The 69,720-nt window shown below is 38.8% G+C and overlaps 9 protein-coding genes across 15 annotated transcripts in view; 4 read left to right on the forward strand and 5 right to left on the reverse strand.

Annotated features, from left to right (window-relative positions):
* Positions 1–7,685: 7,685 nt before the first annotated feature.
* Positions 7,686–19,242, reverse strand: LOC147861366 (cysteine--tRNA ligase, chloroplastic/mitochondrial-like). 2 transcript variants are annotated; one of them, XM_087323633.1, is made up of 9 exons: positions 18,811–19,242; positions 18,144–18,207; positions 10,638–10,799; positions 10,033–10,218; positions 9,570–9,851; positions 9,084–9,209; positions 8,806–9,003; positions 8,602–8,703; positions 7,686–8,344 (listed from the first exon to the last, which is right to left on the reverse strand). In XM_087323633.1, the coding sequence occupies exons 1-9, from the start codon at positions 19,212–19,214 to the stop codon at positions 8,123–8,125; spliced, it is 1,746 nt and encodes a 581-aa protein (XP_087179759.1). In that variant the 5' UTR covers positions 19,215–19,242; the 3' UTR covers positions 7,686–8,122. The 2 variants fall into 2 exon arrangements, with proteins under 2 accessions (XP_087179759.1, XP_087179760.1); XM_087323634.1 differs by having other exon boundaries at positions 18,144–18,220; positions 18,811–18,972.
* A 1,142-nt stretch (positions 19,243–20,384) lies between these two features.
* LOC147861367 (uncharacterized) lies at positions 20,385–23,596 on the forward strand. The gene is made up of 2 exons (XM_087323692.1): positions 20,385–21,841; positions 22,709–23,596. The coding sequence occupies exons 1-2, from the start codon at positions 20,419–20,421 to the stop codon at positions 23,170–23,172; spliced, it is 1,887 nt and encodes a 628-aa protein (XP_087179818.1). The 5' UTR covers positions 20,385–20,418; the 3' UTR covers positions 23,173–23,596.
* Positions 23,597–25,525: 1,929 nt separating this feature from the next.
* On the forward strand, positions 25,526–30,245 carry LOC147861368 (uncharacterized). Of its 4 annotated transcripts, none has more exons than XR_015530090.1 (17): positions 25,526–25,955; positions 26,035–26,117; positions 26,197–26,281; positions 26,965–27,018; positions 27,182–27,249; positions 27,402–27,468; positions 27,560–27,658; positions 27,745–27,827; positions 27,902–27,982; positions 28,068–28,231; positions 28,508–28,600; positions 28,696–28,730; positions 28,816–28,971; positions 29,045–29,145; positions 29,227–29,336; positions 29,423–29,726; positions 29,790–30,245. XR_015530090.1 is itself a non-coding variant. In XM_087323217.1 (17 exons), exons 2-17 carry the CDS (start codon positions 25,908–25,910, stop codon positions 29,482–29,484), a joined length of 1,389 nt encoding a protein of 462 aa, XP_087179343.1. In that variant the 5' UTR covers positions 25,526–25,623; positions 25,880–25,907; the 3' UTR covers positions 29,485–30,245. The 4 variants fall into 4 exon arrangements, 3 of the variants coding, with proteins under 3 accessions (XP_087179343.1, XP_087179342.1, XP_087179344.1); XM_087323217.1 differs by having other exon boundaries at positions 25,526–25,623; positions 25,880–25,955; positions 29,423–30,245; XM_087323216.1 differs by having other exon boundaries at positions 29,423–30,245.
* On the reverse strand, positions 30,180–33,218 carry LOC147861369 (uncharacterized). The gene has a single exon (XM_087323214.1). It carries the CDS (start codon positions 33,135–33,137, stop codon positions 30,789–30,791), a length of 2,349 nt encoding a protein of 782 aa, XP_087179340.1. The 5' UTR covers positions 33,138–33,218; the 3' UTR covers positions 30,180–30,788.
* A 1,340-nt stretch (positions 33,219–34,558) lies between these two features.
* On the reverse strand, positions 34,559–44,825 carry LOC147861370 (copper-transporting ATPase PAA1, chloroplastic-like). The gene is made up of 17 exons (XM_087323213.1): positions 44,348–44,825; positions 43,297–43,350; positions 41,338–41,494; positions 40,022–40,105; positions 39,638–39,918; positions 39,215–39,448; positions 39,011–39,109; positions 38,770–38,919; positions 38,542–38,688; positions 38,085–38,135; positions 37,786–37,979; positions 37,558–37,690; positions 37,172–37,269; positions 36,765–37,005; positions 36,483–36,686; positions 36,109–36,189; positions 34,559–35,230 (listed from the first exon to the last, which is right to left on the reverse strand). The coding sequence occupies exons 1-17, from the start codon at positions 44,798–44,800 to the stop codon at positions 34,958–34,960; spliced, it is 2,934 nt and encodes a 977-aa protein (XP_087179339.1). The 5' UTR covers positions 44,801–44,825; the 3' UTR covers positions 34,559–34,957.
* A 1,365-nt stretch (positions 44,826–46,190) lies between these two features.
* On the forward strand, positions 46,191–51,184 carry LOC147861371 (mitochondrial outer membrane protein porin of 36 kDa-like). Its single transcript, XM_087323219.1, has 7 exons — positions 46,191–46,215; positions 47,395–47,447; positions 48,141–48,208; positions 48,329–48,439; positions 49,855–49,941; positions 50,023–50,231; positions 50,598–51,184. Exons 2-7 carry the CDS (start codon positions 47,405–47,407, stop codon positions 50,899–50,901), a joined length of 822 nt encoding a protein of 273 aa, XP_087179345.1. The 5' UTR covers positions 46,191–46,215; positions 47,395–47,404; the 3' UTR covers positions 50,902–51,184.
* Positions 51,185–53,118: 1,934 nt separating this feature from the next.
* On the reverse strand, positions 53,119–54,182 carry LOC147861372 (aspartyl protease AED1-like). The gene has a single exon (XM_087323377.1). The coding sequence runs from the start codon at positions 54,109–54,111 to the stop codon at positions 53,119–53,121; it is 993 nt and encodes a 330-aa protein (XP_087179503.1). The 5' UTR covers positions 54,112–54,182.
* A 6,374-nt stretch (positions 54,183–60,556) lies between these two features.
* Positions 60,557–66,386, forward strand: DGD1 (UDP-Glycosyltransferase superfamily protein). Of its 3 annotated transcripts, none has more exons than XM_087323310.1 (8): positions 60,557–60,666; positions 61,540–62,369; positions 62,456–62,488; positions 62,647–62,734; positions 63,909–64,408; positions 64,561–64,827; positions 64,916–65,265; positions 65,370–66,386. In XM_087323310.1, the coding sequence occupies exons 2-8, from the start codon at positions 61,647–61,649 to the stop codon at positions 65,899–65,901; spliced, it is 2,493 nt and encodes an 830-aa protein (XP_087179436.1). In that variant the 5' UTR covers positions 60,557–60,666; positions 61,540–61,646; the 3' UTR covers positions 65,902–66,386. The 3 variants fall into 3 exon arrangements, 2 of the variants coding, with proteins under 2 accessions (XP_087179436.1, XP_087179434.1); XR_015530098.1 differs by lacking the exon at positions 60,557–60,666 and having other exon boundaries at positions 61,503–62,369; positions 65,370–66,019; positions 66,125–66,386; XM_087323308.1 differs by lacking the exon at positions 60,557–60,666 and having other exon boundaries at positions 61,503–62,369.
* A 3,261-nt stretch (positions 66,387–69,647) lies between these two features.
* The window catches only part of LOC147861374 (lumazine-binding family protein), a 2,062-nt gene continuing 1,989 nt past the window's right edge, over positions 69,648–69,720 (reverse strand). The window contains exon 2 of the mRNA XM_087323989.1: positions 69,648–69,720. This exon is cut by the window's right edge and continues 749 nt beyond it. Coding sequence (XP_087180115.1) covers positions 69,671–69,720 — 50 coding nt within the window. The 3' untranslated portion in view covers positions 69,648–69,670.

Below are 69,720 nucleotides of genomic sequence, written 5' to 3' on the forward strand. Positions count from 1 at the left end.
GTTCTTCACGAAGATCGACTTACGAGGAGCCTATAACCTCGTACGGATCCGACCAGGAGATGAATGGAAGACCGCGTTTCGCACCAGATATGGGCACTTCGAGTATACAGTCATGCCGTTCGGACTCACTAATGCGCCGGCAGTCTTCCAGCACATGGCGAATGATATATTTCGAGATCTCTTGGATGATTTTTTGATCATCTATTTGGATGATCTACTGGTTTATTCAAAGACCCAAGAAGAACATGATTCTCATGTACTATTAGTACTAAAACGACTTCGAGAACATGGTCTGTATGCAAAGTTAGAGAAATGTAGTTTCGGGTGCAACCAAGTGGAATTTCTCGGCTATGTCATCTCCTCAGAAGGCATATCTATGGACCCAGCCAAGGTCAAAACGGTGATAGAATGGCACACTCCGCATTCGCTGCGGGATGTGCAATGCTTCCTAGGCTTTGCAAATTTTTACCGGAAGTTCATACAAAATTACTCAAAAATTGTGCTGCCTCTCACACAGCTCACCAGGAAGGGACAATCATTCATTTGGTCTAAAGAGACGGACATGGCTTTCGAGAGTCTTAAGAAGGCGTTTACATCAGCTCCAATTTTAGGTCATGTGGATCCGGAAAAACCATTCATTATCGAAGCTGACGCATCGGATTTCGCATTGGGGAGCATTCTGTCACAACAGGGTAACGACGAGAAGCTACATCCTGTGGCTTTCCACTCCCGTAAGTTTGACGCCGCCGAAATCAACTACGAAATTCATGATAAAGAGCTATTAGCAATAGTTGATTCTTTTATGCAATGGAGGCATTTCCTGGAGGGATCTCCTCATCAGGTCACTGTATTCAGTGACCACAAGAACCTTGCCTACTTTCAAGATGCTCGTGTACTGAATCGACGTCAAGCTCGGTGGGCCCACTTCCTCACACGCTTCGACTTCAAAATTACATATCGTCCGGGGAAGCACCAAGGGAAGGCAGATGCATTATCACGGCGTTCGTATCTAACACCACGTCCCGGTGAGCCAGCTTTCGATAACCAAAAGCAAGTAATCTTGGGTCCAGCACGACTACAAGCAGCACAGGTCTTTGACATACCCGTGGATTCCGACATTACCAATACTATACGTGAGGACTTGAAGACTGACGCTTTCGCCCAAGCTATACTAGCACAAATTGACCCCTCTCGAGCGTCATGTTCACAATCACAATCACCAGGTACGGATTATCGGCAATTCAAATACTGTGATGGATTACTCTTCTTTAAAGAACTTTTTTATGTTCCTAATGGTTCTTGCCGCCTTCGAGTAGTACAAAATTGCCATGACACATATACAACAGGACATTTTGGTAGTACTAAAACATTAGATTTAGTACAACGATCATTCTGGTGGCCCCGTATGCGACAATTTGTCGAAGATTTTGTTCGGACTTGCGATACATGCTGCAGAGCGAAAATGCCAAGACATCATCCATATGGTTTATTAGAACCATTACCAATTCCAAGCAAGCCATGGCAATCCATTGCTCTTGACTTCATTACAGATCTTCCAGTCTCTAAGGGATTCAGTGCGATTCTCACAGTGGTGGATCGATATACGAAGATGGCTCATTTCTTACCATGTACTAAAGAAATATCTAGTGAAGACACCGCCGAAATTGTCATGCGGGAAGTATGTCGGCATCATGGACTCCCTGATAATATCATCAGCGATCGTGGACCCCAGTTTGTGTCAAAATTCTGGAAGCACCTTTTTAAAATGCTGAAGGTCACTTGTAACCTCTCCTCCGGCTACCACCCACAAACCGACGGTCAAGCCGAACGAACAAATCAAACACTGGAGCAGTATCTGCGGTGCTTTCTCAACTATCATCAGAATGACTGGGCAGATATTCTTCAGTTCGCCGAATTTGCCTATAATAACGCTATCCACGCATCGACTAAAGTCACGCCATTCTACGCTTATACGGGATATCATCCCCGGTGGTGTGTCCTTGAAACCCCAGAAGTGTCCACAAATCCTTGCGCAGAGGATCGTTTGGAGCGGTTACGCAAGATACAAGCGGATTTATCTACTCAACTCCAGCAAGCTCAACAATCACACAAGGACTACGCAGATCGTCATCGACTTCCATCCAGTTTTAACATTGGAGATCGGGTGTGGCTGTTACGACGACACATCAAGACTACTCGCCCATGTGAGAAGTTGGATTATCGGCGATTAGGTCCTTTCCGTATTATCGGGAAGATTAATGATGTCGCTTTTCGTCTCGAGCTACCTCCGCAACTTCGGATACATCCGGTGTTTCATAGTTCTCTCCTCGAACCCTATCACGAGAGCACTATCCCAGGACGTACTATACAACCACCACCTCCTATCGAGCTCGAAGATGGACCTGAGTATGAGGTCGCTGCCATCCTCGATTCCAAGATTGTTCGCAACAAGCTCTACTATCTAGTCGATTGGCTAGGATATAGTCCCAGCGAGCGTACTTGGGAACCGATCGAGAATGTGACCAATGCTCGTGCTCTTCTAGAAGACTTCCATCGACGATATCCCGAGAAACCGGGTCCTCAATCCAAAACGACTCGTGGAACTCGTCGTTTTAAAGGGGGGATAGTGTCATAACTAGACTCGAACCCATAACCTTTTGTTACACGGGTCGAGACTTTACCATTAGGTTATGAATTGTAATTTGAAGGATATTATTTTCATTTAGGTTTTATTGGGAAATTGATGTATATTCCAGATTTCTCTGGAACATTCTAGAAACTTCAGGAGTATTCCTGAAGACACTATAAAAGGAGGCGCAAGGCATTAGTTCGAACCAAATCGGTTCAACGCCAGTCTTAAGCCTTCTAACTACTGTTGTATATCTTCCTTCATATAATACATATATCTTTCGCATCATCTCTCTCTCTCTCTCTCTCACTCACTCACTCATTCCTTCTCTCAAAGTTCGACACCTCTCATAGTACTAATCCTTCTCTGTCTTAGTACTATTCCCCAACAATAGTACTAATCCTTCTTTTAGTACTAATTCCTTCTCTGCCTTAATAGAGTTCCTGACACAGGGTAGTTGAGGTCGGGCCGAGTAATGGTGAGGTAGATTAGGCTTCCGACTAGCTGACGATAGAAAGTCGGCTCACACTCTTCATTGCCGGACTCAGCATCTAGCTTTAGATTTCGATCGAGAGGGGTAGTAATGGGCTTACACTCTGTCATCCCAAACTTGAAGAGTAGATTGAGGATATAGTGTCATCGGGATGGTGTCATCGGGAGATCGGGATGTCATCTAGAATCCGTATTACTTCTATACCCAGAAAGAAATGTAGCTCCTTCATGTCTTGCATTTAGAATCGGTCGGATAGTAGTTTTTTTATATGTTCGATGTCTGCTAAGTGCTCTCCTCCAATGACCAAGTCATCCACATACGTTATGATAAATACCTGTCATTTGGAGTCGCTCCGGATGAACAGAGAACTGTCGGACTTGGACATTTTAAAGCCGATTTGATGAAGATATTGCATTATCTTTGAATATCAGGCTATGGGTACCTACTTGAGGCTTTTTGAGTCAGCAGACAACAGTCGGATGCGTACCCAACTTGAATCTGCGTGGTTGTAGCATGTACACCTCCTCATCTAATTCACCTTGGAGAAAATCGTTCTTGACGTCCATCTGATGGAGGTGCCACCCTTTTGCTATTCCAAGCATGATCGCAGTTCAAGTGGTAGTCATCTTTGCCACCGGGGCAAAGGTCTCTTCATGATCGATCCTGTGTGTCTACATATACCCTTTTGCCACAAGTCGGGCCTTATACCAATTGACGGTGCAATCGGCACTATGCTTCACTTTGAATATCCATCAGCATCCTATTGTTTTTTGATGGAGTGCAGAGGGCACGAGATCCCATGTCTCATTTTTCGAGAGTGCTTACATCTCCCCATTCATCGCTTCGACCCATCGTGGGTCCTTCATCGTGAATGCATAAGGATATGCCATGTAGTCGTTGTAGCCGAATTGGCTGACTACATTCTTTTCTCGGGTGAACCGACGTGGTTGTTCACTTGTCTTCGTGTATGCTTTCTCGGCTCTTGGTGTCCTCATGATAGGCACATCGAATCCACCATACTCATTGTCGAGTTGGTGAGCCACTTCATTTCCATCTGAGTCTTCGTACTCAGGCATTTTGGCCTTCCTTTTGTTCGATTTCGGACTTGGCCACGACGTGTTGTGGTCGTTTGGTGGCTCCTATGGACCACTCAATCTAGTTGAGATTGGACTCTCCTCTAGCATAAGCCTTAGTCGATCATCCTCCTCCGAGTCTATATTGAAATTGGTTTCGATTGGATCAGATGGAGCTAGGTCAACTATGTACCAAGATGTCGACTCGTCGAATACAACATCCCTACTCACTCGTACCTTCTTGGTAGAGGGGTTGAAGCACTTATACCCCTTTTGTTCGAGTGAGTACCCCAATACGATACATTCTCTAACTTAGGATCAAGCTTCTGCCGCTTCTCGTCCGGAATATGTACGAATGCAATAGAGTTGAATATCCTAACGTGGGATAAGTTCGACTTCTTTCCATAGAACTTCTCGTGGGGGGTAATATCGTGCAGTGATTCATTAGATAGATGGTCATTCGCTGCTTCAGCCTAGTATGATTTTGGCAGATGTTTCTCATTCATCATTGCCCTTGCCACCTCGAGTATATGTTGATTCTTTCGTTCGACTACTCCGTTTTAGTGACGACTCCTTTTGATTGCATTCCTTTGAGCTTCTAGAAATTAATGTGGCCAATTCTTTTGTGCATAGCTCCTTTTCGATGAAGCACCCTCTGTTGTTGAACCGAACTTGCATGCCTTGTTCCACAATCTGGCCGACCGAGACTAGATTCTTCATTATTGTTGGAACATGCAAGACATTCTTGATGTAGGTTTTGTTGCCCTCTTCATCGAATGGGACATTACCGACATGTTGAATGGGGTGAATCGTGTCATCCCTAGTTTCCACGTAGTCGAGTCGTTCGGGCTTTCGTAGCTCTCGAAACCAATCTACATGAGACGTCATGTGATTGGATGCCCGCGAATCGACAAACCATACACTTTCTAAGTTGGAGGAGCTTGTTGGGCACGATGTCATCACCGAATTCGCTCTATGCCGCATCATGAACATTCTGCCACGGTCATCGTAGTCAGATTTTGAGGCATAGTTGGTGAGTTGTCAACTTGTGAAGGCCGACTCACTCTTCTTCTTCCAATACTCTACCTCATGATGGCCGAATTTGCCACACTATCCGCATTGGAGGGAGTTGTTTTGTCGGCTAGGTCTGGCATGATTGATCCCCCTTCTTCCAGACATTCCACCTCACGTGGTTATAACAACGTCTTGCCGGTAGTAAAGATTTTGTTCGCGGGGTTGTTCCTGGTTGTGTCGACCTTGACCGAATCGGCCTTTTCTTCCACAACTTTGTCCCCTTCCTCCATCCGAATTTGAATAAAGCATGTGTCCTTCTTGTATGTTGCTCCTCGTTCGAACGTGATTTTCTTCGACCAATCGCATAAACTAGAGATCAAAGAAGGAGGGAGGATTCTCCCTCGTGAGGAAGGCCGACCTTATTGTGTCGAACCGGAGTGTTAGGCCACCGAGGCATATCTATACCATTTCATCGCACAGCTCCTTGATCTTCAAGGTGTAGTTGTCGATTGACATATCCCTCTATTGGATATTGTTCAACTCTTGTCAAAGTTGAAGTTTTCATGTGGTTGTGTTCGCCACGAATATCTTTTTGAGGTTCCCCCATGCGTTTTTCCCTCTCAGATGTAGTTGAGTATGTGATCATGAACGCCTGATGTAAGGCAGTACAACACGCGACTCGCCGCTTGTTCCCAAGTTGCGGAGTCAGCATGTGTCGGGTTTGATTGATTTTCTTGTTATCATGATATGGCAAGATTCGAACCCATGACCTCCAAATTGGTTCAACACCAGTCTTAAGCCTCCTAGCTATTATTGTATATTCTCTTAACATAATATATATCTTTTGTTATCATCATTCTCGAGAGAGAGAGAGAGAGAGAGAGAGAGAGAGAGAGAGAGAGAGTTCTACACCTCCCTTAGTATTAATCCTCATCTTTTACTACTAATTCCTTCTCTGTCTTATATTGTTCTTGACAATACTTCTCTATCTTAGTACTGTTCTTGACACTTGTGCTCCCTCGATATAACCCCAATAGCTTTGGCTAACAAGGTATTGGTGCAGCATCTTGTATTCCCAAGATGCGAAATTGTTTATGTCGAGTTTCTTAGTGGGAAGAGCACTTCATATTTGAGTATTCATGTTTATCGATTTGTATAGAGCAATTTTTCTTCTTCTTCTTCTCTTGATACGAGTTGTGCAGGTTGTTGCTACAACGATCAACCGGTTCTTCGTGAATGTGAGCTTAGACACAACACACGTGGATGAAATTGGATCAAGCTATCAAGCGCTCTGGTACCGTTTGTGTGTGTGTGTGTATGTGTGTGTGTGTGTGTGTGTGTGTGTGTGTGTGTGTGTGTGTGTGTAGAGAGAGAGAGATAGAACACAGAGTTATGCAGAAAACCGTATTAACAAGAAAAACAATACAACCAACAATTACAAAGAGGAGGAAAAGGTGCTTATATAGTCACCTTCTCTCTATGTTCTCTCACTACAACCACCACTTGCAAAAGAGGTGGAGTTAAAGTTCTATGACACACAAGTTACTATACTAGGAGCTGGGGTGTTCACACACTTGAGTATACTAAGGTATGTTCCCAAACTAGGGAAGTTGCGTTTGATTCTCAACATCGACTATGCACACTTTCCCCTAAACAAGTTCGAGAATCTAAGTATCACACTCTGATACAATGCTCTGCCTTTGATTATATTCGACCATACTTTCCACACATCTTCGACCAAGCCCAATCCTTGCACAAATTTCTCTCACAACCACAATGTGTACTCGCGATTGCAACATTCATTGGTAAAGTTCTTGAACATCGAGAGTCTCTACTTTTTTTGTCTCATTGGTCATATTTGACCTCCGAAGACGATGTTATAATCTCTCTCTTTATATACTTTTCCCTCATTAATTTTCTTTTCATTGATTTACTTTTATATTTACTGTGTAATATTTATTTTATTTTGATTTGTTCTCAAGACTAGACAACACTTAAGATGTAATCTCTTATTTGGTCTTATAGGCCATTTTGGCCTCTTAAAAGACGTTAATATATCTTTCTTTCTTTCTTTCTATATATATATATATACATACACACATACATATAAATAGATATTATCATGCTTAGCACCTAAAATTGTCAAATGAGAGCTTGCAATGCAACATAAAGTTTGTGGGTTTAGAAAATACTGAAACAATGAATTGAACGGTTCGTTTAAGTAACTATGTTCATCAACCATTGGAAATAGGAATTGGGCATTTTTATGCAAAGTAATTGAGAAGAGTTAATTGCAAGAAAATAACTATTGAAAGGTTGTTTAATTACAGCAATTTCAATAAGTTTTGTATGAGAAAATTTGGCAATGACAAGAAGGAATCACATTAATGCCAAACATAGATTGAAACACAAGAACAACCCATACTGGTTCCTTTTAAGTGATGAGCTTCACATAGAAAACAAGATAAGATATATCTCAACAAAACCTTAAACAAACAATGTTCATTTCTCTGCATTTTTTCTATGGCCAAAGGGCATCATTTGTGTTCATTTATGTCATTTCAGCCACATATCACTCAAATGACAATGATTCACCTAACTCAGGCTTTTCTTGCCATGCACAATTAAATCTAGTTCATAATGAAGTCCAAAACTTTTTGCCTAACTGGCCACACAATGTCACCCAAATGGCTGTGATTCGGACACAACTTGGTAGCCTTTTCTTGCAATGCACGGAAACATACGTTTACCCTCAGACTTTTTGCTGGTTAAAAATTTTAATTACAAAGGAATTGCACTAAGTCATGATCATGATGATCCAAATGTTAGTATTACCATTGCTACAACATAATGTTTTTTCGCCTTTGTATTCACTTTTCAAGACCTGTAACAATTATGATCAAATGAAGGCCGTTACCTCACTACATCCTCCACACGAACACATGGTCGCCATGTTGTGCCTTGAGGATCATCCATGAGAGAAATTCCAAGTGATGCTAACTTTTTCCTGATGTTGTCAGATTTTGTATATTCTCTAGCAGCCCTTGCAGCTGCTCTCTCTTGTATCTGGATATTTACATCTTCTTTGGTCAAATTTGCTCTTTTAAGTGCCTTCCTTTTAAACTCCTCTAGAACCTGAAGGACAAAAACCCGAGGATTCAGATTGCATAGGGCCCCATGATGATTCTAATTCGCTCTTGGTGGTGCAGTCAATATAAGCACTAGGGAGGTTTACCACAACTTTAGGACAGTTGCCAATTTTCACAAAATTCCCAAAATACTAAAATAATCTCATTTTTCTTGATATTTCAAGAGGATATTTGGAGAATATGGTGAAAAACAAACGTTATTTTGGTAAATTTCCCTAAAAAACAGTACATTCCAAGGTGTACCTCTTGAAGGCTTTCTGGGGCAAGACCCAGCACACCCAAAATTACATTAACCTCTTCTTGCAGTGCTTTCAGAGATGCAGCTCGACACTTTTCTTGCCGTCCCTAAAAGGCATTGCTACAGCTTTTAACCCACTTTTAGAAAACTTTCGGCATCATTAATAGATACTTATTGAAAGTCAAATAGTTCTTAGCATTACATTTTACCTTCTTAGTATGTATAAGATCATTCATGACTTTCAAAGGATCTGAGAGGGATGCAAGTACAGCTGGTGTTAACAAATCATCTGCCATTGAACATTGGAAAGAAGCCCTTAACCTCTCAACACAAGTTTTACATTCTTCAGATAACTGTGTGTTCTTGTTATCACTTGCATTTAGGCATCGTGTACAATCGTCGAGAGTCTATAACAGAAGAACACGAGAAATTTTCAAATAAATTTACATGGGCACTCATCCTAACACTTTTTGAACTAAACAAGTACCTGATAAATATAGTATGCCCGATCTGAGGCCATTTCCAGCTGCAAATCTGAGTAATTGATAGGTGATCGATAGTGTGTACCAACAAGGAAAAGTCTAACAGCAAGTGCATGATATTTCTCCAAAACCTGAAGGCAATAATTCACATTGTAAATTGGACAGTTGGTACATCAATTATATATTATCTCCTTTTATAGCTGGATCAACCAATATCAATGCTGACATAACCACATTTAAATTACAGAGGGAAAAAAGGTTGGTAAAGTTTCAATATATGTTAATAACACTTCAATCTTCGTGTTGAAATAGTTAATATATAATTAGTATCCTTTTGATCAAAGATCAAACACATAATTTCTACTGAGAAGAAAGGAAGTGGCATTACGATCATCAAATACAAAATAACGGCAAATTTTGAAACATGACATTAATAGCCATACATTGTATAGAAGTAGCTATCCTACTCCTCATGTTGTAAGAGAACATACCTCACGGATTGTAAAAAAATTGCCAAGTGATTTAGACATCTTTTCTGAATCAACCGTTACAAACCCATTGTGCATCCAATACCGTACATTGCTGTCCTGACATGCTGCACAGCTCTGTGCAATTTCATTCTCGTGATGGGGAAAGATCAAATCCATCCCTCCACCATGAATATCAAAGCAATGACCAAGGTGTTTTGCACTCATTGCACTACATTCTATATGCCAACCAGGTCGACCACAACCCCAAGGACTTTCCCACGAAGGTTCACCTGGTTTAGCACTCTGCAAAAAAATTATCAAAATGTATAATCAATGTAAAGGATTTTACAGACACTGAAAAGTCTATTTTTTACAGAATGGCAATTCATATCAAGAAAATCCCAGGGAGCAATTTTCTTTTCCTTGGTTATGCATATGATATTATGATTAAAATTATTATTAATTATTAATTGACAAGTCTTACCTTCCATAGGGCAAAATCAGCTGGATTGTGCTTTCGCTTATCAACAGTCACACGCTCACCAGCCCTATTTTCATGTTGCTCTCGACCAGATAAGCGCCCATAGTCCAAATATTTATCAGAATAGCTGTCTACAGAGAAATAGACATCTCCATCCTCCAAAACATACCCAAATCCATTCTCAATTATCTGTAAATGAAAATGGATTCAGAAAGTTAAATACGTATGTATATATATGCAGATTCAAATGTACATAGTATATTGCATGGTTCCTGCCAACACATGAAAATAAGAAACCAGAATCTATTTTTCTGTGCGCACTCATCAGTCTCCATTTGGCAGGTGGCTGGTGAGCCTGTCATCTCTTTCAGTTCATACGGCTAACAATGCTATGCTCTGTCTTTAAAGTGTTTCTTGGGATTAAAGAAGAAAGAAAAGATATATATTAACATCTTTTATGAGGCCAAAATGGCCAATAAGACCAAACAAGAGATTACATCTTAAGTGTTGTCTCGTCTTTGAGAACAACAAATCAACAAATCAAAATAAAATAAATATTACTTCGTAAATATAAAAGAGAACACAACAATATTGATCGTAACTCATACCTTTGCAATTAATGCAATAATTGTGTCTATATGCTCAGTTACACGAGGTTCAACTGTTACAGGAAGACAATTCAAAGCTTCCATATCAATGTGAAATTCCTTACAAAAGCGATCACTCAGTTTCATTGGATCTTCACCGAGTTGCGTTGCTCTTGCGATGATCTAATGCAAAAAGCAGAAGGCACCAAACTATTTAGAAAACTCAGCAAGTCAACAGTATACCAACAGGAAAATTATCCAAGATAAGTAGTATTGACTGTATCGTGTGTTAAGGACAAAATATCATTCATCCTTGCAAAAAATGCTTCAATTAATTAAATCAACGCAACCATTATTGATTTCAACAAAACAAAATTGATTCATTCAAGAAACATACATTACTTAAGGTCTCAAGACAAGTTGCACATGGTAAATTTCATGTTATATTACCCTACATCTTGGGTCCATCTTGGGTCCATGCAAGCATATTTTCAAATAATTCAATTATTGGGGAAATTTCAACAGATATAATTTGATTCATTCGAGAAACACTTATGACACAATTATAGCTCTCATATGAGCTTCGAAGACATATTTATGTCACTTGATTAGTGTGAGTTGGCTCAAATGCCCTGAACTCATATTCTAATGAAACAACCTACCTCCGTCACCCATTGTGAAATGATGGATGTATAGGTGCAAAAAAAGGAAAAAATATATAATATCCCCTCATCAAACAGCGATAGCTGATTGGTCGATGACTGATGAAAGCTTGGTTACCCCTGTACGGAAGATAGGAGGAACAGGTATTCTCAAAAATCTATTTCGTGATATACTATGTAATCGATATTGGGGGTTCAACCAAAAAAGTTTATCGCCCCTGAATGATTGGATTGGATACATTTGATTCGGTCGACCCGACTAAACCAGCAACGAAACAAATAGATGGTTCATAACAGAGTCCAAGAGTTTTAGCCCGACGGGACAACTCATATTACTCTTTAATCGATTTGAACTACTAATACGGAAGTTAACATTCTTGCGTTCGTAGCCACCGCACTTTTCATCCTAATCCCAACAGCTTTTTTACTGATTCTCCCATCTTCATCAATAAGAAAAAAACTTCCACGTTCCGGTGTATCTATGGAATCCTTAATCGATAAAGTTTCGTAAGTCGGAGTTTCGCCACCCGATGCGGGATGAGAAAGCACCAAAAGGGAAGTGCTCCGTAAACTTCCTAGTAAACCCAATCCTTCAAAAATTCCCCAATCAAGAATGGGATCTAATCTACCGGTTTTGGACGACCCTTGAAAATTCGGATTTATATAGTTCTTTGGAAAAAATATATGATTGGAGGACGGAATTTTTATCAAGCTGGTACAGCCCCGGGTGCTATTATTTGTACTTGATTCGAGGTCGTTGGACTCTTCCACAACGGGACCTTCGTGTCTATCTATATCCGAATCAATGGAAGAATCTTTACAAAAGAAATTGAACGCCGCTTAAAATACATTATTATGGCCTACAAAACCTACATGTATCCTCTTCCTCCCTTTCCATGTTTTCTCTGCACCTCAGCCATTTTCTTTCGTCACTCCTGCCCCAACTCCCAAAGAAAAACGAACCTCTTGGTGTCCTTTCACCTCATATCAGAGCCAGAAGTGTGTTACCGCTGATTCAATTCCCCAAGCACTTGATGCTTCTTGGAAAAGTTCCATCATGAGAACAACTTCAAAAGTGAAGGAATTCCATTAATACCTAGTGTTTGTACGTTTCCAATGCAGGATGACTTTGTTACAGCAGTATATGCAAATTCACTCCAAAATTGTTCCAGATATTCCCTTTGGTTCTTAAAACCCCTTTATGTGGTTATTTTTACATAATAGTGATCTTTCTACTTGTTGTGATTAGATTTGAAATAAATTCACGAATTTCAGAGTTTGTTTTTCACGCAAATGTTCTTAAATCATTGTATGAGATCAAAGATTTGATGGCACAAGCTTTGACCTGTGGAAGGTTACAATACATGGCATCCTATTTCTTAATAAATGTGACCATCCTTTGAAAAGTGTGAGGCCAACAACATCGACCGACCTTGCATTGCCTAACTTGAATAAAAAAGTCATTACAAAAGATAAAATCCTTGTGAACCCTTAACGATTACAGCATTGCTTATGAAGTTTGGGAAAAGCTAACTGCAACATATTTGCGCCTATAAATCATGCACATTTTATGAGAAAGCTAGTGTCTACACAAGTGGATGAGTCAAAGACTACCAATGAGCACATATCCACTTTCAGTAGCACATTGAATCACTTCATGATATGAAAAGTGAGAAACCGACAGCTTTGACAGACCTTGCATTGCCAAATTTGAATAAAAAGTCATTACACAAGATAGAATCCTTGTGAGCTTTACGGGATACAGCACTGCTTATGATATTTGGGAAAAGCTAACTGCAACATCTTTGCACCGGTAAATTATGTACATTTTATGAGAAAGTTACATTCCATCATTATGGTAGGGGACGCCACGAGTTTGAATGCTGGTACTTAAAGAAAGAATTTGAACATAGGAAGAATGACAATGACAAGGAGGATGCAAAAAAGACAAATTCTGGTGACACAAATTGCTCTAAGGGCAAAGACAAGGCCAATTTATTCTCTAATGTGGTCATTGAAAAGCTATCTCATGTAGAGGAAATTCTTTGTTCCAGATCGCATTCAAATGATGCTTCCATACTCTCATGTGCAAAATATGCATATCACTAAATGTGGCAACATTGATCCATTGCATACCATTAATGATGCATTAAACCAGACCAGATTTGTGGACTTAGGTGTCTCATTCTATGTGACCCCTATTAAGGACTGTATTGCCACTTTTCACACAAGAAATTATGGTAAGTCTATTTGGGCGACAATCAATCTTGCATTATTGATGCTATAGGCATTGGGTATTTGGCTCTTGATAATGGCCAGGAACTTGTATTGTATGACGTTAGATATGTTCTCAGCATTAAAACGAATCTATTGTTTGTGGGTCAAATGGATGTGCATGGATATACCACTAACTATGAGAATGGATCCTAGAAATTGACAAAAGGTTCTAGATTTGTTGTCAAGGGCAAAGAAGAAAGGCACTCTATATTCCTTTCAAGGAGCGGCATTACTAGGAAATTTCTTGCTGTGGAGGTTGTTTCTCATTTGGAGTTTTGGCATAAACAATTGGACATAGGAGCCAAAAAGGATTGGGTATCCTTTCTTCTATACAAAAAGTTAATGTAAAAGGCACTAATTTTGATTTTTGTAATGATTGTTTAATGAAAAATAAGTGAGTATTTCCTATTATTATCATGTGTTTCACAAAGAAAAATCTTTTGGATCCTGTGCATTCTGACATTTGTGGTGTCCTTTGTATTTTATTTCTTTTGTTAAGAATTATTCAAGGAGACTTTGCTGAAAAGTTTAGTTGCTGAAAAGCAAAGATTAAGCCTTTGCTGCATTTCAGTCTTTTCACGCTTTTATGACCACCCAAACATGTAGAAAGCTGAAATGTCTACATACAAACATTGAGGGTGAGTTCATAAGCATTGAATGTAGATGACTTTGTAAATCAAAGAATATAATAAGGGAGTAAATAGCGCCATACAACTCCTTTTCTAATGGCTTTCATTAATATTTTGTCTTTTTCATTGATTGCTTCTCGTGTTACTTGGTTATATTTAATGAAAAATAAGAATGAAGTGTTTGCTTGCTTTAAAGATTTTCATAGAGCTGTTCAAACTCAATATGGTGAAGTAGTAAAGGTGTTGAGGAATACTTGTCAAATCAATGAATACAACATCAAACTACACGCCCATATACACCAGCACAAAATGGAGTAGCAGGGAGGAAGAACAGACATATTCTAGAGATAACAAGAAGCATGATGATTTCAATGAATGTCCCAAAGCAGTTGTGGGGTCAGGCAGTTTTGACGGTTGGCGCATTGATCAACAGAATGCCTTCTAGAGTATTGGAATTTAAGTATCCATGTGAGTTGTTGCAAGGAGATAACTCTAGGACTTTGAACGTGTTTGGATGTGTGTGTTTTGTAAAGGACGGTAGACCACCTTTACGAAAGCTTGATCCCAATGCGATGAAATGTGTATTTGTGGGATACTTTGCCACACAAAAAGGGTATGTTTGTTGGAGTCCAGTGGAAAAGGATTATTTGTGAGCATGGATGTGCATTTCATGTCTGAGATTCAGCACCGTGTTATAAACGGGAGGTAACTTTACCCTTTGATGACTCAATTGAGACTGAAAATACGAGGGAGGAAGGAGATAGTGGTGAGAGGTTGCAGAAAATAGGATCAATTCCTTCGTTGATCCCTACACCAGCTGAGAAACAAGTGAGCATAGGAGATGAGGAAGAAGAAGGAAAAGAAGAAGAGGAACATGTATGTGTTGGGACTCGAGCTGAGGAGCTAAATGTGTATATCCGGAGGAGGAGGCAGAAGGAAGGAAATATAAACACATCTGCAGCACCATTTGTGCCATCAAGTCCCGTGTCCCGATTTGCCTCGACTTCTGAAATACCTATAGAACAATCAAACCTAGAAAACAGAGGGGATATGATTTCCTCTCCTTCTGCTGTAGCAATGAGGAGGACCTCTCGCAGTAATGCAGGGATCCCTCCTGATCATATGGTTTTCCTCATGATATTGCTCAGTTTATCTCTTATTCTAACATATCATCTACACAGGCATTCATTGCATCATTAGATTGTGTCACTTTACCCAAGTGTTGGCAGGTTGCTAAAGAAGATCCAAAGTGGAATGCAATTACGCAAGAAGAACTCGGAGCTCTTGAGAAGAGCAAAACTTGGGAGATTGTGTCACTACCACCAAGAAAGAAGATGGTTGAGTGCAAATGGGTGTTTACAGTAAAACAGACCCCAGAGTGCAGATAGATCATTACAAGGCACGATTAGTGGCTACAAGATATAGTCAGACATACGGCATTGATTACGATGAGACTTTTGCACCTGCGGCGAAGATGAGCTTTGTTAGAACGCTTATTTCCTTGGCAATGAATAAGGATTGGAAATTACATCAATTAGATGTAAAAATGCATTCCTTCATGGAGAGTTGATGGAGGAAGTGTACATGGATATCCCCCCGGGTTTTGGTACAATTCAAACAGTAGGCAAGGTTTGCAGACTAAGGAAGTCGCTTTATGGACTGAAGCAGTCTCCTCGAGCCTGGTTCGACAGGTTAAGAAGGGTTATGGTGGGTATGGGATACCAGCAGGTCAATGTGGACCATACAGTGTTTTTCCGACAACACTACATTACTTGCTGTGTATGTGGATGATATAATTATCACAGGTGATGATGAAGGAGAGATGCCCCAACTGAACGTGCAACTAGGTAAAGAGTTCAAGGTGAAGGATCTAGGCGTGGTATGATATTTACTTAGAATTGAGGTAGCTCATGGGGCAGGAGTTGTTCTATCACAGCAAAAATAAGTATTAGATCTTCTCACAGAAACTGGAATGTTGGGCTAGGCTTGTAGCTTCTCCAATTGACCGAAAGATCAAGTTAACTGAACTCGCAAGAGAGAAAGTTGATCTTGAAAGGTATCAGATATTGGTAGGTCGGCTGATTTATCTGACTCACACTCGTCCAGATATTTCATTTACAGTAAGTGTGGTAAGTCACTCCATGCATGATCCGAGGAAAGATCATATGGATGCAGTGTACCAGATTCTGGGATATCTCAAAGGTGCACCGGTGAAGGAATTGATCTTTAGAAAACGTGGTCGTTTTAACATTGAGGGCTATCATGATTCCGATTGGGCTAGTTGAGCTGATGATTGGAAAGCCACATCAGGATACTGCATGTTTGTTGGGGCCAATCTGGTCTCTTGGAAGATTAAGAAACAGTCGGTAGTACTGAGGTCAACAGCAGAAACAGAGTATAGAGCTATTGTTGTAGGAATTGTGGAGATGTTGTGGGTGAGAACTCTCCTAATAGAACTAAGGATGAATCAAGAAAGTCAGATGAGGCTGTGGTGTGCCAATAAGTCACCATTCAGCATTGCCAGCAATCCGGTGCAGCATGATAGGACCAAGCACATCGAAATTGACAAATTCTTTATCAAGGAGAAGCTTGATAGTGGAATATTAAAATTGAGTCGTGTTTCTATTGAAGATCAAGTAGCAGATTGTCTTACAAAGGGACTTGGGCCAAGTAAGTCTTTCTAGACTGTGTGACAAGATGGGCTTAGTGGATATCTTTCGCCCATCTTGAAGGGGAGTGTCGAGAATGATCAAAGTTGTAGCCCAATGGCCATATCTTGGCCTCTATAAAGAGGAGCCTTCTCCTCCTTATGTGTGATAAGCGATCTCTGTATTTTCTCTCTCCTGTTGCAACATATATGTATACTCTTGAGCATAAATGAAAAGAGAATGTTCATTTTGCAATTGATAATATGCTTACTGCTGGTAAAGAGAGAAGTGCTCTTAATGCACTAAATAGACCAGCTAAAATGAGCCTCTGCCATGCAAGTTTTACACCCAGCTGACATATCTTGGGTGCGAGGATACGAGGGATAGGCAGCAGTGGCTGCCTTATGTAGACCAAGATAAGTACATTGACCAAGTTCTTGAGATGGTCAACATGAATGATGCAAATGTGTTAAGTGTACCTTTGTGTTTTCTCTGTACCTCAACCATTTTTTCTCTCCTGTCACTGCTCTCAAGTGATGCGATGAAGTATGTGGAGATCAAGATAGATTACTAAAAGCACTAAGGATGAAGAGGCAACATGTTAAAGTGTAAAAAACGGAATATTACATGCCACAGTTAACCCCCAATACTAAGCCCAGTTAAAATGCCAGAATGTATCCAACCACATCTTGCTACCCCCATGAGCCTTGGTTTCAGAGAGATTTAACACTTCTTTAAGTTCTCTCCCACAAATTAAGTGTTGAGACAGCATCATGGCACTATCACCCAAGAATGAAGATACGAGAACTATGAAATGAAAATCTAGTGGAGGATGAAAACCACTTACTTCTCACATGCCAAGCATATAAGGTCAGCAAGAAGCATGATAACTTGTTCGATGGGCATGATAATTTAAGTCTGTCTTCAAATCCCCACCACGAAAGGTGAGCACATATGGCCAAGCATTATTTTCACACAGCGAATGTTTACTCAAGAGAAGTAAACCCCCATCTCAATGACGATGAAAGATCTATTCTATTCTTCCAAGTCCACCATTACACACGAGTAGTACGAAAACAGACCTTTCCGGATCCTCCTTACTGTCAGAATGTGAATACAGATCATGACTAATTCAGAATATGTAAGTAAATGAAGCATAGTCAGAGTTGTGCTGCATTTATTTCCCAATTTCTACCATCTCTGTAACATTTCTGGTTTTTTATTGTGCTCTATCATACCCCATTTAAGCTAAGCATAAGATGAATAAAAATATGCAACTTCTCTAAAAAGAAGAAAAGTTTTAGATGATACCTTATCATCTATATCAGTAAAGTTCCGGACATATTTCACTTCATATCCCAAGTGCATCAAATATCTGTCAAAGGCACCTACAAAGTCAAAATACAATACACATTAAGAAAGAAAAGTTTGTGACACATGCAATTGCATTCATACGTACATATACAACAATTACCTGAAAAACAATGCTCTCATTCACTAAAACACCAAATGAAATTCCTCATTCACGAAATACATATGACTGAAACAATGCATAAAACTGTGTGGTATTTTCTCATAATTTCCTGTTATTTCAAGCATGAAAAAGAGAAGTTGACATCTTAATAATAAGGACAACAATTTCTATTGAATTCCTATAGATTTTTAGTATTTCATCATAATTTCCTACCATTTCAAGCAAGAAAATAAGTATTGGTCAGCTAGTAAAGAAACATTTTTCCAAACATAAACATTGATTGTGTTCGCAACAGGACTTGCTGTGCATAACATATATAAACTTTCTATTAAAACCTTATAAACTTGTGGTATTTGTCATAAATCCATATTATTTCGAGCATGAAAAAGGCAATCTGGCCGAATTTGAAGAGACCCAAATTCCAACAAAAACATTACTTCTAGAAAAGCTAAAACTAAATCAATTCCAAAACTACCAGAACAAATTCAAGAAATAAAAAGCGACCTGAAGAGGACATCGAAGCTCACATAAACCCTAGCATGACCAATGTGGCTATAGTCATAAGGGGTCACTCCACAGACATAAATGCCAACTTTTCCTTCAAAGATGCTATGAAACCTTTCTTTCTGCCGTGTCATAGTGTTATAGATGTGGAGATCGCATTCTTTAAAGGAGATTCTGGACGAAGAAACACTATCTTTTCCTGAAGTGGAGCAAGATATGTGCCTTCTGGTCTCTTTAGAGATAGGTATCGAGCTCCGAGGGCAAAGAATCCATGGGAAAGTTCTGCGGATCGGGAAGCTGATAGGGGGGAGCATTGCGCTTTTTGATACCATATGAGAAAGATGGTGATGATTCAGCAGAGTTCTTCGCGCTAGCGCGCATACAGAGAATTTCGCCATATCCATGGAAGGTTGAGAAGAAGAAGAAGAAGATAAGAAGCAGCATGCATTATATACATATATATGATATGTATCACTAGGAAAAACTTAATTCCCAAAATACCCCTACGAGTTCATGTATTCTTCAAAATGCCCCTCTTTGCCTTGACCATATAATCATCAACACACACACAAGTGAGAGATTGGCATCCACATGATTGCTCTCATAGCTCGTGTTTTGCTTAAGACTGGGTTGTCGCAACACCCCCATGGTGGATATATGAAGAATGAAACAAGGGTATATATTCGAGCACCCATGTACGTGTTTAACGACCTCGGGGTAGTAGTGTTGAGACCACCCACAAAAGTTTGTGACTTGGTGAATCATTCACCCGTTACAAACGTCTCAGGATCATCTAGTCAAATAAGATGGAGGGTTTCGAAACCCAGGCCTAGAAGTTGCATCTAACAATCTCTTGGCATGTTTGCATCCTCGATTAGCCACGAGGCAATTAAGAAGTTGTTGACGCATCAAGTGATATGTTGCAGCCTAGCAAAAAAAACGAATGGTTGCTCGACAACCACGATCGGGGGATGTTAGCAGAAAGATGTTTGCACGAGTGTGTGGTACAGAAGGGCCAAACCTCGCGAGTGGTGTGTTTGGAGTCGGAACAAGCAGAACCTCGTGAGTCAGGTTTTGCACGAGTGTGTGGTACAGGAAAGTCATGCTGCCCAAGGAGGGTTAGCGTCGAGGCCTAACAAAACTTCGCGCTTTTCTTTGTTATAATGTGCACAATGTACGTAGTTTGGTGATTCAAGACAAGTTTGATGAGACTCTTCGATCGAAAGCCAGCCCATCGCCGCTTTGTTTGCGGTCGACCGGGTTGTGTGCAGGGTGTGCGTGTGCGTGCGTGTGTGTGTGTGTGTGTGTGTGTGTGGAAGGAAGGAAAGAAGGAGATGGAGATGGAGATGGAGATGGAGATGGAGATGTCCGGGTGTTGTGAAATGGGCTCTCAACTTACATAACGGATCAGCCATCACTGAGCAGAGCCAAAAGAAAAAGCACACACCCACACAACAGAACAGAGCAGAGAGCAGAGAGAACAGAGCAATGCTCTTTTCTTCATCCTCTTCCTCCTCCTCCTCCTCCTCCTCCTCCTGTGAGTGAGAAAGAAGAGATTTTTTGTTCTATACCTATAACAATCCATCGGTACGTATACATTGCCGTTTTATGTATATGTATCGTTTGGTTGCCTCTGTTGGGGCAGAAGCGCCCAAATCCACCATTGATCCAGATGGTGAGATCCTCACCGTTTTGGGTGGGAAAGCATCTTGTAGAAGGAAATTTGTCCTCCATGTCCATCTCTTGGATGCCCATGACGCAGTGGTTCATGAAGATTTCTCCATAGTCGCCTCTGTCGCCTATGCACATGACAAAAGCCCTATTGTGAATGATGAGAATGTGTTCTTAGCAGAACCCCCTCTTCTCACCACTTTCAATGGTGTTGAATATCCTTCTCAACATAGGCCGACTCGATTAGTCTCCGGAAAAGCATCGTTCAAGCTCGCAATCTCTTTGCTCTCTTCAAAGTACGACAATCGCTTGTTCTGCATATGTTTCTCACCGCATTATTCGCCTTCGTCTCCTCATCGGAAGGATGGCCTCGGCCTCGATTCGTGCTCTTCGAGCAGCAATATACCAGTCTGTGACCCCTGCTACTCCAAACCCATTCGAAGCATCTCTAGAAAGAGATCGAATTCCGCATCCACTGTCAGCATCAATAATAATGCTGGGCCACATCCCATGACACAACATCATCATCACCACCACCACCATCAATATGCTCCCGGAGCTAAATCGAAAGTGCCTGATCGGGCATTAACTCCGATCGCGACATCAGCCACCACTTCTGCCGACCAAGAGGTGGACAAGTTCTTCAAATCTAGTGTGAACTCGGCCACCTCGAGTAGTACTGAAGAGCAATATGACATGAAGAACACTACTACTAATAGTGTAAATGGTCGGGAAGGAGATGCTGATTCGGGTTCAGGTAGCCTTTGTTACATTGCTAGCAATAGCTTCAAGCAAGAAGCACAACTCTTAGAGGCCATTAATATCCCACCTACTTATCATCATAATGGGGCTCGTCATCATGAGAATCATTCGTTTATCCCTGCCATTGAGGCTGAAGATTTCCTCACCACAAATCAAATTCATCCATGCAATCATGATTATCAATGCCATATGCAACATGATGATCATGGAGAGAATGACTGTTTTAATGTTGACCCATCATTTCACATGTGTGACATGGTCTATGACCATCATGAGAGCCTTTCAGACCCATCATCGATCAGTGCAAGTGCGGACCATGACTACAAATATAACGACGGGTATTCGATGGATGGAAATTGTTCAGATACCACTCAGAAGAATATTCTAATGATGCATGCACATACAGATTATGATGGTTGTTGCTACATGGACAGTCCTAGCAAGTTGGATGTGCTCATCAACGGTCGTTTCACACCACCCAATACATTCATGTCCGGTCGGTCTGAGTCCAGTACGAGTCCTCTTTCAGGAATCCTTACAGCAGCAACAACTACAGGGCTTGAAAGACCTCCCTCGAACCCTCGTCCTGGAAGCCAGTGTAAGTCAAATCCATATTCAAACACAAAAACTTACTGTAACTATTATCTTTCATTGAGCAAATACGTAAGTGGTTGATTCTCGGCATTTGAACTACGCTAAATTATATTTCAGTTGACAACTTCTAGAATCCACCATCTGTAGTGCTATGTATAGATGTATATGCATCTAGTATAGCTTAGTACATGATAACATCTAATATCAATTGAAAATGTTATAAGCTACATTTCCTGATATAAATATGAGGTAGCTCATTCGATTTCATTCTGATTCAGTTTTGCCTCACATCTTTGTTGGTTGACTTTTGATTGATTTTGATATCGTTATCGTATACCAACATTTTGTTCGGACATTTTCTCACATGCATCAAGCCCTTGTTCTGGCAACAAGGATAAGTCAATTGAATGAATAACATAAAACTTTCTCAGACATGCTTCTTACTGTATCATTTCATCCTCTATATTGCATGGAAATGTGCTTATGAACATAATTCTCAATGAGATAGAATGTACATATTTGTTCCACATTGCTTGAATATTAGTTTGGAACATCTTCTTACAAAACACATTTAAATATGTACAATAAGGTATACATTTATATATTGCTTGAACATTGTCTTTTGAGCATCTAAATTATATGTATGAAATATATATGGAGCTTTTTAGCATTGCCTCACAGTTTCAGATGATTTGACACCCACAAGCAAGAGTTTAGATTTTCATGTTTTCAATGCAATGATCCTGTCTTGAAATAATTTCTTCTGTGGATGCTTGCTTATTATTACCAGGATTGTTTTCTCACATGGCATGATGATGCCATACTGAGAACTTATGACATCTCATTTCTTCTTGTTGCAAGCTATGTGCAGTGAGCAGCCCTTTTCAGCCATACAATGCGAGCACGGGAGCAATGAAATCAGGGAACTTCAGCAAGAGCCCTTTAATAAGGTCTCCATCATGTGTGAATAGCTCATGGAGGGAGAGTCCAGATCATGGGCTTTTCATGGTGGACAATATGCCTCTAAATTTAGACCAATATGTGGGTGATGGAGTACTTGTAAACTCTCATAGTAAAAATAGTCTGGATGCAATACTCCAAAAGTTTCTTAGGGAAGCAATTACAGATAATACCAGCATCGAGGATGAAGAGCAATCATTGCTCAACTTGGAAATGACTTTACAAAGGGCCATCACAGAGCTTGAAAGGAAGAAAGAGCAATTGTACAAGAAGCGGCGGCGTGTGGTAGTAAATGATGATGCACATATGCCACACAACATACCTTTTCAGTCTTCAGCTTGGATTGAAAGCCTCAGCAACAAATTCAACTTTTGATCATGCTACTTAACGTTTTTCTCTATCACATCAAATCTTCAAATTCTAAACCCTAAAACACAAAACTCTAAGGCTTAGCTAAAACCCTAAAGCCATAAACCCTGAAGTTTTGATCATTTCTACTTACATTCTCTCTCAGATGATAAATCCTCTTTTGTACTCAACCTGTTACCTTATAAATTTTAGGCATATAATCCTGTTGTAAAGATGTTATTCCCATTCCTCAATAACCCTACAATCCTGCTTGATAAAACCTTATGAGCAATGGATTTCCTTCATGGTGAATCTGTATGCATTTGACCTTCAACATGCAAGTCAACATAAATCCAGAAACAAAACAAAAAACTCTAGTATTAGGCTTGTTTCTTGTTACAAATATGGCAATTTTTTGAGAAAAATAAAGTTGCTAAAGCAACATCATCAAGATATTATATACACCATAAGGGTCTAAATATCTTAATATGTAATCCTTCCAAAAAAACATTAAAATATATGGCAACCTTTCTTCAATCCAATACAATTGTTTGCGTGAGGATCTAGGACATAACTCCACATTACGTATGATAACAAACAACAATAATTTGCATCATGTCCTCGTCACATTAAGGGATATTTAGATGTGCCAAAGAGGCGAAGAATGTGCAATGCTCATTGTGTACTCACATGTACATGATCAAACCATGTATACATTGAGGTATGCAAAATTGAAGTAAAAATGTAGCATGCAGCTTGGGCTCCCTAGTTTGTATCGATTGGAACTAGATGTTGGCATGAGAGACTTGGCCACTGTGGATCCCAATCACACAAGCAAATACAAAGTTGCCAATGGTATGATATGGCATTGGCCAATTATCATGTTGTTTTCTTCTATCGAAGTGCATTTGTTTGATCAACATCGTAGAACATTTGTTAGCTTAGTAATAGTCAAGAACATAAGGTAGAGAATGGTGTTAACAAGAGGGGGGTGGATAATTATTCCAAATATATTAGATATAGCACGACCAAAAAGAGAACCACAATTTGTATGTACCATCAATGTTCAATTAACATCTACATCTTATAATAACTTTGAGAGGAACCTATAAGTTATCCACATGTGTGGGAAGAATAAAATTAATAAAAAGTTGAAAAGAAATACATTAACGTTAAAGGCAATTGATCTTAAACCTACTTAGACATTTTATGGATCTTAAATCCAGTAAATCTAGTTTATGGCTGAGTATCAATTTCCAATTAGACGTGTCACATTGATCTCAAATTCACTAAATTCCACATGAGTATTAAGGTACTCTATTGGATTTCACCATTCAGATATTACTTTAATAATCAAGCTAGAGTGTTGCCATGTTGCTTGGTCCCTTGAGCTCCCCTCCACTAATGTACAAAGACAATGAACGAGCTTTATCATTGCTTGATTTTTTGATATTTAAGAAACAACCCAAAACAAAACAAAAAAACATGATCGTGCAATGCACGTCACACACCATCAAAAGGGAACTCAGTTAATATTTCCACACTCATGAACTTGTTTAAACTTCTAAACGTGAACACACTTGTAGCCAAACCATCTTATTTATGGGAAATTGATCAAGTTTACTTGTCTTCACGGAATTCATATTATCCCAAGTATTTATTAGAATACTATTATCCTAATGCTAGTTTTTTAAATTGCCAAGTACACGATTTTGACAAGCTATGGCTTGAATTGAAGCTCATAACAATATCTATGGTATACTATAGGAAGATAAGTTCTATAATCAACTAAGTTTATACATATTTTAGAAGTATATTCCTCTTAGGGTTTGTCCATAAAATTGCAAACACTCACAAGGGAGCCACAAAGTTCGGGTGTATGATTGATAATGAGATCGCCAAAGGTTCTTGCTATTAATGCAACAAACTCACTGCAATCGAGACGATGTTTACGGACAATTTAATTTCTCTTGAAAATACCATAAATAGGCAAGGTGAAGATATTAGGGCACTCATGAAAGAGATTGCAAAACTACAATTTATTGTTATTGACAGTTGGAGCCTTATGCAAATGGTTGCAGCTTGACGAATGTAAGCAAGCTTCATTAGAAACAAATGAGTGTCGAATCCAACTAGTTGGCCCTCATTCGGCTCTTGGCCGAATCCGACCAGCCGAATCTCATTTTGTCTCTCGGCCAATTTCAATCATCTGGCCTTCATTCGGCCTCTCGGTCGAATCCAACCAGCCGATCCTTAATGGGCTCTAGAAAATACGAGGGGTATTTGGGGAATTTGGTAAATGTTAGTTAGGGGTAGTTTAGTAAATTGGCCATCAAATACTTTGGTCTTTATTTCCAACAGAATCACCCTCTTGATAGGACCCTCTTCTTGGAGACAGAGGTTTATGTGTTCTGAAACAAAGCGAGTTGCAGAGCATCGCCATCACCACAGAAATCAAGAAAGTAAGAACACTTTGGCGTCCTAATAGATCTTCTGTTTTAATCTCTTTGTGATGACTCAATCGTGTGCAGAGAAAAGTAATGGAAGAATGTCATCATGGCGTCTCATGTTTTAGTACAATACTGTTTTTCATAACCATGGATCTTCTTGTGGATTCTTAAACCTACTCTTGCTTACAATTTCTGGGTAGTTTATTATAAGGTATTCGAAAAACATATAGATAAGGTATCAATATGAAGGTACTCATGTCTACAGGTTTATATCCAAGATTTAGTTTATAAATACCCTCAAAGGCCAACAAGATGCCAGGAGAAATTATTACGATTCAATGTGGGCAGTGTGGAAACCAGGTAAATTAACAAACTTTCTACATATCACCATCCTTTATTGGCTCTAGATGAAATTATTATTTTCATTTGAACTTTGTAGGTAGGTTATAGATTTTGGGATCTTGCCTTGCAAGAACATGCAACCTTCAACCCATCACGAACATTTGATCTCCCCATGAGCAGGTCCTCATTTCTACTACCCACTTACCATTTTTTCATTGATTCTTTTGGTGCTATATAAATCGTTTTTGTTTTTCTTCAGTTTCTTTAGAAATGTGGACACCCGGTATATGCCTTCACTTGAGCTTCCAGTCTGTGATGGAAAATCTGCTATTCAGTCTCTTGAGGTATGTATTTTCAAGTACTTTTTTTCCCTCATAACTACTGTATTTTTGTTTTAATCCTCTACATGATATCAAGGGTTTGGCTTTAATGAAGCCTCCCTTTTCCCAAGAAAGTAGACAACTCAACCAACTTTTAACCTTACACATATTAAGTGATTTGGAAGCATATAATCCTAGGACAGAACATCTAAATGCCCCTCCTAGGTAACCTTGGGCTCACTCAAAAGTCAGTGGCTACCAAATCCACTGTCATAACTAGGTAATTTACTACTAGATAGCCAACTCTAGTTAGGTTATCAATGCCCTGAGTATATAAAGACACTGCCAAATGCCACTAGTATTTGGAACTACTAACACTATTCTATTTTGCCTCTCATTAAGAACCAGTTAAACATGGCTTACCCTTAGTAGAAAACCTGATTCTGGACAACATATGCTAACAAAATAATTTGACTTTCATATAGAAGCATTTGAACCCAAGACCTTGACATGCAAAACATCATAAATCAAGCATAGGTCAGCCCAAGATATGAAAATTTGAACCCAATACCTTCCTACGTATGTCTATTACTCCAGCCATTTTTATACATATTTAATCCATAACAACATGGTGATGAAGTCATAACTAAAAGGAAGAATTAGTGGTAGGAATGAATGAGAGAACAAGATATTTACTTGTCAATTAGGCCCGAGCAATTCTTGTTGACATGGAAGAAGGAGTTCTCAATCAGTTATTAAAGGTGACTCTGATTTCTTGTATTTATTATTGTATATGATGTTTTTTTGCAAGAGATCCAGTTTAATTACCCATACAGACAGTCTCTCTGTCTTTCTCTCCAAAGTGCCTTATTCTGATCAATTATGATTTCTTTCCTCATATAAATAAACATCAAAATTTCTCAGGGACCTCTGTCGAATTTATTCAAGTCAAAACAGTGTATTAATGGAGTTTCAGGCTCAGGCAATAATTGGTAATCATGTTAACATTGTTTGCTATTCATACCAGCGTTAATATTTAATTGTGTATTAAAATTAAAATGCTACTTAACTAATCTCTTTCTTGTGGATATAGTTTACCGTTGATCTCGGAATTCTATTTATAAAGAATCATCTTATTGTATAGGGCACATGGACATGATGTGTATGGTCCACAATATGCAGAAGCTGTGGCAGATAAAATCCAATCTGAGGTAAGAATTTGTTTTTTCTTTATCAAATGGTTTATAAACAAGTTTTATCAGTTCAGGCAGAAACAGGCAGCAAAATGTATGCTTGAAACAGGCAGAAAAATGTGAATCTTTACAAAGCTTTTTAATGCTGCATTCACTTGGCGGGGGAACAGGCTCTGGCCTTGGTAGTTATATTATGGAGCTTCTCAGTGTAACCAAACTCTTCTTGCCAGCATATCTTGTGACTTTTTCAATTCTTTTTCAAGATCTGATGCTTATTAATAAAGGGATTGATAGGACATGTTCCCTGAAGTGCAACGCATTTCTGCTTCAGTTTTCCCCTCAAATTATGACGATGTGGTAACATCTCCCTACAATAGGTGGGTCATTTGTTTTGGGCAATATTTTTGCTTCCTTTTCTATTTGTGTCATTGATCTGAGAAAATGAATGCAGTCTTCTTTCAATGAGAAGCTTAATCGAGCATGCAGACTTTGTATTGCCTGTTGAAAATCAAGCACTTTGTGATCTATTAGAGTAAGAAGTACATACCAAAGATTGTGTTCTCTATATCTGGCATTATTTTCATTGCTAACATGGATTACAACCTGAATTCCTCAAGTAAAGTGGAGTTTCACAATGCAAAGAATGCCAAAATCTCTGCACCAAAGAGCGTTAAAAGCCGCAGACATCCGTTGGGCAAAGCTTTTGATGGATTGAATGGGATAATTGCAAACCTTCTCTTGCACTTAACGAGTTCTGTACGATTTCCAGGATCCTTAAATGGTAAGGATACTAGCATCAGAATATTCTCAAAGTACATGTCATATTGTATTCTTAGCTTGGAGAAATGTACAGGGTCTGATGTGTTCTGATTCTGTCTAGTGAAGGTATTTTCTTATTCATAGCTATCGTCATGTCGTGGCTGAGGCAATGATAAAAACTCAGTTTGTTGGTTCTCTTAGGACCCAACAACTACTATTGCATGTTGCTGACATGAGTAGGTATGACAAACCGTGTGGACGAGCTATTCATGATGTGATTTTTTGTTTCTTGTAACAGTTGATCTGAATGAAATCTCAGCAAATTTAGTGCCTTACCCAAGGTTACATTTTCTGGTATCAAGTTTATCTCCACTGTATGCAGTAACTGTAGGTATGGAAATGTTAAAGCACTTCATGAAGTACAATGTATAACTTTCATACAGCTGCCTTTGGGATGAAGCTGATTGCTTCTTCTTTTTAAACCAGAAAAGGCATCACAGAAAACATCTGCCATTAACCAGGTCCTGCCAGATTCCATTAATATCAAGGAAAAACAAGCAGCAAATAAATAAATAAACCTGATTTTTTGTAGATTCTCTACTGTAGCTTTTCACAGATGTTGTCTTACCCAAGAATCAACTTATCAAGGCAAATCCTCTTGCTTCAACTTACTTGGCATGTGCATTCTTAATGAGAGGGAACTGCTGCAACATTTCTGACTTGAACCACAATGTGTGCCTAACTAAACAAAGGATGAACATGGTTGTGCCTATTTTGTACGTCAATATACTGGACTGTTTGCATATTTTCTAGCTCTAATGTGTTGTGTTGGCAGGTTCATTGGAATCCAGAGGGTTTTAAATTAGGACTTTGCAATCACCCCCCTCTAAATGCTCCTCAAGCTCTCTTGTGTTTAGCCAATAATACCTGTATTCGGTAACTGATTTATACAAACACATTATTTTGAGACTATATATAAATGAAAAGGGGTGCTAACTCTGATGTCATTCATTTCAGGTACCAATTTAAAAGTATGAAGGAAAGATTTGAAAAACTCTTCAAGAAACGTGTGTATGTTCATCATTACACTCAATATATGGATCATGGAATGTTTAACCAGTCGTTAGGTAAAACATTGACATCTGTATTAATGTTGAAATGCCAATAGAGAAAAGCTTTCTTTGATCCTAAGGTCTACAAATTGCTTTAACAGAGGAACTTAACACATTGATCATGGAGTATGCTACTCATGACAATTCCTACGTGGCCAACTGAAGGGAACATTCTTCTCATGTTCTGCATTCATCAGGAGACAACACCTTATTTCCATCAATTATTCCCCGTGAAAAGCATCCTACTTGACATTACCCCATGACAATTCGCACTACAGTGTCATACTCAACTACAAGGATGGAAACCTAAACTGAAAACATGCAGATAATTATTGTTAGTGTTTTGCACATGATTACTCATTTATCACCAGATACACAGCTCTCAGGTACTTTATAATAAAACTGGTTGGTATCTCTTTCAATGAAATCTTTGTCCACCTGCAGCTAACAAATCTTGATCGTACCAAGAGTGGTTCTGAAAATAGGCAACAATATGTTGTGCACAGAAATGAATCTGGTGCATCCAATAACAAGATACAATGGTCATCAAATTTGTTGCCCAAACAGCTGCTCTCTTCACAGTATATATCGACAGGACCAGAAGAGAGATACATAATTCAGTAAAAAAGAGATCAAGTGGTCAAACATGCAGAAGATATACAAACATGATTCATTCAATAATGTGCTGTATTTTAGAAACATGATTCATTCAATAAAATTTGGCATTATAATAGAAAGGGATACAACCTTGGAAGTTTTTGGATAACACAGTGAAGCAAAATATTATGTCAGCCACAAAAATTTAAGACAGGACAACCCAAGAAATATTCTTTGTCCACTTACAGTTTAAACCCAAAATGAACAAAAATCTGTGTACATACCATGGTAACTATTATGACGGAATTATTTTGAGCTATATAGTGAACATTCCTTAGTTGGCTTAGAGCATAACTATGCATGCAAGACAAATTTATACAACTAATCACATAGACCTTGAATGAAGGATGATCGCATTTAAAAATGATATTAAATAGAGAGAATACTCAATGTTTTATGTGTTTTGTTATATGCCTATGAGTTTAAATCTAAAATTCCTTGGGGCTCAATTTCCTTAAAATATAAACAATCCAAAAGTGCACATGATCATAACATTGGTTCTTTCCCAAGTCTGTGTTTTGACATATACAATGTAGTCCCCTCTTTGTTTGCCCATGTTGGCACACTTTTTTGTGAAGATAATTTCCAAGTCTCTGCATGTATCTAAACCATTTTTTGTTCCTCATGTATATACACACTTGCAAAGATACCTCCCTGAGTAGTTGCATGTCAAAAGACTTTTGATCCTTTCATTAGAAGTATGCATGGTAGAAGAGATATATTTGCATTCTTTGGGCACCAATAAGTGAATGCTCAAGCTTTAAATGAACGGGTTATCACTTATCATGAAGACAAAATTTACATTTCAAACTAACATTTCCATTGTTGTTTCCGTCCTTTCAAATCTTTTGGTGAGGAAACTGGCTTCTGTGAGCTGTCCTTGTGCTGCTTTTTACTCTCTGAGGCTATAGGTGTGTACAATATTCCAAACAATTCTTTTATATATTTATTCACTCTCTTGGTATCCCTGATGTTGAGACCATGGAAGAGAAGCTCTAGTGTTGTGTCATTTGGGGAGCATCCTATAACTCTCATATCATCCAAAATCTTGAAGAGCTCACTTAACATATTATCACTCGACAAACTATCAAGCAACACATTATATGTCAATATATCAGGTCGATGCCCCTGATTCTTCATTTCTTTGTACAGTAAATATGCCTTATTTATTTGCTTGCCACTGCATAAGTGATGTACGAGTGATTTGTAAGTACCAGCCTCAGGGCCATAACCAGCCTCTTTCATGCATTCAAAGACGTCTAATGCTTGCTCTAGATTCTTATTCTCACAAAGCCCCTTGATTAGTATAGAATAAGTAGAGGTCACTGGTACACACTCAACTCTTAGCATATACTCATACACCTTCATAGCAAAATCAACATCTCCAACTTCCAATAGACCAGCAATGAGCAATGAGTATCTCTGTGCATCAAGTACAATATCACTCCCTATAAGGGGCTTGAAAAGATCAACTGTTCCTGTCATGTGATGAATATTGCCATCTATCAATGCTGCATACGTAGTTTTATCAGGGTGGATGGATTTTTGTTGCATTTCATGCAAAATCTGTCTAATATCATCAATTCTCCCTGCTTTACTGAGACCTTTCAGAATCGCATTGAAAGTTATCCTTGTTGGTAAGCATCCCTGCTCCATAACCACATATAGAAGTCTTAATGCTTCATTTGTTTTTCCTGCAGTAATAAGACCTTGAACTATAGGTGTCCAAAAACTGATGTCCACGGCACATCCTTGTGTTGATAGATCATTTACAAACTCCATTGCTTCAGACAACTTACCTGCCTTGCAAAGGCCAGTTACAAATGAACACAATGTATATTTTTCAGGGATGTAACCAATTTCTATCATCTGGCGAAATAGACTGTGCAAATCATCTATTTTTCCTTCTTTAAAAAGGCCCTGCATAAGCTCTTTGAAAAGTAAAGTATTTGAAACAAGGCCATTCTCTTTCGCTATTTGCACAATATTACAAGCCTCTTTGACTTTACCCAACTTCAGAAGGACAGGAATCATGGCAGAATATGTATGGATAGTGGGACTATAACCTTTTTGCTGCATTTCTGATAGGAGATTCTGTGCCTCCTCGAGTTTTCTCTTTTTACACAACCCTTTCACCATTATGGTATAAGTATCAACTGTTTTTTCCCCAACTCCATTCATCTTTTGAAAAAGCATCCAAGCTTCATCAATTCTTGCTTGCCTACAGAGGCCATCAAGCAAAATGTTAAAAGTGAGAATGGTAGGAGTGATTGATTCTTCCGACATCTTCTCAAGAAGCTGAAAAGCTTCATCCACTTTAGAGAGGCTACAAAATCCAATCATTAATGTATTGTATATGGAAACATTTGGATAAATCCCAGAGTCCTTCAATTTCTCTAAGAATTCATAAGCATCATGAACTCTTTCTGCTCGACAAAGATGTCCAATAAGGCTATTAATTGTCCAAGCATCAATACATCCGGGCATTCTGACCACGTCCTCAACAAGCTTTAAAGCTTCATTAATGTCATTGGCTTTGCAAAGAGCATTTGTAAGCATACCCACAATAGCCAGATCAGGTTTTACATCATTTTCTCTCATTTCTACATAAATCCTCATGGCTTCATCAACATCACCATTTTTCACAAGAGTGCTAATAACACAATAATAAGTGCTAGCCTCATGTGCAAATCCAGATTCTGACATTTTACGGAAAACATTTAGGGTTTCTTGAAACATACCTTTTTCAGCCATAGACTTGAACATAAACCCAAAAGTGGAACTTGAAATGGAGCATCCTTCTTCTTTCATTTCACCCAGAATTTTCTCAAGCAAATCAAATTTCTTAGCTTTACAAAGAGAATGTAGAACGGCACTATAAGCCAAACCATTATGCTTATACCCTTTCTTATAACCACGGTGTAGACGAGCCAAGTTCAGCATATGATAAGCATAAATAGGGTCCTCTTGTTCCATTATGGCTTCTCTTACAGCGGTTAGTTTGAGTTTTGAGCCAAAAAGCTGAATTGGGTCTAGTTCTAGAGTTTGATCAGAGCTATGGAGAAGCTTCTGAAAAGATCTTGGTTGAGAAAACACGTTGGAGATTTGGGTTCTCCTACATTGCGTCAAAGCAAGACAAAAATTCTTTGATGAAGGCATGGAAATAAGAAAACACACACACACACACGGAAGTTCTTCCCCTATTCTTTCTTCTTAACAGAAGACATGGGAAGGGAAGATACATATGTCCCTCCCCCCCCCCAAACAAAAAAAAACACTCACATATACACACACTTTCTCGACTCGAACATGTTTCATACCACGAGAAACTTTCACCTTCTGTTTTATCCCACATCAAAGAATCTGAAGGTACCTCGTTGTAAGTCCTTAATGCTTTGCTTAATTCGCAACTGTTAATCTTATGAGGCCTACCGGGTATTTCAATAATAAGGTTGTTAAACACATTTATTGCACCGCCTAAAGGCTTGATTTATATAAGCTAAAATTACACGTTTTAAATTTCGCAATATTGGTGTTGGTGGCAATTTAACATTCATCATATTTCATGAAAATTCGATACACGGAAAACCCCAACAAATACCCGTTGTTTTTCCCAAATGCTCTCAAATTTTTCATGGTTTCATTGAGGGTCTTGGCCCTTGTGAAATAACTAACTTGGGCACATTTGAGGAACTAATGGAGAACCTCTTAGCTTTCCTAGCATTTGGCTTGATATATCATTGATCATGATGACTAGGTGTATATGATTGTAGCCATTTTGCTTTTAACCAATAGGCTCCAAATATTGTTTTACCAACTATTACAAGAGCTCCAAAGATTGATTTCAAGATTGTGTGTGCGTGCCTATGTGTTCATGCATATTAAAGTAGTCTTGAAATCAATGTTTCGCCTTTGTAATTTTTTTCATTTTCAATATCGACTTTTATATTTTCCTTCTTGGTTGTAGTATGTACTATGTTCATTATCATGCTATGCTTACTACATCTATTTGTTACTATTGAATGAAATTTGAATATAGAAACTTTTGGCATTAACATACAATATTGTGTTGTGCATGTGTTCTTATGTGCATCTCACAATATCACTAGATAACTTTATTCAATCAATCAAAACTTTGAGATAAGATTCAACAGATATATTTGCAATTTCATATTGAACTAACATCCTCCTTACAATCATTTGCAACATTTGAGTGAAAGCTACCAAAACACAAATAGAGTTTCGTAAATGTCGAGGTGTTTCATTTCACTCCACGTTGCTTTTATATCAATTGCATATCACATAATACAATTTTCAACTCATGGTTAGATGTATGAATTTCTATTCAAGAGCAAGCGATACAAACACCTCATTCATCCCATGATTATCAAGGATAGTGCCTTCATTTAAATGCAATGGAAACCGACCACATACAAATCCAAGTCATATTGCTATAGGCCTTGTATATACACCAAGTCCCCTTCAATTGCCTCAACTTATAGCCATAACAGAGCTTTGTTGCCTTTATTCACATGGATGTAGACAACAAAAATCATTGACTTCAACAATTCTACTCAACCTTATCAATAAAAGTGATGTGCAATTGGTATTAGGTTGAAAAGAGGGGTGAATGTTCCAATATAGTTTGACAATTGTGATGAATAAGGTGTGTTTACTTACAGGATTTTGATTAAATTGTTATATTTCCATACACTCTCATGATCTGCATTGCTACAAAATAGAGAGGATAAAAAAGGACGTCAAGTCCGCACTCGACCATGAAGGCGACAAACTCTACACAATGAATGTTGGCATCAAGTGCAGCTCAAAATTTCGAGTGTCAACAGACCGACGTGAAAATAATAGACTGACAAATAATGAAATGTTAAAGAAGCTCGGAATATTCAAGAATGGCATGTAATAAAATGGGTGGCATAGCTCTCCTACCTCATTGTTTTATTTAAGTGTTGGAAGGTCAATCATGATGAACTATTAGTTTGAGATAATGGTGAGCCTTTTTCAACATCCACTTCATATACAGAATCTTTAAAGGTCTTCGCTGAATGTGTTGTTTTCTTCACTTTATTGTGATGCCCTGGTACCATGTTTCTCCTATTATATTCTGATTGAAGAAGCAATGAATTGGCCATTACACCTAGTGAACTTATTCCCATCAAAGCCCCGGCAAGTGATGGAGTTAGCATTGTGTTAGTTATCGGTAGGAGAACTCCAGCAGCCACAGGCAAACCCACCTGCATGGAAGTTCATAGACATTTGTGATTCGGCATTTTCACAGATGTACACACGAGTGCGGACAACTTGCTATGGAATTAACAAGAACTCAACTGCAAAGCATGCATTGAAATATGTGGGACGTTTTCAAGATCAAATACTTGGACAGAGTTGGCCAATTGGGTGGGGCCAGTTTCAAGATGGTGTAGCCAATGAAGTTTGTGCTTTGCAATGTTGAAGTTGTGTGTTCGTCTTTGATCAATGTGTTTCATGGTGGGTTTATTATGAGAACTCGTTCACATTTTCAGTTTGAGATCATGCATGCAAAGTTTAGAGTTCACAAATCTGTTATTATTATTAGTTTTCACAACCCAATCTGCTGTAAAGCTAAACAAGATGAATATTAGGCAAGCATTCTTACACCAAATAGCATATAGAGGGTGACCTATTGCATACGGTGACATAGCTGTCATGGCCAAAATGGATCGTTAATCTATCATGATCAGCATACCATAATCGAATTGTCCCAGACAAAAACAGACTGAGTGAGTATTAGGGAAGGATTCTTCGAAGGATACAATGTATGATGGAGAGTAAACTATTGGGTAGGGTAAGGTAGATGGCTATCATTGGCTCGAATTGATGCTCAACCTATCATGAACATGTCCCTCTCCAAATAATGTGATGGAAATTAATCGCTAGCTATTATGGAACAGTTTTTTAAGTAGGCTATGGTTAGATGATGATACTACATATGCACAACTGTACTCAGTAACTTCAAGCATAGATTTGATTCAATATTGCAATCATATACATGTCACCCTTTTCTACCTTTTATTAAAAACAAATCATTGGCAATTTCAATCATGTTTAATGAGATAAAACAAGAGGTACTCACAATGTTGTACATAAATGCCCACCATAAGTTTTGCTTGATTTTCCTTAGCGTCATTCTGCTGAGCAAAAATGAATCTACTATCTGCATAAACAAACACTACTTCAATCATGCAAAATAACAAACATGACGGGTCCTTTACTGTGCCATTTAATAGTGTTGGCATAATGAGTCTTGTCTCTTTTCGAATAGACCATATTATTAATGAGCCATCTTTGAGATCATCCTCAAAGTTCTGAAACACTAGTGATGTACCTTTTCTGATATGGATAACTGATTCCTAACAGAATAAAATATAGTGTGTGGCATACGCCTAATAATAGAGAAACAGAAATTTACTAACTCAGAAGTTGATAAAGTTAGCAAATCAAAACTACCTGTGATAACCTGCCATGCATCAGAACTATAGAGGCTACTTCACTTGCTGCTCCTACACCACCAACCATTGCAATACCCACATCTGATTGTGCCAGTGCAGCTGCGTCATTTATACCATCGCCAATCATTGCTACTATCTCACCTTTCTTCTGTAAATTAAGTATCAACTCAGCTTTTCCAGAGGGTCTCACTCCTCCATAAACCTGCACCAAGAAAGAAGACAGAATTCTGTTTATGCCCACAGAATTTCTGAAACAGGTATGAAATAATTTAAACCATACATTTTCTTTATCAATTCCAACTTGAGCAGCAACAGCCTGAGCAACAGTAAGTTTATCTCCAGATAAAATAATTGTTTTTATGCCCATTTTATGGAGAGACTGCGTAGTTAGTGCCGCATCATCCCGAATTTTATCTGTCATGGATATTGCCCCAGCTAAAGTATCATCTATTCCAATATACACTACACTATGGCCTTCCATTTCTTGCCCAAATTCTGGAACAGGGCCTGTTGCACCGAATCTTGTGAAAGCAGAAGCATAAATCACATTTACAAAATGATAAAGACAATTCAAGCATTACTACGAAAGTACTACTCCTTAATGAATATCCCCACAAAAGTAGACAGAATAATTACAACATTCCTCTACGAAGATAAATACCTCCTATATCACAAAACATACAATACCTGTTAACCCACTCTAATGTACCCACTGCAACTCTCTTTCCTTCAACAACAGCTGAAGCACCAGCACCTGGTTCTTGTTCAAAGGTCCCATCATGTACCTACAAAGGTCACAACAATTGTAGCCAATAAAAGTTTCCAAATGTCTATGATAAAATGACTTGATTGCCACCATGTGTTTTCTGGAATTAATCATATATCAACATAATTCATGGTGTAACAGAACTTCCTTTGATATGATGCATTTAAAAAGAGAGGTAGACTCATCCTTTTTCATATGAGAAAAGAATGGGATCCTATACCATGGTTGCAAGAAACTTCAAGAAGCATGTAATACAGCACCTCATTCTTTTTTTTTAGTAGCAGTAATTAAGAAAGTAAGTTGTCACCTTTACAAGTCTACAGCCCGCATCTTTAGCGGCTTGTACCAAAGCTTTCGCTATAGGATGAGATGCAGTGCGCTCCACTCCTGCTGCCAATGATAATATTTCATACTCACTCCACGAATTATGTTCCATATCTCTGTCCATGCCAAAAATAAAGTGATTAAAGTATTAAAAATGGCTCTGTAGTATACACCATCCAAATCCTTTGTCTGGAGTCCTCTTAACTGCTACCTGGAAATTGATTCTTCGTTATTTCCCGATCCTATTTTCAGTTGTGAACTTAACAAAACTTTTGTTACTTCGGGTTTTCCAATGGTGAGAGTTCCAGTCTTGTCAAATACAACAGTATTGACAGAAGAAATACTCTCCAGTACATCACCTCCTCGAATGAGTAAACCTCTTTTGGCACCAAGAGATGTACCGACCTGAAATAAAGCATGCACAATTTATACAACTTAACTGAATAATAGAATTTACAAAAGATGCATCCAGCAAGAAAGATTAGTCGAAAAGAAAAGGTCTAGTCCTACCAGCACAGCAGTAGGTGTGGCAAGGCCAAGAGCACAAGGACAGGCAATCACCTACAAAAGAGTTAACAAGTTGAGATTATAATTGATATTTCCTTTTAAAAAAACCTAATCATTATTCAGAAGGATTAAAATTTATGCCAAACATAGGAACCTCGAGAGACCAGCCCAATCTACAAAACTTTACATATCACGTCCATCTATACAGCTGTGGGCATTTAATTTCTTAGTTTTTGCACAAAAATAGAGCTTTTATTAACTGTACATAGAGACCTTAACATGCAGTATAATTATGACGGAATTAGATCATTGGATGTTTTATTATAGCTCATCTGCAACACTAATGAGCACAACCTACAAGACATTGTTCAGCTGGAGGAAACTCGTGCACCTCACATAATTTGTACATGTCATAGAATTGACATTGTCTGTGATTCTATGAATAGTAGAGAAAAGTTACCAAGACATTGCAAGCTAGTTGCAGTGCAAGCAGCAGTGCTCCACCCGCAGGAATGACAGTGGGGAAAAGTTGTAGTCCGAGTGTATTCCAAAATACAAATGTCACTCCTGAAAGGGCCATTACACCATAACAAAATTGTCCTGCTACCTAGAAGTAGTACCAGTCAATCAGTGCTTGTGCTACGGCTTCATTCCAAAATGCATGCTTTACAGCTGAGATAATCGTCACCTTGTCAGCAAGTCTTTGAACAGGTGCCTGTCTGGTCTGAGCTTCTTCTACCATTTGAAGTACATCACCAATTACAGTCTCACCTCCGGGACGCTTTCCCTCTACTATCAATGTGCCATTGTAGTTCACAGTGCCTGCATCAACGGCATCCTATCAAGACAAGAATTGTTAGGTCAAATCATTAGCTTAGAACATTGGTCCCATTTTAGGAAAAACTTAAATATGTTGGAAAGTTACATACCCCCTGCTTTTTTAGAACAGGAAGAGGTTCTCCAGTCAGACTTGATTCATCAACAGTACTTCTCCCTCCAACAACCACACCATCCACAGGAATCCGGTCCTATAGCAAAATCAAGATGCATTCAGTACACTGGTGTTGGGACAAGATATGCTGGAGAGCAAATATTAAAACGTTATGCTCACATATACTAATCAAAAGTCATACCCCTGGCAAAACCAACACTTTATCTCCGACTACAATGCTATCACGAGCTACCTCCACAGTTGTGGGTGGACCATCCTCATTTTCTTCAATAATAAGATTTGCATTTGTTGGCAAAATGGTCAAAAGTGATGTCATGTCACTGCTTGCTTGAATCTTTGCTCTTTCTTCAACTGCCTTTCCAAGGAGAACAAACGCAAGCAGCATCACAGGCTCTTCAAAGAAGGCTTTCCATCCCTGAAGCATTTAGCCTTTATATCAGAAAATTGTATACCATACTGAAATATAGAAGGACAAAACGCAAAAGAAAAGTTAACAATGATCCAAAATATAATGCCGAATATCTATCTATATTAAATATGTTGAAAAGCTAGAAGACCCGGAGAAAAAATCATTCATCAATATGTTCTTGTGGCAAGCACATACCAATTTTGGCAAAAGAGCAGCTACTGCACTGACAGAGAATGAGGATACTGCTCCAAGACCAACTAAGGTATTCATGTTGGGTACTCCCCTTAAGAGACTCTTGCATCCATCAACAATCAGTTTTCGGCCTGGGCCCATTAGTGCCAAGCATGAGAGAGACATCTGAAACCCAGTAGAATGTAAAAGATGTAACCAAGATGGTGCAACGTGGCCAAGGAAATGAGAGCTATGCCCAACCAAACAAACTGCTGCAAGAACACAAGCAACCACCAACCTCCTCCCTGCATGGGAGAAACTCTACTTCTTAAAAGTAAATGTATCGTAAATACGCTATTGACTGTTTCATTTTTTAGAATTGGATTCTTGATGAAATTTCACACGTACCACTATCCTTCAGACGAACTAGCCTCTCCTCTCTTTTCTTCAACGCAATTGATGCTCCACTTTCTCCACTTCCATGGGACCTATCTGATAAGAACAATATGCAGGAGCATTCAAATACTAGGCTAAAGAATGGAATCAGAATCAACGTGTTCATTTTTTAATTATTTGATTCACATGTTCCACAGCCTTTGATGTCCAGAAAATACAACTGTCATGGAATTCCTCAGGAAAACCAACCCTGGTATAAATCATAGATATAAAGAATCCTTCAGAAACATACAATACTCAGTGTCACAAACACTGGCCCATGATAATACAAAATACATCAATAACAGAAATATTCTCCTGAATGGTATACAGAAATACAACGCAAATTTGCACATAGTACATAGCATCACATCCAAGCGAGAAAGAGGATTAACTCTTTTAGGATTGAAAGAAAAATGCACAACCAGCAAAAACATTTTTTGCAGTTGTATAGTTAAATGCAAATAATTGTAGATCATGCCCAATTTGCTTCAGCCTTCCAGATAGTTATACAGAAAAAAAGGGTCCAAGATAACCTTCCACATAAGACAAGGCTACATTTAAATATCTTCCCTTGGCAATTCTACTAAAATCTGTTTGTTTATCCTAGCACATAAAACTACACCCTTGGTTCCTTTGGTTTTGCAAGTGAAACAATTCAGCTTTGAATCCCGCAATCACCAATTCTTTTTCATTGTATCGCGTCAAACACTTGACTGACCGCTCCTTTACACTCCAATAGGTTCTTCTGCAAAGATCATATTCATCTAGCTCAGAAGACTATGTAAAGCTCCTATATCTATAAATGACACTCATTTTTTATTCTCTTTTAAAAATCGGGCTTTACATTAGCTTACAGGGAATCCATTGCAATGACCAAGTGGCGCAATTCTGAGGATAGTACAAACTAATACATACAACTGCTACAACTTTTAGATTAGACGTTAGATTCTTTTCATACAAAATTGTGTGGGTTCTTTGGATACTCAAGAGGATGCTGATGCTTGCATTGATTATCTGTCTCTTGTCTAATTTTGGCGTTTAGTAGAGGCCAATAATTCTTTCTTTCCTTCTTTATTTATCCTCTAAAGAAAACATATATCAACATCATAGAAAGTGCAGGCACTTTCAATTCTCACATAATAATGAATGGGAAGAAATGCAAGAAGATTAGATTTTCAAAACCCTAACAGGCCCCAGAACAGACAATAATAGAAGACAGATTCTTCATGAAATTTGGAGAAGTTCCAAAACTAAAAACTTCAACTCTTTTGGCTATGATAATATACCTCGCACACTTGATTTGAACCCACAATTTGATAAATGCTTTGCAAGGGCCTCTCCAACTTCTTTCTTTGTGCTGCCCAAAGGGACTTCTGAAACAAGTGATACTTTAACAACAGCAGCCTCTGTTGCTAGATTTACAGAAGCATGGATCACGTGTGCCTGCAACAGATTGAGATGATATAAACACTAGAGAAGAAAATAAAAGTAAAACCCAAGACATAAAGCAAACAGCATGCATCCAGTGCAATATATTGATAGCATCTCTTGTTGCATTTGCACCCTGTCAAGTTCTAATAATGAACCTCGCCCGATTGAGTAATCCTTCTTATTAAAGTTTCTAAAATGCTTTAGGTATTTCGGCAAGGAAAGACACAAGTTTCAACAGTTGTACATAATAGGAAGGGGCAGGAGTGGCCTGTGTTAAAGAAGACCATTTCTCATTGATGAGGGTGACTACTTAAACCAATTCAGTTACTGGAACATAGTCCAATATCACAAAATAAATGTCATACTCACATAGTAAAATGTTTACCATGTCTAGATCTAATAGAAGATGTACAATATATTCAAAACTCCAGCACCTTCATGGACTTTTTTCTATTGCTTGGGTTGTTGCTTTTAATACTCAGTGTTGACATTCATTACAGGCAGGTCGTGATCCATGTGTCAACAACTCCAGTACCCAGTGGACTTTTGTTTCACTGGGTTGTTGCTTTTATTTCTGAGTGGTGACATTTGTTACACGCAAGTCGTGATGCTTTCATTACTCTGGCTGTATATTGTTTTTAGCGGTGGTTCAGAAATGTTTATTCTGTTCTTTCCTTACATTCATGTATGCACATGTGGTCAGCGAGGTTAGATTCCATCTCAATGCATTTGTTTAGTTACATTTTTTTCTGAGCAGTACAATTCATTAGACAGGTTACCCTGGCTGTGCATTTTTTCAATGGCAGTTCATAAATATTTTGGTTCTTTTCATGAAAATATGGACAGTGTGACCAGATTCCATGGTACGCCACATCCTTGCACTTATGATTCACGTTACTGTTTTTTAGTTACGAAAGAATGTTCTGATTGTACACAGATGACAAACCTGGGGTTCAATTGCATTTCTATTCATAAATATATTTCTAGACAGCGATCAGCTTCTTGGTCATCAGCTGCTAACCTATTAGATTTATTTATATTTTAGACAACATTCAGTCCATGGTCGTCATCTGTTAGAGCTATAAATATTTTCCCTCCTCTACAGGGGGCCTTGAAGAACCCGGCATTTAGCTTCATCATCTTGCTGGAGCAATTAAGTTGACCATTCCATTACAACATCTAGAAGTCAAAGAAGAGGACAATTTGCATGGTAATATTAATTTATTTGAGAATCAACTAATGGACACAAATGTCATCACGCCAAACAAGGATGACAATTTTTTTGAGTGAGAAGCCCCATACTGTGTTCATGATGTTGTTTGGGTGTCTAGGACATGTGCTTAGAGAAGGATGTTTATGCCCTATAAAAGCTGATCATTGACCTCTCCAAGGACAAATCATTTGTATCATTGTAAGGTTATAGAGTGAGCTAGCCAACCTTAAGTATAGCGGGATCACCCCTTTGCAGGACTGCCAAAGAACCTTGTAGCCCTTGCCTGCAAGATGGATCCAAAAAGCAAGGCTCCCATGTTGCTATTCATGCCCCTATACTCTAGAAACATATGAAAACTAGGAGAAGTTTGGTGACATCAAATCATACATAGGCGTCTAGTTGCGAGGAGATTCTCATATCGTTGAGGGGAATATGAGGATCTAATACCATTGATCTGTCATCAAGTTCCAGTGACCTAAAGTCTCAAAAAAGATATAATCTGATTCACTTCAAGGTAAAACGCTAAGTTCCAAACGCCAGCCAGATTATTCAGTCATCATAATAATTGAAGAAAATCAGTATGCATTGATAAGACACTAACCTGTGACTCCAAAATACGTTTTACAGAGGATGCACAACCACCGCATACCATGCCCTGAAATAAGCCACCAGGAAGTCAGATCCACTGAACATATTTTTCGACGAGGAAAATGTGCAAAGAGAAATGCAAGCGTAAAGATATTGAGTTCTTGGGAGAACCTTTAGCATAATGCACATACTTGTCAGTTGGGGATAGAATTAATTTACATCACGTTGCATTCATGTACACTCCGTACATACAGTATTTCGCTATGAGATGCACTTAGAAATATCCATTCACACTTTAAGACGATCAAAATTACAATCCAGAAGAAAAACCCCTTTGTTTTTCGAACTACAGTCGAGATGGCAGAGATGGTGAATTGTTTGATAAATTTTAATGTAGGAAGCAAATGTGCCTTACACTTTGGGTGAGAGTATATAAACACTACCTTGGGTCACACCATGTTTATTTAGTTTGATGCAGAGTATTCAAACATCCAAAAGTGCCATTAAATGGAAACTAGGATGGGTAAAAGAAAGAATTCTAATTTCAAGTTAATGCCATTGCCTTGTTAAAGAAACGAAATTCAAACTTCTAAAATTGTCAAGGAAAAGAAGAATAGAGCAGACAAAACAAATAATTCAAGAAACTCTATAGTAGCAACTTCCAATACGGCAAAAAACTTCACATCACAGCATAGGATGGTGAAAAATCACACGCAACAAATTCCTCCTAACATGGCTAAAAACATGGTTTGAATGGCTATGCATTGATTGCTTTAAAAAATACATTTCCTAGTGTATTACCAGCTATCCACAGGCATTATATGGCAATGTTACAAAGAATTCCATTCCTAAAGAGAAATAATAATTTTGATGATTGACATGAATCTTCACACCATATCGTAGAGAAGAACCACCATACCTTGCTCGTAGAGAGGAACCATTATACAATAAAATTTGATACCATGCATAGGGATTGAAAGAGAAGCTTTCATGTCATCGAATGCTAAGAATTGGATATTAACAAAATTTTCCGTGTAACATTACAAAGAGAGAAGAAAGCATACTCCAACATCAAGGAAGATGACATCTTCGAGGGAGGAGGTGGATTCCGTTATGGTGGCTCCGGAATCTCCAGCTGGATCCAAGGATGCATCTCCACCTCCACCATCCCCACCTCCACCTCCACCATCAGATCCTCCACCGAATCCATTGGTCCCTCCCCCGGGGCCTGAAGATAATATGGCGGAGCTGGAAATAGAGGCAGTTTTCGCTGCCCAATTGCAGCTGTGTTTTGGGCACCATTTGGCAAGAGGGGGAGAGGGGAAGGGAGAGAGGAAGAAGGAGGAAGTGAGAGGAGGAGGCTGATGATGGGAAGGGAAGTGAGAAGTGAGCCATCTATGAAGACGGGCAGTTACGCGAGGAGTAGGGTTTATGCAGTGACTGCGTGAGATTGGGCAAGGGAAAACAGAAGAAGAAGAAGAAGAAGAAGAGAGACGCTGAAACAGAGCTCTTTCCATAGCAGAGAAGGTTCGAGTATAGATAGATAGACAGATAGATAAATAGATAGAACTTAGAAGAAGAAGACCAAAGCAAAGAAGAGTGTGGGATTGAGTGTGTTATTTATTATGATAAGCTCTCAAAAGCTTTTGCTTTATAAATTATAACTACATATGTACATACTTATTACTAACTGGCCTACTACAATGAATCACGTGTATGAATGTATGTATGTATGTATGTATCAGTATGTATGTACGTATGCATTCATGCATGTACAAATGTACATACTGTATGTATATCAATATGTGTATGTATGTATGTACGTGTGGATGTATGTAAATGTGTTTTCATGCTCCCTTTTGTGTCACGTGGGGCTATAGCCATGGCAACATGCTTTCCATGTGAGCGACTCTCGGCCGGTGCCTCTCACTTGCTCCTCCTCCTCTTATAGTCGTGTGGCGTGGTGCGGTGCTCCAGCTGATAGCCCTTGTTTCCGATAGCCCTTGTTTCCGTGCAAGCTTTAGCTAAAATGCAATATAATGCAAATTGCCATTTTTTACAATTGACAAAACTCAAAATCACAAAAACATGCTTGCAAGTCATATCATGTAACTCAATATCATCTCTTCTTAAATGTTCGTCATTGCGTCTTCCACTTCCACGATGATCTCTCGACATCCTTGACACCCTCGTTCATCCATGTTTAGCTTAGAAATGTCTCGTGGGTTATGGCAAGAATCCATGTGTGTTTTTTGAGGTGGTTGCCTTTGTCATTAGGTTTTTAGTTGTCTTTCTATCTCCTGGACAAAATTAGTGAGATCCTTGAATTGCAAACCTTTCTGTTAACCGAACATTGCCCCAACACATGATACATCTATATGTCTTATTTTTGTATGGCACATGCAAACTACATTCGTCTGGTCAACGAGCATGTTTAGCAAATGTCATATATACTAGGCAAGAGATCTCCGTTTTGTACTGCTTTTCTATGCATATTCTCTCTAGCACATCGGTGCCATTGCACACGAGCATCCAACTTGTAAATGTGTTGTCTTTGAATACGAGTGCAATAATGAACTTCCAATAATGAACTTCCGCGACACTATATACGAACATTGGACAACAGATGTGACCCATATGTTTTCGTGGTATGCGTGGCAGGCAGCAACCAACCAACGAACTAGTGTCTCCTATCCTCACACCTTTTCTTTTCGGACAGTCTGAAATGGGCGCGCAGGTGTGAAACCTGAGACCGTCCATTTGGTATTACGCAGAGTAGGGTATCTCTACTTTCTTTTCTCCTTCCCCTTCTCATCGACGACGACGACGAAGAAGAAGAAGAAGAAGAAGAAGAAGAAGAAGAAGCCGCGGCAGCTGCAGCTGCAGCAGCGGAAGCAGAAGCCCTTTGTTCTCCCCGCCGCCTCCTTCTCAGGTCCGCCTCAACCATTGTCCTTCTCGTGCTTTTCTCGAATCTTTGTTTCTTCTGTGGCTCTTTGTTTTGCATTCGTTTGATCTGTGGATCTGGATACCTGCAATCTTTGGATCCAGGGTGTTTCCATTTCCGTTTCCTTTGTGCTTCTCTGGTTTTTCGGGTCGGAGTTTTGTTCTTCTTGAACATACTTAATCGTGTTACAATAGAACAAATACTGTTCTTGAACCATCAATAGTGCAATATACAACTGGAAGAAGTAGATTCAATCATTTATAGAAAAACTCAACTTAAACAAAACAAATGCTCAGAGACAGCATTCTTATCTTTCAATCAAAATCCATGCGATAAGAAAAATGAAGGCGTTAATCTCTTGAAAGTAAAGAAGAAACATCTTTGAAGGGTTTGTTCTTTTGTTGTGAACTCGTGATTAATGGCACTGAAAGGCTGCCTAGTTTGGGAGTTCAATGATATACTTGATAGTTCTGATTTTGTTGTGTAATGTAGTTTAATGGCAGGGTCAAATGGCTGTAAACTTTAATGTTCATAATAGCAAGATAGAACTTTGTTTCACTTTTTGTTTTGTTAAATGGCCATTTTTTCACGTAAAAATTTATTTTTAAATGATGCAAGATAAAACTGCATTCTGGAAGTTTCTTCTTTCAATTGTGAACTCCAGTTTAATGACAAGGAAACATAACTGCAAACTTTGATATTAAACAAAGAAGCTTCCACTTCCAGCTTGTAACTGTTGAATTTCAATATTCACAGTTACAGTTCCTTGTGAGTATTGAATTAATGACATACTAACTAACATTTGAACTGTTTCTGTATGTTTCGTCTATCTCGTAGTATAGTGAGGAGTAAGTTCCAGTGTTTTGAGGAAGAATTTGGTTATGTTTCTTATTATGCATGAAAGAATGATGAGAGAATACAACAAATTTATATTCTGGTTATACTCCCTTTGAGGACCTAGCATGTAACAAAAAGAATAAAAAATTTATAACTTGAGCACGCAGGTTAAAAATCTGACCAACATTTTAGTGAACATGAGGACCATTATCAGCAGTAGTGTGAACAATTAATCTATAAATTTAGGTTACTCTGTTGTCTCTCTGTGCTTATCGACATTTCTTGCTGATCCTAATTTTTCTAAATCTAAAGTCTTCTCGTTTTTTACAGATTTGCCAAGATGGGACCAGGCTTGTTTTCTGACATTGGCAAGAAGGCTAAAGGTTTGTTGTTTTTTTCTAAATCTCTTCATTTCTTGCTTGTTACAAGTTTTTCACAGGTTATAAGTGTATCTAAGTTTTCAATGAATCCAAGAAGGGGTTCGGTGCTTTTTGAATCTTCCTTTTTTAAAAGCTTGCATCTGTATTGCCATCTTGGCTGCAAAACTTTGTTGAATGTAAACATCAGAGTTTTTCGTGCAACATTTCTATCCAAGCTATGTACTACTGTGAAAGTAAAATGCTAGATTGAAGAGCTTATTATGAAGAACATTGACATTTTGTGGAACTTAGTTTCCTTAGATGATGAATCATCTTTGAAAAACCTGACCTGAATGTTTGTTTAGGAAGTAAATTGAACATGTTCATATATCTTAATGAGGCATTATGAACGCTGAAACGTCATTTGCATCTCATTTTTGTGGGAATTTTTTAGTATACTGTATTATGATGAAAACAGCAGTTGCTACTAGATATGTGTTAAAATGTTGACTGGTTCATTGGACTAACATTTAGTTAGATTCCTTATGTGCCTATGTAATATGCAGTGCCCCACTATATTTACTCTAATTATGAGTTGCCGAAGCTTTTGTAACTTCGTTTGATTATTCTTATGGTTTTATCCATTTTTGTGATTGTTGCTGCTATTTACATTAGTTGTCTATTCAAGTATATTCTATGTGTTTCCTTTTCGTTCAGATCTACTGTACAAAGATTACCTTCAAGACCACAAAATTACAGTCACTACACAGTCAGCAACAGGATTGGTATGTTGCATTTTATGTATGAGCTTTGCTTTCATGACAATGTCCATTTCCATTCATGTCTCAGAATCAGGACGAGAGAGAGAGTGAGGAAGTTTTTAACACAGCGGATTTTGTTCACAGACATTCACCACAACTGGATTAAAAAAAGGAGAGTTGTTTGTTGGTGATCTTGTAACGAAGTTCAAAAAACGCAATGTCACAACGGACATAAAGCTGGACACAAATTCAAAAGTAATTTTTCTCTCATTCTTTATATTTGAAGCTGCTTCCCATTTTAGTAGAAAGATTTGCGAATGAGGCAATTTTGAGATATCTGGAATGTGTTTGGTATTATGAATGTGCTATAAAGATGAAGCTGGACTCACCTGATGAATATATTTGCATCAATTCATACTTTGCTGATAATGGAACTAGGATCTAGTAAATGATGAGATATCAAGTACGTTTAAGTGGAAAGGGTAAATTTTGCATGCATTTTAGGTAATTATGTATTTTTGCAGCAGTTGATTCACAAACTCCATTTAGCTCTTCAATGCTTGAACTTTCATTTGTTCTTGTATCTCAAAGTGTTCCTTTCAAAAGTCATATTATTAATGTAAGCAAAACTACACATGATTTTACAATATAATTTCGGTTATTGAACCATTTAAATAATGTTTCACGTTACTTGGATTGTGTTTGCTTCTATTTGTGAATCTTAAGAGTAGTCTATCAGTGCTTTCCTTTCTCAGTCTATTAGGGCGTGCTGCTCCTGTAGATTTGGTTTGGTAGACTGAATGCTTTGCAGAAATTTTATAAAACATTTATTGAGAATCGCTACTTCCAGATGAGACCAGTTTACGCTTTGGGGTTGAAAAAACTAGCATGTCAGAACTTTGTTTAAAGATGTTAACTCCTTTGCATTCTTTAGAGAGAAACCTTGAATGACTTTGAGGGATCATTTATAAATGTATCCATCTCCACAGGGTTTGTTCATCCACATTGAGTATCCGGTTTATATGCTTATCTCTGTTGGTGTATGTCAGGGGTAACCCTTTTAATTGGCTTTAAAGATGCCTAATTGTTTATGTGTTCATTGTGTAATGGTGAATCCACCCTCTCAAATGTTGTTTTCTACTGACCTGGATTTACAACCATAGGAGGCATGCTGCAAAACAAGTTTGACTCCTTGTTCCAATAAAATGACATAAATTATTTGCTGTGATACTAGGGTAGGGAATAGTGTATTTCTATTTTTACAGAACTGTTATTCTTGAACTTCACCTTTGAGGTTGTGGCATGAGTTGTCTTTAAAGTAGGTGTAGTCTGATGGAGACAGTTTTCTTGTAGCTATGTGGCCTTTTGGATGATTTTTAGAGCAAAGTTAGCAAGGAGAGGAACACCAAAAATGTAGGCTAATGAAAATGTCTGAAACCATTACCATAATATCTTTAATTCATGGTGACTGAGTAGTATTTCCCTGGTTTGCTGAATTTCATGATCTGTGTTGGCTTCTTGCTTTAGATTTTCATGATTATCTGACTGTGTTTCCCTGGAATATGGGTTTTCCTGCATTGGCTTCTTGTTTGAGATTCTCATGACAGTCTGAGTGAATTTATTTCCCTGCAACGTGGAATTTCTTAATCTGTCTTGACTTCTTGCTTCAGATTTTCACGACAGTGACTGTGGATGAAGTAGCTCCTGGTCTGAAGACTGTGCTTAATTTCACCATCCCTGATCCGAATTCTGGAAAGGTTGGATGTGTTTTTTTCAAATATTTCTACAGGGAATGAAATTTGCATTTTCTATAACATCATCAGTGTTTTTTTTTCTAGATGGAGGTACAATATCACCATGAAAATGCTGGTCTTAGTTGCAGTGTTGGTTTGGCAGCTGTCCCTGTTGTGGAAGTGAATGGAACATTCGGTAATGGAAAATTTGCAATCGGTGGTGAAGTAGCTTTTGACACAAATACTGGTGAAGTAACCAAGTACAATACGGGTGTTGGTATCACTGAACCGGATTTTACAGCAGCTCTGCTATTGTATGAGATCATTTACATAACCTTTTTATTTTCTAGGGGAAACACTGAATTATCCCCAATTGTTTTGGCAATTTACCAGAATGGCCTAAAGTTTTAAAAAATGACCAGAATACCATACCCTTCTGCTGTAGGCCATTTTCTGCAACAGAGGTATTTGTTTTTAAAGGTTGAAGGTATTCTGGTCATTTTTGACATGCTACGGTATTCTGGTAAGTTTTGAGATGTTAAAGATATTCTGTTAATTATCCAAAAAATTTGAGGTATTCTGGTGTTTTGCCCTTTGCTTTGTTTATATATAATAGCATGACATGTTTGTGGGTTGCTAATGAATGATTTCCTGGCTCTATACTCACGTGCCTAATGCAGAACGGATAAGGGTGATACATTGAAAGCATCGTACCTTCACAATCTCGTCTCTAATAAGACGACAGTTGTAGCTGAAATAACACACAAATTGTCTTCAAAAGACAATACCTTCACTATTGGCAGTTCATATGCATTGGATACTTTCACTACCGTGAAGGGTAGAGTGAACAATTATGGGACAGTAGCAGCTCTTGTGCAACATGAATGGAGGCCGAAGTCAACATTCATACTTTCAGCTGAGATTGATTCGAAGGCATTGGACAAGCAAACCAAGTTTGGCTTGGCATTGGCTTTGAAGCCCTGAAGATCTTCTTCTATCACTGGCAGCAGGCTTTCTATGGAATATTTGAACCAAAATTTTGTTTCAACAATCAAAAGCAAAATTGACCCTCATTGAGTTATGCATGACACTCCCCTAATTGGTTTTAATGAAGCCAGATACTTGAATTTTGAATTCAGTTTCAGTTAGCACATGAGGCAAGAGCTTTGTCTTTATAATGATTATGATCTTTTAGATATTCTCTGAATGGCAATCAAGTCTTGTCTGTAGCTCTGCTGCCTTCATAATAAAAAATTGTTTGACTTCACATTAATCAGAAATTTAAGAGTTTAGATATATGAAATACATAGGACATCATAATGCAGCAATAAAATTCATTGTGGATGTGTGATGTCTTAACAAGAAGTCCAATGGTTATTCTTGTTGCAGAATACTATTTTGTATTCCTTTCTCTTAACTTTGTGCGCACAGGTTTGGCAAACCCTCATTTGACCTACAATGTAATGGTATTGTGAAATGAGGATAGTGTATTCATTATTCTTAAACATAGGTTAGAGTGAATTGTATTAAGTATATAACTAGCTTGACAAACTTGACCCAAGAAATTAGTAAATAAACCCTAACCTAGTGTTGTAAGTTCTCTTGGATCCTTTTGCCCCTGTTTTGACTACTCTCTTGATAAGCTAAGTATAGAAAAGCAAGTGCTTAGAGAATGAAAGTAAGTTGTACTTGCATCTTTTAAGAGGCTGAAATGATTTGCAAGGCCAAAGAAGAGGTCACATCTTAAGTGTCATCTCAACTTTAGGACAAATATGCATGCATGAGAAGTGAAAACAACTTGCCTTTAGATAATTAACAGAGCAAAGGGCAAAGCAAAGGGCAAAACACCAGAATACCTCAAATTTTTTGGATGATTAACAGAATATCTTTAACATCTCAAAACTTACTAGAATACTGTAACATGTCAAAAATGACCAGAATACCTTCAACCTTTAAAAAAATAATACCTCTGATGCAGAAAATGGCCTACAGCAGAAGGGTATGGTATTCTGGTCATTTTTTAAAACTTTAGGCCATTCTGGTAAATTGCCAAAATTGGAAGGAGAAACTTAGGAGTTGGCAAGTGATCTACATGTATTAGCAAGTTGTCAAAAGTGTAGAACAATAATATGTGAAGTTGGGTTTGTGACAAACAACGATTCCCTCTTGCATGAGTAAAAGTTGGTCGATGACTATTTTTTTGAAGCGATTTTTTATTTGCACAAGAGAGTTAGAGATCAATTGATTGCTTGGAGTTTGAGATAAATAGCCAATAGTTAGGCTCATGACATAAAGAATGCATGCTCAAACCTCACACTACATGGCAATAGTATGAAGGCAAATGAAGGTTATAGTAGAGTAATCCATGCTTAAGAAATGTAAACTACATGACTAACCATTTTGTCAACTCATTGTCATTTGTGTTAAGGAGACAAACGACATTCCAATGAAGTGGTTCATCAAACAAATTTCATCATCCTACAATGTGATTCCAACGAACGAGTTTATGATGTGGTTTTACAATACATGTTCGGTGGTTCAATGGGAAGTGCTTGGGCAATGTAGGGGAGAATTTCACAAACTGTTGCAAGGAAATAGAAGTTCGATAGCCTCCAATACCCCCAAAAAATGAAAGCAGATAACGTCTTACAAGGGCTAGGTGATGAAAGAATAGAAACTGCAAGACTCTCTTGACATCTCGAGAGTAAAACATATAACAAAGTTTAGGACTTGTAAAATCGAACACTTTTCGAAACAATCATTTGGGTCATGTCATTCAAGGTTTAAGCCCCTTAAAACCTATATACAATACACGCAGATAAGGATCCGTAAGATCAATGTGTCCCTACCAGAAAGAGTTCGTTATGTCACTCATCCTATGAGAGAGAGAGAGAGAGAGATGTTGTATTATATATTGCAATAGGAAATCATTTGATGTTAAAAGGCATCAGAAACTCTTGTACATATACAGAGAGAATGTAAATAGAAGAAGAATGAGGAGGAGGAGGAGGAGGAGGAGGAGAAGAAGAATATGAAGAAGACAACTCAACCGAAAAGGAAGAAGAAACCCTAATAATCCCTACAACAACGTAGTGTTCTCCTATAACTAGAGCTTAGTGGCTAGGATTCTACATATATGTGTGCGAAGAGAAGAGTGCCATGATAGACCGACGACAAATTGAGTGAGAATTATACATAGTTTCAGCAGAACTCTCGATTGCCCTGGCTAATACATACGGCGGAGTTGACAATGTCGAAAGTGAAGACCTTGTGGCGCTGGTGGATGTTCCCCAAGATGGAGTAAGGCAGGTCTGTGGGCTTGAAGCCCAAGCAAAGGCGGGACGCATCATACGGGATGAACAAGTTGTCGATCTCGTAAGAAACCCCGCCCTCGAAATGGAAGATAATGTCCGGCAAGTACATGGTATCGGGTATCGGCCGCCCCCCGTGGGTCGGGTAGAGGTAGCAGGTGTCCAGCTGATCTCCGGGCTGCGCGGGCGCTAACGTGAGCTGCTCTCCAACGTATGTTCGCACAACCTGCCGTAGCACCGCGTAGAGCGGCGCCTCCAGGTTCGTCACCGTGGTCCCCGAGTCGATGAGCATCGGGTGGTTGGCTTGTAGATTGGTGTAGTTGCCGATGGACATGGACGTTATATCGACCACATAGTCATCCTCGTGCTCCGGATCCGAATTCAGCGGGATGCACCCCCGCCTGCCCGGGTAGCGCCCCCGCCCGCCCAAGTAGAGAAAGCCCTCTTCATCACTCATGGATGACGGCAAGCAGTAGCTAAAGATGCCGCCGAATCGCGCCCGTGCAATGTTGGGGAAACCGTAGGCTCCCCGGCCAAGCCCGAGGATCCCGTCATCGTACACATCGGTCACGGTGTTGTTCGGGGCCCAGATCGGGGAGTCGTCGGCCGCGCCAAATGTGAAGGACGAGAGGCGTGTGCTCCCGATCGAGAGCGCATCTTCGGTTACGTCCACCCACACGCGCTCTCCATCCTGGTAGACCAGCTCAATCTCGCACACGTCCGTCTCGTCGCAGTCGCGCCGGTACGTCTTCGTCTTCTCCGCCACGTCATCGCACACGGGGGACGTGCACGCGATGCGCGTGGAGCTGCTACAAGTCGTCTCGCCCGGCCCCCCGCACCGCGCCCATGTCACATCGCTCCCCGTGTCAATCATCAACGACATGTTCTGGGCGCGGGTCGCATCGGCAACCCGGGACTCTCCCACCCCAACTTGGACCACGTATCCGGAATTCCTCACCTTGCGTGCTTGAGTCTTTGTCTCATCCGTGGTGGAGTAGACTAGGTGCGGGCGCTTGCGGCTACTCACAATGCTTAGCCGTACGACCTCGGGTGACGAAGAAGACGATGCAGTGTGGAGGAGGAGGAGGAGGAGTGCCGATAAGAGTAGCATGGTATGGTGGAAGGAGGTGGAGGCCACCATGGTGAAGGATGATGGGTGGGTAGCTAGTATGCTAAGTGAAGTAAGGTAAGAAAGAGAGAATGAATATTACTAAATACTCTTGCCAAGGTGGTGGGTTGAGTTGGAGTGAGCTCTCAAATGAGTGGGGTAAGTGAGTGATTGAGTGAGTGAGTGAAGAGTATCTCTAAGTGTGGTGATTTGAGTGAAGTGCTGACTTTGGCTTCCAATTTATAGGTGAAACATATTGTAGTGTGGGGCTTTTCTTTGTGAAGCCTTTTTTTTTCGTTGAGAAATTTGGCACTAGCTTTTTTTTTCCACCTTTTTTCTTATGCGCGTTTTCTCCTATTCCCTTAGTGCATCTCATTTTAATATTTTCCTTTTAAATTATAACTTCTAGCTTAGCTTTTTTTTCCCCGCCTACTACTTATTGTTATTCTCAAATCATAGAGTTTGTGATCTCGTTACACTCTAGTTCCTCCGAAAATTTCTTGACCACTTTGTATTTTCTTGGAGTTTAAAGATGTCAATTGAATACCGTTCCACTTGTAACTCAGTCCAGGAACAAATATGATCACGTACACACTTCAACGATGAGTGAAATGTCACGGGAGAATTGAACATTTCTTGACCACTTGTATTTTCTCGAAGTTTAAGATGTCAACTGAATACCATTCCTCTTGCAACTTGGGCTAGGAACAAATATGATCGATCATGTACACACTTCATAGAGGAGGGAAATACCACAGGAGGAGAGAATATTGCAGAACATTCATAGTGTTTTAGAAGTATAATGACATGGTAATCACGAGAAATTGCCATTTTCCTAATCCAAATGAATACAACTAATTGATCATTGAAAATGTCTTTCATTAAAATGTCCTTGTGTAAAACAATCACGTGATATGTTCACAAAGACTCTTTGGGTAAATCCTTGATGGAAAACCTGCACACAATTTCATGCTTGTAGAAATTCTTTAGGGAAAATCTTTGTGTAATTTTGCAGTCATGGAAATACTAGGGAAAATCTTTGGGAAAATGGCTTTGTGTAAAGTCATCGTGTAGAAGCCTTTGTGTAATTGTCTGATGTAAATTCTTCACATTGTCGTTTTATATCATGAAGAGCTTCATGACAACATAAAGCCCTCACAAAATCCTTTCATAGAATTTACTGCAAAGCTTGGATTTTCGTGTTGAAGCCTTCATGATGATCCTCATCCAATCCAATCAACAAGATCATAGTATCTACAGATTGTCATAATATGTATAGATAAAAATGTTAATTGTGGTTTTATTTCCTTGTAGATTACAATAAGTTGAGAGAGAGAAATAAATCAAGATATTATCCTATTACACTAATAATAAACCCTTTCACATAGAGTTGACAGATCAAGATGAGAGATGAATTTGCTTTAAGAGACTATCAAACATAGCAAGAAATCCTCGGGTCTCGATGTGGTGGGCCTACCTTTTGTTGTCGTAAGACTCCCAATGCACCCTCTTATTTTGCTTTTCCCCAAAATTCTGTTGACAAACAAAACCTAGACATTTGATTCCTAAAGCCCCAAAAGCGATCTTATTCACCTCATAAAGTGTTGGCTTGAAGTGCGTTGCACTAATATAAGTGTATCCCTTCACTTTTGTCAAAGTTTTGTCTCCTTGGTAAAGTTGTATATTGAGGGGTCTAACCACACTATACCCAATGAGTGTTGAACCGATTAAGAGTGGAGCATTAGATAAGGGCAAACAAATTCATGAGGAGGTTATGTGTAGAGTCTTGCATGATAAAGACGTTTTATTGGGGCCTGCTTTTATCGATATGTATGCCAAATGTGGTGTGCGTGCTAAGGCACAAGAAGTTCTTGAAGAGCTTCTTACCTGAAATGTCATCTCTTGGAATGCACTACTTGCAAGATATGGCAGTCAAGGGCAATGTTATGAAGTGTTGTACGGTTTTGAACACATGCAAAGCGAGAGGCTTGCTCTAGATGCAATCACCTTCATTTGTACATTGAAGGCTTGTAGAAGTAGGGTCACAACCAATTCATGACAAAATTACATAGTTAATGTAGGGGGATATTGTATTTGGTACCACCTTCATGGATAAGTATGTCAAATGTGGGATGCTTGCACAAGTAGAGAAAGTGTTCAAAGGCCTCTTGATCGAAATATTGTCCCTTGAAACGTCCTCATTGTTGTGTATACTAAGCATAATCAAGTTCATGAAGCTTTACTTCCTTCAAGCATCTACAAAATGAGGGCCTTTCCCAAGACATTATCACCTTCATAGGCATCTTGAAGGCTTGTGGTAGCTCAAGAGATATAGAAAAAGGTAACAAGATATGCAATGTTCATTGTAATAGTGGACTATTTTGTATATTGCCTCTGGCCACTTTAATTTTAATACCAATAGAGGATATTTTTTATGGAAAAAAAAGAGTGGTCATTCGAGCACTCTTGGCATGCTAACCTTCTTAACTCTCACTCTCACCTCACTAAAACAATAATCCTAACCAAGACGCTAACATATGCCTTATGTAGGCCATTCCAAGGAACTCAATGAGACAGGAACTCAATGTGTCTCAGACTATTATTGTCCCACTCCCTAACAACCCACATCACGAATCCACTCTATCGTTTTCCTTAAACCTATCCCTATTTCTTTCGTGGTTTGTCCAAATGGTCAAGAACTTAATGAAACTTCTCACATATTTGTCTATGTACATGTCCATAAGCCAACCCAATGTGAAATACCTTGTCTCCATCCGAGTCATGCCATTCATCCTTAGGAATGTGGTTAGTTTTAATGTAATCCTTCATACTTCTCGAGTGTCATGTTTTTTGGATGGGCCAACTCTACTCTTTTCCTTTTTTCTTTGACCAACACTTCCTAGTTTTGGCATATGGCTTCCACTAGGATGGTCTTTCTTGCTCTGACTCTTCCCATCTAGTTGCTATCGAGACTCTACTCTAAACATCCTTTACTTAATCTCTCCAAACCTTCCCTTTCTCAAAGCTTTGCAAGACTAATGGCCAAATATCCAAAGATGTTGCGAGAAAACATTAGTGCATGCGAATGTTGAGTAGGATCACCAAGGCTCTAAATGAGGTAAGGTGACATTGTTGTGGAATTCTTGCATGAATAGGTAGTCATGTTGTTGTGTATGCACATGTGTGTGTGCTACTCGAGTGGAACCATAAGGGACTTGAACCTAGGAAGACGTTATGCTGAAGAGAAGGTGTTTGCAATGGTGTCTCCTAATCGCCCTCCGTGCAAACTTCTATGCGTTCAAACCTTGGCTCCATCACACGAGCTCGACCGTATACTTTCCCACTATATCCTTCTTCCATTACATTTTCTTGAAATACCCTTCTCCCATTACACTTTCCCAAAATACTGTTTCGTGGATTCGGCCCCCTCGTGGAAATAAAAGGCCCATCCGTGAAATGAAGTCCCTTTCATGGATTGACGGCCCATTCTTGGAGATAAATTAAGGGTACAATTAGGCTAATCAGTAGACGATAAATTAGCTTTTGTAAGTTTCAACGAGGGATGCATACATTCAATGACTACATCACCTCTTATTGACGTAGGATCTACACACCCTCTTCTTGCTTCTCGAGCTTTCAATTTTTGCCTCTCATCCTCATTCACTCGAACCAAGCAAACCCTAAAACCAATCTCATTCTTTTACATAGATTAAGATTAAGAAGCAATTAGGTTTAAAATAGTGTCAAAAATGGGAAGAAATCCTTGAGTCTTGGTGTGGCTAAGTCACAATTTATTGTCATATATATCCCATGTGCCCTAGTAATTTGATTTTCCGGAAACTTTATTCACAAATGAAACATGGGCATTTGATTCCTAAAGCCCTAGGAAGAAGTAGAAGCAACCTTTTTTATCACACAAAAAAGAATAAGAAGAAAAAAACTTCTCACACACTCTTGTCTCTAAGGAAGGTGGATACGAAGAAAAACCTTGCAATCTCCACAAGGAATAAGAGGAAGTCTACGCGCCACCACAAAGAAGAAGAGGAAGGAAGGAGGAGGAGAAGAAAAAGCTCCCCATTATAGGGTTGGGTGTTTCCATTTCTTGTCATTTTCTAAACTTAGTGTTTATTATTATTATCATGCATTTGGGCCTTGTTATAATTCACCTTTTCCTTTATATTAACCTTAGCATATTTCAAACCCTAGACCTTATTGTTCAAGTGGTTGGCTCTTATCAACTTGAGTTATGCTTTATTATTGTCTTAATTTTCTCAAAGTTAATTATCACTCCAAACTTGACATTATGGTTCTTTCTTTGTTCATACGCACAAGCAGAAACCTGAACTAATGGGGGGAATAAATCAAGCTTAATCCACCAAGTTTAGTTCAAGGGCACCTTTATTGCCTTTCAATTTTTGTAAAATGATTCAAAAACCCCGAATGACCCTAATCCTCTCTTTCATAATTTGGATGGATAAAAAATTGTTATTCTTGGCTATAGCGCTATTTGCTATAGAAAATGAGCAACATTGAAATTTGACCAAAATTGGCTGAAATAGAATTCACAACCGTGTGTGATCTTTGTGTGACTAACAACATGCTTTAACCAATTGAGATAACATACCAAAACATGTTTGCCTTTACTTACGATTGATCCAAGTCCTTTGATTTATCACAAAAAAGATATGCACAACTATTGTTCACCCTAGGTGTCAAATGCAACACAACAAAGGAAGGCTTTGGACATTTCGTGCTAACCTAACTATAGAAGAAAACAAACTAAAGCCGTATGAGCCATTTAAATTTCATTTAAAATTATCCAATGTTTTATTAAAAGGAATGAATAATTGATATGTAATGTTTGTCATTCTATAGAATTGAAAGTCAAAAGGCTTTGGCTGATGCAATCATAACTTGGGTTTAATTTAACGTAAGTTAGAAAGGGATGCTCCTTAACAGTTGTATACATAGAGGGACTCGTTACGATAGATAGGTGAGATGAAAGAAAGTTACATTCTATCTAGGAAAATAGGCCAACAACCTAATAACATGTAGAGTGAGTCATGACGATAAAGACGGCTTGAAATGTGAAGTACTAAAGAGAAGCAAACGAGTTCAGAGGTAGTATTGTACAAATTTTAATACATAGGAAGGGCGTCTTACGAACAACCTTTAAAGGGAAGGAGATTACAAGGATGGGAACAATGGAAAGCCAAAAAAAGGGAAGGCACGAGTCGCAATTCGCAAAGTGCGTGTCTCATGACAAAAGTATAAAACCATACTTGCGGATTCGAAGAGTTGAATTGAATGTAGGCCTTACCTCTTTGTCGTGTGGATAAGGAAGGGGGGGAGAGAGTCACATAAAACGAGTGTGAGGTGGCATTTCAATGGGCCATGTTTGTTGGTCTAAAAGCCACAGAGTCTCGAATGTTGGATATGGTAACGTGGGGAGGAGGAGGTTGAAGTGGGGGGGTTTGGTGGGTAGCTAGCTGCATGACTCGGTGCAAAAGCAATGGAGGTGACGGGGCTTCGGGGAACTCTGTAGAGTGCGATACATTGATGGATGGGATGGGTAGGGACCCACCCATTCGGGGGGCTACGCATCTCCTCTAGTTGATGTGTGTGTGTGTCTAATGGAGAAGAGAGGGAGGAGGCGGACACACGAGGCATCCTCCGTCCGAGATGCCCATCATTACAGAGACAGAGAGATGCTTGCCGGTCCGGACGGATGGGAGGAGGCGGACAGTCCGAGATGCCCATGACTTTTGAATGGAGGAACTTTTGTGATTTGTTTTGGATGGAACAAAAAAAAAAGCCATGAACTTTCAACTTGGCATGAAGGCAAAGGCAAAGGCAAAGGCAGGGCAGAGCAGAACAGGGTATCAGAAATGAATACATACATGAATGAGATGATCCTCCCCCAATCAGAAAACACAGAGAAAGACAGACAGACGGCAGACAGAGATATAGATAGATAGATAGATAGAGATAGAGATAGAGAGAGAGAGAGAGAGAGAGAGAGAGAGAGAGAGAAAGAGAAGAGACAGAGAGAAGAGAGAGACAGAGAGACAAGACAAGAGAGACAGAGAGAGGAAACTAATTTCCCTTTACAATTTTAGAGGCTGAAATTTAGCCTGTGCTCCCCAAGTCCATCCATCCATCCATCCATCCATCCATCCATCTCTCCTTCGTTTTGCCATCATCGCCACAACAGCAGCAGCAAACGAGAAAGAAGAAGAAGAAGAAGAAGAAGCGTTTCGCGGCCGACAGTGTGTGTGTCACTACTATCACCACCACTACTACTTGTTGCTGCTACCACGATCGATTCAGGTTCTGCACCGTTTCTTTGGCATTTCTTTTAATGAATTCCCCACTTCTCCAAAATCCTTCTTCCTCCCTGTTGATCCGGGGAGGGGGGGGGGGTTCCGGTGATTGTTGGGCGCTTTCGAATTCCTCCTGCTCTGCGTTTCTTGCCTTCTTCTCTCGTGTGCTCATACTTCGCCCATTTGGGTTTCCTGTGATTCATTCAATGTCGTTTCTATCTTGTTTTTCTTTTGTTGCGCTTCATTTATTAGAGTTTGAGTTGTCCTCCGTGATCTTCCCGGGCTTTAAAATGATTCGATTCAATCTTTCTGCCGATTGTCTTAAGGGTGTGATTGGATTGTTCATTGTTTCACAATCATTCTGTTCCACGTTTCTAGGAGGTTTCTCTGATTTTAATTAATATGCCTGTATTTAATAGGGTTTTGTGTGATCATGTTCCAAGATGATTTTGCTCATTGTGTATTGCTTTTCTCAGGGTTTCTGTGATTGAAGCTCATTGCTAGTATTCTCTGATATTGTTCAACGCTCCTTGCTTTTCTTTGCTGTAATCCTATCTCATTTTTATGTGTTTCTGAAGCTCTCATGTTTCAGTTCAGTCGTTCTTAGGTTCTCTTTGATCGGTCAGTGTTTCTGTCCAAGTCTTTCTTGCTTTGGCTAGGGCTTTCTACCTAATCCTACTTCATGTATTTTTGCGCTTCTGCTGTTATTTCTTCAGTGTTTATTTGGTTGTTCACCTGTAATTTCCATCCCTTTCTCAGACTTTCCAGTCCCTTTTCAGGTTTCTTGCCGTGATACACTGTCTAATGATGCATGCATGGTCTTGTCCTACCACTTACCCAACTAATAAAAACAAGGTTTTTTACTCATACTTGGATACAGAATCTCGCCAATCATCGAGTCTACCTTATCTATATCTGAAAAAGAGAAACTCGCAATGCTTTCTCATTAGGTAAGAGGAAAGGAAATAGAAAGGGAGAAAGCAGAACATGGCTCCATGGGGAGCGGACTCAGAGGTTCGTCCTGTGACAGCAGAAAACGCCATCTCCTTCATCTCAAAGAGTTGGCTTGATGTCCGTAAAAGTGCTGATGAAGATATCAAGAGAATGAGAGCAAGGGCGAAATCATTCACCGATCTAGCCTATTCATTTGACAAAGAGCTTGAGAACCTCAGGAAAGCATCTCTTAATTTAGGCTCAGAAAGCAATGTTGTCCCTGGAAGCCTTGCCAGCACTGTGCGAAATGGTGGTGGTCTTTATACTGCCCTCAATAGCTCAAAATTTGAAGACTTGGAATTCTTTGTGAAGCCATTATCTCAGTTTCGGCGCACTCAATCCAATCCAAATCTGGCCAATCAACAAAAGCAGTTGACGGGACATATGGCAGGGTCTCAACCCAAGGCTGATTTATCTCTGTTGCAGCGAGCATTTATCCCTCGTGTTAATGATGAAGATTTTTATTTGAAAGGCTCTGATGGCATGAAAACACAACGAGCTGCTAAGAACCGAATCGTGCCCTATGGTAAGGATGGATTTAAAAGTGACAAGGGGTTCAAGGAGACAAAACCTCCTTCCGAAGAATGGGAGCCCTTGAGAAAGATGAAAGAGAGCTGGAGAGATTTAGAGTCAAGTGCAAGTAATAGTAAATCTCCATCTGAGTTTTTTGACAACCTAAAGAAGACCCAACTGTTCGAAAATGTGAAAAAGAATTTGGTATGGTTAATCCATCTTATGCATTTATCCACTTCCAGCAACATGTATTGGAGATTGTTTATGTTTATTTATCCTGATGCTTGCAGAGACTATCGCCATCAACTTTTGAAGATGGAAAGGTATGCACAGTTTTCCAAATCTTATTCATAGTTATGTTTCCATTAGAATTTTGGAAACCAACACTTTTGTGTTTAACAGACATGTTTAGTTTGTAAAATTAATTTTTTTTCCTTTGGTTTGTTAAGCCTCTTTTCTAAGACTTCTCTCTATTGTTTAGGATGTTGCACCCTTAGATGTGCCTGAACTTTTGGCGTATCTTGTACGGCAATCTGAACCGCTTCTGGATCAGTTTGGTGTGAAAAAAGGTATTTCATACATACATGCAGAAAGAATATGATATTCATGTCATCTGGAGCAATCAATGGGTTGAAACTGATATTGGTCAATCCATTATCCATTATCCATTACGTAATGCGTCCAGGTTGAGGGTACCAAAGTGCACAAAAAAAAACCATAACATGAATGTAACATCATTATTAACTAAGGGGACACTGGTGGTGTTTTCTTTGGTTTTGCAGTCTGCTGTAACGATTGCTTCACTCTCTTGTCCAAACTATCCACTTGCCACGCTTTCATGCTTCTTTGTCTATGTGCAACAATCTCCATTTCTTTCCTCCTAGTTCTTCAGTTATGGGGTGATAGTTCATCCACACAGCCCTAGTGTTACAAAACTAGTACCAATGTGGCATTCCCAGTTGTTTTCCCACTGGTACCGCTTTCACCCCACTCTCTTCAGACACTTATCCATCTTGTCCTGCATAATGAAGCTCACCTCGTCTTCACTTGTATATCTATAGGATCTACCTGAAAGGTGCTTATCGCACATTCAATGAAGTTCAAACTTTTTAAAAAATTGAATGATTATCTATGTTACAGTTATTATGTTGACCTAATGTCATCATTTGATACTTGGTCTTTTTTTTACATGTTCCACATTTTGACCCTACAAACTTTCATAAGCTAACTCTGAAACTCAATTTTCCACTGTACCCATTTCACCATTTTTGTTTGCTCCACAAATTGCTTGGAAGTTGAGGATCCTCTGCAGAAACTGCAGAGGATTCGTTTTTTTACAGATCTCATTGGAGAGGGAAATTCTGTCAGTGTGATCTTGGGAAATGACCTTTTTGTCTTTTCCCAATCAAGATTCATTTGCTATTTTAGCTATAATCGATTTGCTCTACAGGCTGTGCATCATGCTGTTCCAAGGATTCTGGAATCTCTATTTATGTTGCATGGTTATTGTGCACACCTAGGTGTTGAAGAAAATAGAAGCTTTCTAATAGACAGATACCTCCTGTTCATAGTTGACCGTCCAATTTTTGTAGAGAGCCACAGCATGTGGGAGTAGGGTGATAATGGTTAGTAGCCGATGTGTACTAATGTGTACACTCATGCTCACTGTATATTACAGTTTCTTGTTCGATCTTATGAGTGTATATTAACTTTATTCTTTACTGTTTTTTCTTCCATACACAGATGTTGCAGAAAAAGTATGTGATATGCTACAGAAATACAAATGTAAAGACCAGTTATGCTCCTTTAATTCTACAGTAAATCTTGATAACCAGCTTGCAGCTAAAGACTCACCAAAGGCAGCCGATGAGTTAGATTTAAGGATATCTAGTGTAGTGCAGAGCACAGGCTATCAATATAAGGGTGGATTATGGGGTGAACAGACATTAAAGGATGGAGAAGAACAGGGAGTTCGAAATGTGGCAATTGTAACAACAGCCAGCTTACCATGGATGACAGGAACTGCGATAAATCCTCTTTTTCGTGCAGCATATCTAGCAAAGAACGGGAAACAGGCTGTAACCTTGCTCATTCCATGGTTGTGCAAGGATGACCAAGGTCTTCTATACCCAAACAATATGTGCTTTGATTCACCAGAGGAACAAGAAGCATATATTCGCAACTGGCTTGAGGCAAGAGTAGGATTCAAATCTAATTTCAAGCTGGTTTTTTACCCTGGAAAGGTGCACTGCCAGCTGGAACTTTCCCATGCAATTTAAAAACGTTTACACTTGAATATTGTGTTGTTAAATTTATTTTTTTCATGGCAGCATTTTGTGCAATGAATACTTCAAATCCATTGTACATCAACTTTTGTTATTTTTTGTGATTGTAGTTCTCTCAAGAAAAAAGAAGCATCCTAGTTGCTGGAGATATATCTCGTTTCATTCCTGACAAGGAAGCTGACATTGCAGTTCTAGAAGAGCCAGAGCATCTAAATTGGTACTATCATGGCAAACGTTGGACTGATAAGTTTCAATATGTTGTTGGCGTCGTGCATACAAACTACTTAGAGTATGTCAAACGGGAAAAAAATGGTGCCATCCAGGCCTTCTTGCTGGAGCATGTCAATAATTGGGTAACTAGGATATACTGCAACAAAGTGAGTTGGGAACACTGGTGATGAGTTTCTCTATGTAATAATGAATAATATCATGGTTCCAATAATAATTGTGATGGAATGCTTGTAGGTTTTGAGGTTGTCTGCTGCTACTCAAGAACTTCCAAAATCAACTGTTTGTAATGTCCATGGAGTGAGTCCAAGATTTCTTGATATCGGTCAAAAATTCTCTGCACTGGAAGAACCTGGGATGGCCAATTTTTCCAAGGGTGCCTACTTTCTTGGAAAGATGGTGTGGGGAAAAGGTTATAGGGAATTGATTGACCTCTTAGGGAAGCATAAACTAGATTTGAATAATCTTAGCATGGACATCTATGGCAGTGGAGAGGACTCCAAAGAAGTAAGAGCAGAAGCAGAAAAGCTTGGTTTGAGTCTCAAGTTCCATCAGGGAAGAGATCATGCAGATTCATCACTCCATGAGTAAGTTCACATTCTTGTTTCAGCTTGAATCAACTAACTTACATGGATTTATAGATATTTTCTATTTGTATGTGTTCATTTGTGATGTGATCCTATTTTGGCAGATACAAGGTCTTTATTAATCCAAGCATTAGTGATGTTGTTTGCACCACTACGGCAGAAGCGCTTGCAATGGGGAAGATTGTTGTTTGTGCTGACCATCCTTCAAATGAGTTTTTCCGTCCTTTTCCTAACTGTCTCATGTACAAGACTTCAGAGGAATTTGTTGAAAAAGTAAATCAAGCAATGGAATCCAATCCATTACCCTTGTCAGCTGAACAACGGTATTTACTATCTTGGGAGGCAGCAACTGATCGTTTTATTGAGTATGCAGAGCTAGACCGGCCCTTCACAAAAGATAAAAGATCATTGCAAGGTGATTCTCAGAAGACAGATATGGTCTCATCTTTCTCGCTGCCAAACCTGTCAGATCTGGTTGATAATGGGGTTGCGTTTGCACACTACTGTGCATCGGGAAATGAAGCTGCAAGGCTGATTTCAGGTGCATTACCAGGCACAATGAATTATAGTTCTCAACACAGTAAAGATCTCCATCTTCTGCCTCCTGTAGTTGAGAATCCAGTTTATGGGTGGTAGTTTAGGGTATTTTTTATGTACTGCAAGCTATACAAGTAAGTCCTCTACTCTAGAGTTATATGATGTCATCTCTTGAGAAATATTCGTCAAGTTGTGAAGAGATCCGAATATTAGTAAGGTATGTTCATGAATGCTAAATTTTAACGACAAGGCAGGGAAATGCCTTATAGTTTGGGTGGTTCTTATGCTCCAAGCAGCATTCTTTTTCTATTGTATACATAAGGTATGTTCATGAATGCCAAATTTTAACGACAAGGCAGGGAAGTGCCTAATATTTAGGGTGGTTCTTATGCTCCAAGCAGCATTCTTTTTCTATTGTACACATGGCCGCATATTTCAACTAATTAATCAATCTATAAATTGTGTATTGTAAGGATGTTCCACAAAACAAATCCTGTATGATAGAGCTGCATGATATCTGTGTAAGTAGGTTGGAAAGGTACCCTGCCACATCTCTAGTAATCATAAAAATAATCTTCAATTCATGGCATTGACTCAATTTCTATTTATATGGAACTGCCTTTTCATATAACATAATAACATATCCAAGAGCAGGTGTGTAGACACACTTCTTTGGATTCAAGGCCATAATTACACACTTGATATTGAACATAGTTAAAATTACAAGTTTGAGCTAAACATGCACATGATCATGCTTTATGCTAAAAAAACGAAGGAAGAGCACATGATAGAGGCTAGGGTATTTTATCATTTCTTCTTAATTTGAGCAAAAGCATCAATGAAGTAAAAGCTTTGCAATTCTAATAGCACTGAACATCATGATCGAAGTATCAAAGGGCAAGCTCCTTGGGAATGTACAAGCTACACTTATAACTGGCTAATTTAAAGCCAACAATGCACACAAGCGTGATCGCCCCTCTTCTTAACCTTAAACCTTTTCATTAACATTTTTGAGGTTTCCTTTTTTGCATCATGATAGAAAAAATTTGAAAGAAGGGAGAGAGATTAAGGGTTTTCGGTAGGTAGATTTTGTTAAGTACCTATTGTATGTAGCACGAACCATTAAGATATCAGCATCCATGTGGGTACTGAACTAAGTGCAAGACTAAGAAAAAGGGGGATAGAACAAATGTCTCTAGATCTTTAGGTCAAATGGCCACCCCAATGGGAAAGGCGTGAAACCCTTAGTAAAAAGGCTATAACTTCACTTTTTGTGGCTCTTTAACTTCTTACTCAAGCCTTAGTCTTTATCTTAGAACTTGCAAGTTTGCGACCCCAAAACAAAAAATAAAAGATAAAATAGGGAACAACTTAGGTTAAAAAAGAAACTCATCAACCTTTAAACCATACACAAACCAAAAAGCGATAAACCTATAAACTGACAAACCGTAGAATTGAAACCAAACTAAACCAACCTGTATATTTATTTTTGTAATTGATAAACCGTGAAGCCTTGGTTTAACAATTCAGTTTGGTTTGAGCCAAAATCGGACCAATAGCAATTGATAGGGTTGCAACTTCAAGTAAGAAGTCTGGAAGATGGATATTGTATCATGTGGTTTTCTTGTTGGTGTCCATGCCAACCACACACTTAGGCTTGGTCATGTTTGTTGTAGAGTTTGATGGTGTTGAGTTTACTTGGTTTTCATAACAGACTCTATTACATGTCTTTATGGTGGATTCAAGGTCTTCATGAGATTTTCTATGCAATTGCCTTTCCTCCTCTTGTGTTCCAGTTGAGCCGACTTCTTTGGCCATGCTTATGTCTATATGTGGTTGTTTCAAAGTTTTCCTTTGTAGTTCGCTTCCAATATTGGATATTTCTTTTTAAATTGTGGTTATTGTGAGTTTAAAAGTGTCAAATGAGGTTGAGTCGATTTCTTTGGCTAATGTTTATGTCTATATGTGGTTGTTTCAAAGTTTTCCTTTGGAGTTCGCTTCCAATATTGGATATTTCTTTTTCCATTGTGGTTATTGTGAGTTGAAAAGTGTCAAATAAGGTTCCCTTTGTGTCGCTTATGTGTATCTTAGGGAACTTAACTATAGATTGGTGGAGTTATGCCTCTTGTTGATGTTGGTAGCCTTGAGTCCGAATCAACGTATACCCTTTTAATGGCGGATCAGGTGAAGGTGGTTGTCAAGCACCTTCGAGCTACTAGCTTCTTAGCACTTAATCTCTCTCCCTCTCTCCTTGCTTTACTCTCTCTTACACAAAGAAGATATATTATCATTGACACCACTTCTTAATACAAAGAGGTTTATCACCATACAAGAGGATATTAGGGTTTGACTTACTTAGCTCTTAACCCCAACCTCGCTTAACTCTAATGAGGGATTAAGGAGATTGAAGAGGAGCTCTTAGTGTACTAATAGAAAAGGAGACACCTTAAGAATCAAGAAGAGCTTTCAAAGTCAAGCCATTTATAGCTTTTTACGAGGCGAGTGTCTCCCATTGGCCTACATTGTTTCCTCTTTGGTTTGTTATATCTCCCCTTTTTCCTAAGGTTGGTTGAGCTCGGTGTCTCTTGTTGGCGTCACAATCTCCACAACCGGTGTGCCAAGTGCTAGATACTTATTACCCTCTTAAGGATGAGGTCTCTAATCTTCCAACCTAGCCACAAAGCAAAGACTCTTCATAAAATTAATAGATTGATTAGATACAACTTTACTTGAATGAGGGAGGTATATCACGTGTGATTTTACTCCAAGGGGTCTCTAACAAACCGCCCTTTGATGCAATGATTTTCTAGCTTTGACCTATTTTTCGTGTGGATATAGGTATACACCATTGCTCCAAAGACTTTGAGATGTGACACATTAGTAGATTGGTCATACCATGTGAATGGTATAACTACTCAGAGTGCTCAATGAGGGGTCCTATTTTGCAAGTAATATGTTGTTAGCCATTGCATCTTTCCCAAAATCAATGGTGCATTTTTATTGTTACTAGCATGCTTCTAACACATTAAAGAGTGTCTATTTTCTCTTGTTAACCCCATTTTGTTGAGAGACGTATGGCGTTGATTTTATGAAGGATTCCATGTTGTTGGCAAAGCGTTTCCCGATATTCTGAGTTAAACTCCTCTCTATTATCACTATGGATGACTTTGATTGTATGCTTTTTTTGGTTTTCTACTAGATTTTTAAATGCACTAAACGCTAAAAATGCTTGCCCCTTATGCTTAAAATTTTTGACTATTGTGAATGTTGTAGTGTTGTGTCTATGAATGTGATGAAGTATTTCGCCCGAGACATGAATGGAATAGAAACTAGACCACCTAGATAAGAATGTACTAGTTGTAGTAGCTGACTAGAGTTTGTGTAACTTGAGGAGAATGATTTACGTGACATTTTTGTAGAGAGACAACTTTCACATATATTAATGTTTTTGAAACTTAGTTGGTAGACCTCTTACAGATTTTAGTTTTTGACATTCTTGAATATGTGTGTATGCAAGCTTGCAATGCCAAACATGTGGAAAAAATATTCTCCATTATGATTGTAACATACCTTACTTGATAAAGTTTCTATTTGTCTTGCTATCATAGAATATATGTGACCTTGCTCGAGACATACTATTTTAAAGTATTCTACACGTATTCTAAGTATTTTACATAAAACGTTAGAATGCTTAGCATATGTATTCTACTTGTATTGTATGCTAAGTATTCTACAACAATGCTCTCCATGATATTGAGCAACTTTCAATTGCACGTCCATTAAAAAACATCATAATCTATAAATATATGTGTATGTGAAATCATTATCCTCTAGGGGGGAAGATGGAGAGAAAGCATTATATATTCCATCATAAAGATTTTACAGAGAGGAGGCGCTCAACATACTTCCCGACGATAT

This window comes from Azolla caroliniana, unplaced genomic scaffold (genome assembly GCF_043228905.1).
Source record: "Azolla caroliniana isolate FFs.n. ecotype wild unplaced genomic scaffold, voAzoCaro1.0.p SCAF_8, whole genome shotgun sequence".
NCBI classification, from domain to species: domain Eukaryota; kingdom Viridiplantae; phylum Streptophyta; class Polypodiopsida; order Salviniales; family Salviniaceae; genus Azolla; species Azolla caroliniana.

Coding starts and splice junctions, on each gene's coding strand:
- LOC147861366 (XM_087323633.1), bottom strand. CDS start 19,214: ATGGATATGGCGAAATTCTCTGTATGCGCGCTAGCGCGAAGAACTCTG. Junction 9,852..10,032: donor CTGATTTTGCCCTATGGAAG/GTAAGACTTGTC, acceptor ATTTTTTTGCAG/AGTGCTAAACCAGGTGAACC. Junction 8,704..8,805: donor ATCTTATACATACTAAGAAG/GTAAAATGTAAT, acceptor AATGCCTTTTAG/GGACGGCAAGAAAAGTGTCG.
- LOC147861367 (XM_087323692.1), top strand. CDS start 20,419: ATGTATATGTATCGTTTGGTTGCCTCTGTTGGGGCAGAAGCGCCCAAA. Junction 21,842..22,708: donor CCCTCGTCCTGGAAGCCAGT/GTAAGTCAAATC, acceptor AGCTATGTGCAG/TGAGCAGCCCTTTTCAGCCA.
- LOC147861368 (XM_087323216.1), top strand. CDS start 25,908: ATGCCAGGAGAAATTATTACGATTCAATGTGGGCAGTGTGGAAACCAG. Junction 27,469..27,559: donor CAGATAAAATCCAATCTGAG/GTAAGAATTTGT, acceptor TGCTTGAAACAG/GCAGAAAAATGTGAATCTTT. Junction 28,601..28,695: donor ACTGTATGCAGTAACTGTAG/GTATGGAAATGT, acceptor TTTTTAAACCAG/AAAAGGCATCACAGAAAACA.
- LOC147861369 (XM_087323214.1), bottom strand. CDS start 33,137: ATGCCTTCATCAAAGAATTTTTGTCTTGCTTTGACGCAATGTAGGAGA.
- LOC147861370 (XM_087323213.1), bottom strand. CDS start 44,800: ATGGAAAGAGCTCTGTTTCAGCGTCTCTCTTCTTCTTCTTCTTCTTCT. Junction 39,110..39,214: donor AAGTGTTGGTTTTGCCAGGG/GTATGACTTTTG, acceptor ATTTTGCTATAG/GACCGGATTCCTGTGGATGG. Junction 37,006..37,171: donor ACATTAGAGTGGGTTAACAG/GTATTGTATGTT, acceptor TGCTTTCACAAG/ATTCGGTGCAACAGGCCCTG.
- LOC147861371 (XM_087323219.1), top strand. CDS start 47,405: ATGGGACCAGGCTTGTTTTCTGACATTGGCAAGAAGGCTAAAG. Junction 47,448..48,140: donor CATTGGCAAGAAGGCTAAAG/GTTTGTTGTTTT, acceptor CTTTTCGTTCAG/ATCTACTGTACAAAGATTAC. Junction 48,440..49,854: donor AGCTGGACACAAATTCAAAA/GTAATTTTTCTC, acceptor TTCTTGCTTCAG/ATTTTCACGACAGTGACTGT.
- LOC147861372 (XM_087323377.1), bottom strand. CDS start 54,111: ATGTCGTTGATGATTGACACGGGGAGCGATGTGACATGGGCGCGGTGC.
- DGD1 (XM_087323310.1), top strand. CDS start 61,647: ATGGCTCCATGGGGAGCGGACTCAGAGGTTCGTCCTGTGACAGCAGAA. Junction 62,370..62,455: donor AAAATGTGAAAAAGAATTTG/GTATGGTTAATC, acceptor TGATGCTTGCAG/AGACTATCGCCATCAACTTT. Junction 62,489..62,646: donor CAACTTTTGAAGATGGAAAG/GTATGCACAGTT, acceptor TCTATTGTTTAG/GATGTTGCACCCTTAGATGT.